General features: G+C 38.6%; 1 protein-coding gene across 1 annotated transcript; it reads right to left on the minus strand.

Annotated features, from left to right (window-relative positions):
• Positions 1-18,627: 18,627 nt before the first annotated feature.
• Positions 18,628-43,699, minus strand: LOC128639527 (interferon-induced protein with tetratricopeptide repeats 5). The gene is made up of 2 exons (XM_053691667.1): positions 43,654-43,699; positions 18,628-20,335 (listed from the first exon to the last, which is right to left on the minus strand). The coding sequence occupies exons 1-2, from the start codon at positions 43,656-43,658 to the stop codon at positions 18,886-18,888; spliced, it is 1,455 nt and encodes a 484-aa protein (XP_053547642.1). The 5' UTR covers positions 43,659-43,699; the 3' UTR covers positions 18,628-18,885.
• Positions 43,700-72,089: the final 28,390 nt, after the last annotated feature.

Below are 72,089 nucleotides of genomic sequence, written 5' to 3' on the forward strand. Positions count from 1 at the left end.
AGAAGCTGTTTGTAAATAATTTCAGTGGGAAACCTAAAGTTTATGACAAAATTTGTGAAATAGTTAACTTTTTTTTTATTTGATCGCATTTGGCGGTGAAATGGTGGCATGAAATATACTAAAATGGGCCTAGATCAATACTTTGGGATGTCTTCTAAAAAAAAATATATACATGTCAAGGGATATTAAGGTATTCCTGACAGATTTCAGTGTCCCAATGTAACTAGCGCTAATTTTGAAAAAAAGTGTTTTGGAAATAGCAAAGTGCTACTTGTACTTATTGCCCTATAACTTGTAAAAAAAAGGCAAAGAACATGTAAACATTGGGTATTTCTAAACTCAGGACAACAATTTGAAACTATTTTGCATGGGATTTTTTTGGTGGTTGTAGATGTGTAACAGATTTTGGGGGTCAAAGTTAGAAAAAGTGTGTTTTTTTCCATTTTTTTCTCATATTTTATAATTTTTTATAGTAAATTGTAAGATATGATGAAAATAATAGTATCTTTAGAAAGTCCATTTAATGGCAAGAAAAACGGTATATAACATGTGTGGGTACAGTAAATGAGTAAGAGGAAAATTACAGCTAAACACAAACACAGCAGAAATGTAAAAATAACCTTTGTCCTTAAAGGGCCACTAAACCCAAAATCTTTCTTTCATGATTCAGATAGAGAATAGAAATTTAAACAACATTACAATTTACTTCCATTATTTATTTGAAGAAAAAGCAATGCACATGGTGAGCCAATCACATGATGCTTCTATGTGCAGCAACCAATCAGCAGCTAGTGAGCATATCTAGATATGCTTTTCATCAAAGAATATCAAGAGAATAAAACAAATTAGATAATATAAGTAAATTAGAAAGATGTTTAACACTGCATTCTCTTTCTAAATCATAAAAGACAAAATGTGGGTGGCATGTCCCTTTAAGGGAAAGAAATTGAAAAATGGTCTGGTCATTAAGGGGTTAAATATCTGTAATTTGTTTATTATTTTCTGTAATTTATGGGGGGTTTTTTTTGTACTTTAGATAATTTAATTGATTTAATTGTTGTTAATTTAGTTAATTTATTTAAGTATAGTGTAGTGTTAGGTGTTAGTGTAACTTAGGTTAGGTTTTATTTTACAGGTACTTTTGTATTTATTTTAGCTAGATAGTTAATAAATAGTTAATAACTATTTAATAACTATTCTACCTAGTTAAAATAAATACAAACTTGCCTGTAAAATAAAAATAAACCGTAAGATAGCTACAATGTAACTATTAGTTATATTGTAGCTAGCTTACGCCTAGATTTAGAGTTTTGTCGGTAACGACCCGCGTAGCTAACGCTGGCTTTTTTCTGGCCGCACCTTTTAAAGAACTCTGGTATTGAGAGTCCACAGAATGGCTGCGTTAGGCTCCAAAAAGGGAGCGTACAGGCATAGTTAACGCCACTGCAACTCTCGATACCAGAGTTGCTTACGGACGCGGCCAGCTTCAAAAACGTGCTCGTGCACGATTCCCCCATAGAAAACAATGGGGCTGTTTGAGCTGAAAAAAAACCTAACACCTGCAAAAAAGCCGCGTTCAGCTCCTAAAGCAGCCCCATTGTTTGCTATGGGGAAACACTTCCTATGTCTGCACCTAACACTCTAACATGTACCCCGAGTCTAAACACCCCTAACCTTACACTTATTAACCCTAATCTGCCGCCCCCGCTATCGCTGACCCCTGCATATTATTATTAACCCCTAATCTGCCGCTCCGTAAACCGCCACTACTTACATTATCCCTATGTACCCCTAATCTGCTGCCCTAACATCGCCGACCCCTATATTATATTTATTAAACCCTAATCTGCCCCCCACAACGTCGCCTCCATCTGCCTACACTTACTAACCCCTAATCTGCCCCCCACAACGTCGCCTCCATCTGCCTACACTTATTAACCCCTAATCTGCCGAGCGGACCGCACAGCTATTATAATAAAGTTATTAACCCCTAATCCGCCTCACTAACCCTATAATAAATAGTATTAACCCCTAATCTGCCCTCCCTAACATCGCCGACACCTAACTTCAAACATTAACCCCTAATCTGCCGACCGGAGCTCACCGCTATTCTAATAAATTTTTTAACCCCTAAAGCTAAGTCTAACCCTAACACCCCCCTAAGTTAAATATAATTTAAATCTAACGAAATAAATTAACTCTTATTATATAAATTATTCCTATTTAAAGCTAAATTCTTACCTGTAAAATAAACCCTAATATAGCTACAATATAAATTATAATTATATTGTAGCTATTTTAGGATTAATATTTATTTTACAGGCAACTTTGTATTTATTTTAACCAGGTACAATAGCTATTAAATAGTTAAGAACTATTTAATAGCTAAAATAGTTAAAATAATTACAAAATTACCTGTAAAATAAATCCTAACCTAAGTTACAATTAAACCTAACACTACACTATCAATAAATTAATTAAATACAATATCTACAAATAAATACAATTAAATAAACTAACTAAAGTACAAAAAATAAAAAAGAACTAAGTTACAAAAAATAAAAAAATATTTACAAACATCAGAAAAATATTACAACAATTTTAAACTAATTACACCTACTCAAGCCCCCTAATAAAATAACAAAGCCCCCCAAAATAAAAAAAATGCCCTACCCTATTCTAAATTACTAAAGTTCAAAGCTCTTTTACCTTACCAGCCCTGCATGCCCCAAAGAATTCAGCTCTTTTGCCTGTAAAAAAAACACATACAATACCCCCCCCAACATTACAACCCACCACCCACATACCCCTAATCTAACCCAAACCCCCCTTAAATAAACCTAACACTAAGCCCCTGAAGATCTTCCTACCTTATCTTCACCATACCAGGTTCACCGATCGATCCAGAAGAGCTCCTCCGATGTCTTGATCCAAGCCCAAGCGGGGGGCTGAAGATGTCCATGATCCGGCTGAAGTCTTCATCCAAGCGGGAGCTGAAGAGGTCCATGATCCGGCTGAAGTCTTCATCCAAGCGGGAGCTGAAGAGGTCCATGATCCGGCTGAAGTCTTCTATCATCGGCATCTTCAATCTTCTTTCTTCCGGATCCATCTTGCAGACCTCTGACGCGGAACATCCTGCTGGCCCGACGGACTACCGACGAATGAAGGCTCTTTTAAGGGACGTCATCCAAGATGGCGTCCCTCGAATTCCGATTGGCTGATAGGATTCTATCAGCCAATCGGAATGAAGGTAGGAATATTCTGATTGGCTGATGGAATCAGCCAATCAGAATCAAGTTCAATCCGATTGGCTGATCCGATCAGCCAATCAGATTGAGCTCGCATTCTATTGGCTGATCGGAACAGCCAATAGAATGCGAGCTCAATCTGATTGGCTGATTGGATCAGCCAATCGGATTGAACTTGATTCTGATTGGCTGATTCCATCAGCCAATCAGAATATTCCTACCTTAATTCCGATTGGCTGATAGAATCCTATCAGCCAATCGGAATTCGAGGGACGCCATCTTGGATGACGTCCCTTAAAGGAGCCTTCATTCGTCGGTAGTCCGTCGGGCCAGCAGGATGTTCCACGTCGGAGGTCTGCAAGATGGATCCAGAAGAAAGAAGATTGAAGATGCCGTTGATAGAAGACTTCAGCCGGATCATGGACCTCTTCAGCTCCCGCTTGGATGAAGACTTCAGCCGGATCATGGACCTCTTCAGCTCCCGCTTGGATGAAGACTTCAGCTGGATCATGGACATCTTCAGCCCCCCGCTTGGGCTTGGATCAAGACATCGGAGGAGCTCTTCTGGATCGATCGGTGAACCTGGTATGGTGAAGATAAGGTAGGAAGATCTTCAGGGGCTTAGTGTTAGGTTTATTTAAGGGGGGTTTGGGTTAGATTAGGGGTATGTGGGTGGTGGGTTGTAATGTTGGGGGGGGTATTGTATGTGTTTTTTTTACAGGCAAAAGAGCTGAATTCTTTGGGGCATGCCCCGTGTTAAGTTAGGCATCAATAATTTATGAATATCAATAAATAAATTAATATGCAACCGAATTACAACATTAATATTTTTTAGTTCTTGGTTTTATGGTCGAATATGTGGAAGAAAAACACACGAAACAGTATAATATTAATTGACAATTTACTTGGCAATCCATATTAAAAGTTAATACAATAAAACAATACTAGTACAAAAGACAGAAACAATACTCAACACAGTGATAACATATTACAATACAATAAAAACAAACAAGAATCAAAACAATACTCACAACAGTACAAATTTTAAGCTACAGGGCCCAGCCTGCCAGCTGGGCCCAGCATCAACCTCAGTCTTTACTCCTTGCTGGCTCATGGTGGAAAGGGCCAAGCCTTTTCAAAGTTCCCCCATTTACTCTAAACATGGGAGGTACTATATCAGGTAGGCTGGTCTATGATGTCACTGCCTGGAAATTAATTCTACACACTGCCCCAGTGGACCCTCTAGCAAATTGCATAATTATGCTTAATTTATGACATAAATCATTAGTGAATAATCAATACAAACCACCCTTTGACTAATGTCATAAACAAGCATTTATAAAACGTTTACCTCTCAACTCTCCCCAGCTTTCACCATTACCTGCCCCACAACAAAACCCATTATTCCATAGAACAATAGACATTTACCCTTAATAGCTGTTTCTATTACATACGCTTATTGAAATACACCAGAAAGTTATTACATATTATCTGCCCTTTCAAACTTACACAATTGAGCGCATGCCTCACCAGTTGGAAACCTTAACACCTAAAATAGGCACGTGCCCACCCTTACAATCATGAACAACTGAAACCCATTTTTTTTTTTTTTTGTAATAAGCCAAATGATATTGTATTCATGTGAGAATGTGAGGTGGAGCTTAATATAATAGACACAACAACCCAATAGCACCTCTAAATCATGACACTGTTGGACAATCACTGGAACTGGACTCCTGTAGCCTATGGTTGGTCTGTGTGCCTGATATTTCCTAAACTTTAAATCCCGGGAAACTGGATCTGGAACAGTTTTTAAAGTCTCCAAGAACTTGACAAACGGAGACAGATGAGAGAAATAATTTGCACAAACAAAGAAGAAGGATGTTGGATAACAGTTTGTGTGTGCAGGGACTATTCTGTGTTTTGAGGTCATAGTCCTTTACCACCTTCACGTAACACAGGCTCCTGCTCCTTTTTTTGTTACCTTCTCCGATTACTCTCAGCTGCAGTTCTTCTTCTCACAATAAAAGATGAGCTTGGTGTCCAGAGGTGTGGCCTCTTCTTATGGCTCCCAAGTGGCAATAAAATTCCCATTGCTGAAAAGTTCTTAAATGAAATTGAACAGGCATTGACGTGCACAGACAGAAACAGCAGATAAAATCCTCTTGCTGGAAAGTTCTTGAACACAGGCAATGATGATCGACTGATCACTTTGTGCCAATTATCACAAGTTACTATTTGGTTGTGGTGTCTTAAGTATATTTTACCCTATGGAGATAGATAAATACCTACACATATCTCCTGAGAATTGTCTCTATACATCCACGCCACTCCTAATTCACTGATAAACACAATATCAGCAGAGTCGTCACAGATTAAACTGGAAATCAAACTTATCTTGTTGGGACTGTTAACTAAACCCCAAATAAAACAAAAAAATGAATCACCCTTAATATTAACACATATGTTATTTAACCAAAATGCCTACTCTCTCTTATTCCTCTTAACTCCAAGTTGCTGTCTCCATGCTGACATTCTAATACCTTGCAATGATAGTGGTATGCATTGCAATCCTTCCTACTTAGTTCTAAATGCAAACCCAAAAGGGATAAATGCAACCAATTATTAGCCCAACCAGAATAAAAAGGTAAAAAACCCTCACCCATTCACCTACTAAATAACTTTGTACAAGTCACCTTAATTAAAGAAGCATTGTGCAACTGTCATTAATTTATAAGAGGTATGCATGAGATCATAGTATACACATGTTAAATGCAATGCAATAATATAAAACACATTAGATCAGAATTTAAACAATAGTCTTCTTCTTGGATTGGATCGTAACCATGTTCCCGTTTTCACCTCTGTTATATCTAAAAGGAAAGAGCACAGGTCATAATTACCTTCCCAGTCATTTATAGCATACAAGATCCAACACTAGCAAGTATGTATATATAATTATATAATTATTCCTTTCAACTTAAACTACCAGCTTGTAGCTACTTTCTCCTCCCTATTTAACATACAGAGTTATAAATATCTCTCCACCCCTCAGGATTTGGGCATTATCCACTATTCTTGCACAGGGACTTATGGTTTCCTCTACTTCTGCCCTCCCGCTAGGCCACAAATGTGTTTATCCTGAGGTAACCGCCCCATAAACTAAACCACAAATGTTCCTACATCATCGGGTTGAAGGCTGTAGCCACTACCCTTGCACAGGGACTAATGGGGTCATTTCCTACCTTTTGCCTTCCCCACATTAATTTTTATAGAGGAGCAAACATGCAGCTTACCTCTTCCAGCTCGTTTAAGGGCTATGGACCAATATGTCTTCAATTCCAAAAAGAAATCACATAACAGCTATGGGCATGCTTTCCATCTCCACCCTTACCTGGACACGTCAAATTTTTATAGAGGAGCAAACATGCAGCTTACCTCTTCCAGCTTGTTTAAGGGCTATGGACCAATATGTCTTCAATTCCAAAAAGAAATCACATAACAGCTATGGGCATGCTTTCCATCTCCACCCTTACCTGGACACGTCAAATTTAGAAATGCAGAACATACAGCATTTCTTTCCGGATCAGTAAAGGATTATGGGCCAATATGTCTCAATGACAGCTATGGGTATGCTTCCCATCTTTTAATCCTACCGGACATATAAAGTTAGTGAAGTGAACTACAAATCCTCTTCCAACTCTGTTAAAGGTTATAGGCCATTATGCCTGCAATTCAAACAACCCCACCACAACCATTGGATAAGTTCCTCATCTTTCAGAAAATGGACAGTCTAGTCAAAATTACATTTTCATGATTTCAATAGGGCATGCAATTTTAAACAACTTTCCAACTGACTTTTATCATTATATTTGCTTTGTTCACTTGGTGGTATTTTTCAAAAGCTAAACTTAGGTAGGCTCAAACTGATTTCTAAACCGTTGAAAACTGCCTCTTAGCTCAGAGCATTTTGAAAGTTTTTCACAGTTGGAACATTGTGCTTGCTCCCGCTGAGTTATTTAGGAGTCTGCACTGATTGGCTAAACTGCATGTCTGTCCAAAGCACTGAGATAATGGGGCAGTATTGCAGAGATTTAGATACAAAGTAATCACAGAGGTAAAACATATATTTATATAACTGTGTTGGTTATACAAAACAGAGGAATGGGTAATAAAGGGATTATCTAACTTTTTAAACAATAAAAATTCTGGTGTAGACTGTCCCTTTAACTTATGTTATCATTTCCACTGTAACTCCTTGGTCCTGGATGTTAAAACTGAAAGACATACTCCATACAATGGTTACTTTAGGCATATCATTGTACTGTCTTACAGATAAGACCACTCAATGTAACAAAAGAAAAGCTCCTCCCCCTGGCTGCAGCTGCTAGCTGAGGTGTACACTATATCTTTACACAATGGCTTTGCACACATCCTCTGTTAAAAGGATGGTCTTTATCTCACTAGTCATCATTATATATTTTATATAAACATACTACACTGCATATTATTAAATGTTAACTCTACTAAACTTTCCTTTTTTCTTCCTGTAAAAAAAAACAGAGAAAAGAATGAATAAGAACACAAACCAAAACATAAAATTAAAAAAAAATATGGTGATTCTAGCTAAATAACACAGATTTAAACCAAATCTGTGTTTTTTATTATGGAGGCAGGAAAAACAAAAACAAAAACTAGTTTAACCAGTTTCAATGTGAACTGTTAAAGGTCTTTTCATATGTAAATTACACTAGGCCTCAACACACACCATGTGGCTACCAAATGGTCAGTCAGTGGCACAAAATAAAAGGCTTCTAAAAAACATCAACAATTTAAATAGAAATCACAATAATTTCTATCTTCTACACCAATAAACATAATAATATTAAACTTTCTGTATACAGGTTTTGCACATTGATTCACACATTTGATATATCTTTGCACAGGCAGAAATAATAAAAACTGGGTACAATGCATCATCTATTCTTTCATTCATTCATCTACAAAGACACACAAGTTACTGTAACTTTTAAAGCCAGACATTTGTATTTTCTCCAATATTCAAGCATAATCCCATCCTCGTCGCCAAATGTTAAGTTAGGCATCAATAATTTATGAATATCAATAAATAAATTAATATGCAACCGAATTACAACATTAATATTTTTTAGTTCTTGGTTTTATGGTCGAATATGTGGAAGAAAAACACACAAAACAGTATAATATTAATTGACAATTTACTTGGCAATCCATATTAAAAGTTAATACAATAAAACAATACTAGTACAAAAGACAGAAACAATACTCAACACAGTGATAACATATTACAATACAATAAAAACAAACAAGAATCAAAACAATACTCACAACAGTACAAATTTTAAGCTACAGGGCCCAGCCTGCCAGCTGGGCCCAGCATCAACTCCAGTCTTTACTCCTTGCTGGCTCATGGTGGAAAGGGCCAAGCCTTTTCAAAGTTCCCCCATTTACTCTAAACATGGGAGGTACTATATCAGGTAGGCTGGTCTATGATGTCACTGCCTGGAAATTAATTCTACACACTGCCCCCACTGGACCCTCTAGCAAATTGCATAATTATGCTTAATTTATGACATAAATCATTAGTGAATAATCAATACACCCCGCAAAGGGCCCTGTTCAGGGCTGGTAAGGTAAAAGAGCTTTGAACTTTAGTAATTTAGAATAGGGTAGGGCATTTTTTTATTTTGGGGGCTTTGTTATTTTATTAGGGGGCTTAGAGTAGGTGTAATTAGTTTAAAATTGTTGTAATATTTTTCTGATGTTTGTAAATATTTTTTTATTTTTTGTAACTTAGTTCTTTTTTATTTTTTGTACTTTAGTTAGTTTATTTAATTGTATTTATTTGTAGATATTGTATTTAATTAATTTATTGATAGTGTAGTGTTAGGTTTAATTGTAACTTAGGTTAGGATTTATTTTACAGGTAATTTTGTAATTATTTTAACTATTTTAGCTATTAAATAGTTCTTAACTATTTAATAGCTATTGTACCTGGTTAAAATAATTACAAAGTTGCCTGTAAAATAAATATTAATCCTAAAATAGCTACAATATAATTATTATTTATATTGTAGCTATATTAGGGTTTATTTTACAGGTAAGTATTTAGCTTTAAATAGGAATAATTTATTTAATAAGAGTTAATTTATTTCGTTAGAATAAAATTATATTTAACTTAGGGGGGTGTTAGGGTTAGGGTTAGAATTAGCTTTAGGGGTTAATAAATTTAATAGAGTAGCGGTGAGGTCCGGTAGGCAGATTAGGGGTTAATAATTGAAGTTAGGTGTCGGCGATGTTGGGGAGGGCAGATTAGGGGTTAATACTATGTATTATAGGGTTAGTGAGGCGGGAGTGAGGCGGATTAGGGGTTAATAACTTTATTATAGTAGCGGTGAGATCCGCTCGGCAGATTAGGGGTTAATAAGTGTAGGCAGGTGGAGGCGACGTTGAGGGGGGCAGATTAGGGGTTAATAAATATAATATAGGGGTCGGCAGTGTTAGGGGCAGCAGATTAGGGGGTACATAGCTATAATGTAGGTGGCGGCGCTTTGCGGTCGGCAGATTAGGGGTTAATTATTGTAGGTAGCTGGCGGCGACGTTGTGGGGGCAGATTAGGGGTTAATAAATATAATATAGGGGTCGGCGGTGTTAGGGTCAGCAGATTAGGGGTACATAAGTATAACGTAGGTGGCGGTCGGCAGATTAGGAGTTAAAAAAAATTAATCGAGTGGCGGCGATGTGGGGGGACCTCAGTTTAGGGGTACATAGGTAGTTTATGGGTGTTAGTGTACTTTAGAGCACAGTAGTTAAGAGCTTTATAAACCGGCGTTAGCCCAAAAAGCTCTTAACTACTGACTTTTTTCTGCGGCTGGAGTTTTGTCGTTAGATTTCTAACGCTCACTTCAGCCACGACTCTAAATACCGGAGTTAGAAAGATCCCATTGAAAAGATAGGATACGCAATTGACGTAAGGGGATCTGCGGTATGGAAAAGTCGCGGCTGGAAAGTGAGCGTTAGACCCTTTAATGACTGACTCTAAATACCAGAGGGCGTTAAAAACCAGCGTTAGGAGCCTCTAACGCTGGTTTTGACGGCTACCGCCCAACTCTAAATCTAGGCCTTAGGGTTTATTTTATAGGTATTTAGTTTTAAATAGAAATAATTTAGTTAATGATAGGAATTTTATTTAGATTTCTTTTAATTATATTTAAGTTAGGGGGTGTTAGGGTTAGGGTTAGACTTAGATTTAGGGGTAAATAACTTTAATATAGTGGTGACGACGTTGGGGGCGTCAGATTAGTATGTAAGTGGATTTGCGGTATTGCCAAGCTTTTTAAGCTTACCGCAAAACTTGAAATCTAGGTGGAAGTTTTTTCATGGGATTTCCATAGCGCTGCCATTATGAGTTTTGCGGTGAGGCTAAAAAGCTTGCATTACATCCTATAACGACAAGATCCATACCGTCATCTGAGACCAATAGTTATGAATTTTACGCAACAAAACTGTTACATAAAACTTATAACTAAAGTTTACAAAGTACACTAACACCCATAAACTACCTATTAACCCCTAAATCGAGGACCTCCCGCATCGCAAACACTATTTAAATATTATTTACGCATAATCTGCCGTCCGCCCACCCACCCACATCACCCCCACTATACTAAAGTTATTAACCCCTATTCCGCCGCTCCCCAACACCGCCGCCACTATAATAAACCTATTATCCCCTAAACCGAAAGCCCCCCATCGCAATAAACTAATTTAAACTAGTAACCAATAAACCTAACACCCCCTAACTTTATATTTAAATTACAGTTTCCATATATTAAATTAAATTAAAACTTACCTGTCAAATTAAAAAAACTAAGTTTAAACTAACAATAAAACTAATACAACTATTAAACTAAAACTACCAAGTAAAGAAATCTAAAATACACATTAAAAAAATCATAACACTACTATAAAAATTATTGATTTGAACAGCTAATAGAATTTAAGAAGCTCTCATCCTATTGGCTGTTTTGAACAGCCAATAGGATTTCAGTAGCTCTCATCCTATTGGCTGATTTGAATTTCCAAAATCAAATCAGCAAATAGGAATTCAAGGGACGCCATTTTGAAAAGGCTACCTTGCATTGAAGATTCAGTATACGGCAGCGACCGTATGAAGAGGATGCTCCGCGCCAGATGTCATCAGGATGGACCCCCTCCGCGCTGCCGGGATGAAGATAGACGATGCCGCCGGGATGAAGATAGACGATGCCGCCGGGATGAAGATAGACGATGCCGCTGGGATGAAGATAGAAGATGCTGTCTGGATGAAGATGGAGACGCCTGGATGAAGATGGAGCCGCCCGGATGAAGATCCTTCAAGCGTGACTTCAGCAACTGTGAGTACCTAAAGAGGGGTTAGTGTTAGGTTTTTTTAAGGTTTTTGTGTGGGTTTCTTTTTTTTTTATATTAGGGGTTGGGCATTTTTTAAAAGAGCTAAATGCCCTTTTAAGGGCAAGAAAAAAAGCTAAATGCCCTTTTAAGGGCAAGAAAAAAAGCTAAATGCCCTTTTAAGTGCAATGCCCATACAAATGCCCTATTCAGGGCAATGGATAGATTAGGTTTTTTAAATAGTTTTTATTATTGTGTGGGTTTGGGGGGTGGGGGTTTGTAATGTTAGTGGGTCTTTGTATTTATGTTGCGAAAAAAAGCTGATTTATTTAGGGCAATGCCCTACAAAAGGCCCTTTTAAGGGCTATTGGTAGTTTATTATAGATTAGATTTCTTTTATTTTGGGGTGTTTTTTTTTTTTAAATGGGTATTAGAATAGTAATAATTGTTATTGTTTTGTATAATTTGTTTGATATTTTGTGTAATTTTTTTTTCGTTTTGGGGTGTTTTTTTTTTTAAATAGCCATTTTTTATTTTTAATGGGCAGCAAAAGAGCTGAATGCCCTTTTAAGGGCAATGTCCATACAAATGCCCTTTTCATGGCAATGGGTAGATTAGGTTTTACTTTATTTTTATGTTGTAGGTTTGGGGGTGGGGGGTTGTATACTGTTAGGGGGTGTTTGTTTTTCTTTTGTAGAAAAAGAGCTGTTTTCTTTAGGGAAATGCCCTACAAAAGGCCCTTTGAAGGGCCCACAAAAATTAGGGTTTTTTTATTTTGGGGTGGGATTTTTTTTTTTTTAAAGGATATTACAATAGTAATAATTTTTAATGTTTTAGATAATTTTGTTTGTTATTTTTTGTAATGGTAGGTTATTTTATTTTTTGTAATTTTAGTGTTTTTTATTTTTTGTAATGGTAGGTTTTAGTGTAAGGCATCTTAGGTTTTATTTCACAGGTAAGTTTGTATTTATTTTAACTAGGTAGCTAGTAAATAGTTAATAACTATTTACTAAATAGTCTACCTAGTTAAAATAAATACAAATTTACATGTGAAATAAAAATAAAAACTAAGCTAACTACAATGTAACTATTAGTTATATTGTAGCTAGCTTAGATTTTATTTCACAGGTAAGTATGTATTTAGTTTTAAATAGGTATTATTTAGTTAATAATTGTAACTTTAATGTAACTCTCTTTTAATTATGTTAAAGTTAGGGGGTGTTTGGGTTAGGGTTACAGTTAGAGTTAGGGTTACGGTAAGGGTTACGGTTAGGTTTAGGAGTTAATATAGTTTAATTTAGGTTGTTGCGATGTGGGGGACTGGCGGCTTAGGGGTTTATAGGTTTATTTAGTAGTAGTGATGTGGGTGGCCAGAGGTTTAGGGGTTAATAACTTTATTTAGTGACGGTGATGTGGGGAAGAGGAGGAATAGGGGTTAATAGATTTATTATAGTGTGGGCGATTTTGGGGTGCAGGGGAATAGGGGTTAATAACTTTAGTATAGTGGCAGTGATATCGGAAGCAGCAGATTAGGGGTTAATAGATTTATTTAGGTGACAGCAATATCGGGAGTGGCAGATTAGGGGTTAATAACTTTATGTAGGTGTCGGTGATGTTGGGGGCAGCAGATTAGGGGTGTTTAGAAGTGGGGTTTATGTTAGGGTGTTAGGTTTAAACGTAACTTTTTTTTCCCCATAGACATCAATGGGGCTGCGTTAGGAAGCTTTTGATTCCGTGATCGCAGGTGTTAGGGTTTTTTTCTAACCCGCTCTCCCCATTGATGTCTATGGGGAAAGCATGCACAAGCACATCAAATCAGCGCTTGTATTTTGTGCGGTATGGAGCTCAACGCAACCATATCGCACGCACAAGCCGGCTGTTTCAAAACTTGTAATGGCAGCTCTATAGAGGTTGAAATTATGCAACTTTTGTTGCGTTCGTTAAATACCCTCTATCACGCATAACTTGTAATCTACCTGACAATTAGTAATCATGTCTCCTAGCAAACTCTGTGGAACTAAATCCTGCAATATTAATGTTCACCACTTGGGGCATTAATCCTTCTCTGTGAATACTTAGAGGCCCATTTATCAAGCTCTGGATGGAGCTTGAGGGCTCGTGTTTCTGGTGAGCCTGCAGGCTCGCCAGAAACAGCAGTTATGAAGCAGCGGTCTAAAGACTGCTGCTCCATAACCCTGTCCATCTGCTCTGAGCAGGCGGACAGAAATCGCAGAAAATCAACCGGATCGAGTACGATCGGGTTGATTGACACCTCCCTGCTGGTGGCCGCGAATCTTCAGGGGGCGGCGATGCACCAGCAGCTCACAAGATGCAATGCTGAATACGGAGAGCGCATTGCTTTCCGCATTCAGCGAGGTCTGGCGGACATGGTCCGCACTGTAGGATCAGGTCCGCCAGACCTTTGATAAATAGGCCTCTGTACCTTACCTCTTTGGTGTATATATGTAAACTATTTTGTTTTGTGTATAACATGTTAAGTTGTTTTTGCTTTATTTCACCTTTGATGTATATTAACTCAGCGGAGGTTTATATAGAAGGTATTTACAATATATTCCTTTCTCTAACTCTCTGCTTACAAAAACCACATTACTGTAAAAATTCTCAGCAGTTGTGTTCCCCAACCTTAATTCAAAGCTAGAGTGACACTATCTCTCTCTCACTATCTCTCTCTTACTATCTCTCACTATCTCTTTCTCACTATCTATCTCTTACTATCTCTTACTATCTCTCACTATCTTGCTCTCTCTATCTCTGACTATCTCTAACCTTCAACACCTAGACCTGTACCTGTCTCGAAAAAGCAAAACAGTCAAGGTAGCTATGTTCAGAGCGTAAATGCTTAATGATGTACCGGTTTGCAAAGTAAATGAGGTCCAGGTGTGGTTTTGTGAAGATTTGTATGTGTGCAAGGTAGAGTAGTTGTTTGAATTTGCGCATGTTCATATTGAGTTTCTAAATCCACATATGTTTTTAGGGAATGTGTATAATGTGATGATGTCATAGTGATAGTTTGAATAACATTATCATAATTTAGTATTGCAAAATCCAAATTATGATTTTGATCGTATTTGTTAACTGTTCTAAATGATTATTTTTTAAAATCTTTCCTAATCGCTAATGTGAATGTTTGGTTTGTGTATAAGTGTGTAATTAGTTTTTCTTGTTCTTTTGTTCCGTGATGTAGATCCAAGTGTATTTTTTTGAATCCTCGTTTTGTGTAAATGTTATGTAGTATATATATAGCGCTCTACAAATAACCGATAATAATAATAATAATAATAATATATGCTGTAAATAATTGTGAATGTTGAATGCGAACCTGCTATGTTGTGTGAACGATTGTTGTTTGTACATTTGACATGATTATTATTTGTGTCCATTAAGTTGTATGTGTAATGTGACAGAGCAATGTGTAGTTCTCGCGATATCGAGTGTTAGATGAAAAATCTGTTTATTTTTCTGTTTCCATTGATCTCTATGGGGGAATCCATTATGCGTCTGTGATTACGCAAGTGAAATAGACGCGGTATTTGTGTAAACGCGATGCGTAACAACGTTCTTTTCAGACTTGTAATACCTACGTTACGAAGAGTGCACAATAAACATTACGCATGCGCTATTTGCACACAGCCGTTACGCAAAACTCGTAATCTAGGTGTTAGTTAGTAAAATTGTATATCTTTTTTTTTAAGTAACAGACAGAGAGCAGCAAAAATATCTGAATCAGGAACATTTAATTTTGACTTTACAGTCCCTTTAACTATGTGTTTAACCCCTTGTCATCTATTGAAAATATTGCATGTTAAAGGGCCAGTAAACCCACCAAATAATGTTATGTAATTCTGCACATAGTTCCAGGAGCCTGGCCAGCTGGAGAGGGGCTGGGCGATCCGAGATCAGCTCTTCCGTGAGGATGTAAAGAACACAAAACAAGTAAACAAAATGTCTGTGAAATTGTGAATGCTCTCAAAACTCCAGATCTGGTGAGAAAATGGAGGGGGCTAGGTAGTAGGGGGTGGAGGTTTAACCTTGGCAGCCTGGTATCCATGACACAGACCCGCTCAGTAGAGCCAGGAGCGGCGGTCTGTAAAATTCATTTTCATAGGTAAATATCTCTGAAATAATTTGCTTTAGAAAGCTGGTGCTAGACTAATGTTATATAATTAGAAAACAAAAACACAAATAAGAATGTTTTGATTAAAATGTACTGACCCAATATAAATAAATACTATAAACATACCAGGGCCGGCCTTAGGCCAAGACGGCCGCCTAGGGCTAGGGGTCCGCAGTTAGAGGGGCCCTGCGCTCGTACAAGCTGGTGCACACTTTTGCTGCAACATTGGCACTTTTTTTGGCGGCACTTTACAGGGGGTGGCACCCAGGACAGCAGTTCCTCAGCACCAGCAGCTCTTGCCAGGTACTGTGTTGTGACCTTTTTGACCAGAAAAATACATCAGCCGATAGATTTTGATTGACCCCTATGTTTTATCTTGGAAGATTACCTGGAGATGTTACACCATATGTATTTTTGCTATATATGAGAAGAATGTGCTAACATATAAATCAAGATTTACTGGAAATCTTTACAATATTTGCACTATGAATCATATGATAAATGTACAATTTTTTTTTATATGTTTTTTAATCTAAGAGACCACAATACAAACACATTTCACATTGACACTCTGAGTAGGTCTGTGGAACAGAAGGCTTATAGTATAAATGTACTTTCATAAAAAAAACACACAAAATAAAAAAGGTTTCAGGTCACCAACATAACAATGATCCTACTCTGTGATGCCCATCAGTGTGACCGTCTGATTTCGCTACAGTGCAACTGAATCCTTTTCTGGGCAGAATATTATCTGTATATGGTCTGTTTTTTAGAAGGATTTTTATGGTTATTTAAGAAGTCGAGAGGGGCTAGTGTCTGTTGGACAGATGAGCCTCCTATGATGTCAGGGATTCATCTCTTTTCATGCTGTACCTTTAAAAAAGTGAACTCACTAGCCCTATTTAAGGCACCTCCCAACAGAACTCATTGCTTGGTAATTTGTTGCTCAGTGACAAGCTGCTTCTGAAGAGACCTAGCCATTTATACAACATTGTATTTAATTACATTACTCTCTAAACTCACCTTGAGTTTCTACTTGCTTGAATCTACCTGCTTATGCTCTTTTTGTGGTTAGAGCCTTTCACCGATTATTTCAGTCAGAGATCTCTCTGCCTCTCCTGCATTGAAGTTTCTCCCTGCAGCGTGTGACGTCACGCCCGACATTCTCCCGCCGCGGCTGTGTCTCTGGCTCTCTCTGGTACCGCTGGGACTGTTTGCTGTCTGGTAACAGTATTACTCTGCTCATAGCCACCTCCTGTAATACTGGTCTGTATATTTTGCATTATACGAACTGCATGTTCTACTACAACTTCATTTATCTGCAAGCTTGCCATATTAACTGTGTAACTAACGCTCACACTTGCTGGGGAATTATATCTGCTTTTGCTGACAAATAGGATTAGTATTGCCTCAAACTATTTCCTCTGCTTACTAACTTAAATACTAATATCTTTGACTAAGATACATATTGCTACAATTTGTTCATAACGGACTTCCTAAGCATACTCTAGTAACTATCAAACTTACCTTCAAATCTGCTTGCAAAGGACTGTTTGTATAAATTCAATTACACCTGCTTCATAAGATCAACACAGCTACTTATGTTTACATTGGACAAATTTGGATATAACTAACTATTTATTCTCATAATCTGGATTATACTATATTCTCAGCTTGGTTAGTTTTATTCATATAACTAAGTGCTGTGTGATTGCTGGTGTGCTTGTTAAAGCCTTTTGTATATATTTTGTTTGACTGCTTGTGTGACTGAATCAAGGCACCTGCAGTATTTAACTCCTTCACTACTATTGAGTTGCTAATCTCAATCAAATACTCTCCTTTCTGCTGCCAGCAGTCTTTGTTGCGTGAAGGTTCCAGTTTTCACTCAGCTACCCTGCTGTAGTGACCCTCAGATCAATGAGCATATCAGGGTTCCCTTAAGTTCAATCTGTGGGAATCCGAGGTAAGGTGTGAGACTGAGTGGTCCTACATTGGCAGTAAGTTGTTGTAGTAGTGTTATCTATAAAAACTTAGCAAATCCTAACATATGAGCAGATCTCCTCATATAATGAATTATTTATGTTGGCATGTAAGACTTGTTAAAATGTATGTGTGGATTTGATGATAATCACTTCTTACAGCAAATGCACGGAAATAAGCCTGATGGGCTTCTCATCTCCACTCCATGTACTTGGCAGCAGAACTTGCAGATTGCTAGGGAACTGCTCTATGTCAATTTTCAGGTTCAGAAACAGACTGATGGGCTCCAGTTAGCCTCTCTTGGTCACAATAGCAGTGATCCCTGTCTACTTGGTGAGATTAGCACCCGGGTCCTGAGACTGATCTAGTGCTGGCCATATTAAACTACAACAGTGCTGCAAGTCAACTCAGTTTTGCAACACCGAATAGGCTGGGCTATGTGCCATACCTTAGCTTTAACTGGCAGGCAATAACCTGGCCAACCCGCAGGCACTTTACTTACCTTAGTAATGAACCATGGAGCCCATAGGTAATATGTTACCAAACCCATCTATAGGACATTAGGGCATTTTGTTTACAATCTTTTTTTTTTTTACTTTTTTTTTATTGAGGTACAATATAAGTTTAACAAATATAGCCAAAACAAGAGACCAAATATTACATGATCTGTACAATAAAACTACTTCAAGATATCAAATACATAGTTCTCATGGCACCAAATGACATTTACTATGGTAGAATTGGCACAAAATATAAGAAACATAGTAGTTTTACTAAGAAAGTAAGAACATGTATACATATATTGTAACCTCATTTTTTTTTTTTTTTTTTTTTATTACACATGATTAAACATTTTATATTACAATCTCAAACTGTATAATGTCCCATTTATTATAAAAACTCACATTTTGTCATCCTGCCTTGAGACCTACAAACTCTAGGGTCGGACCTAAAACATACTGTTTGAGAAGCTGCTAGATTCTAGGTAAATGTAACATAGAATAATAAGCAGGAAGAGGCATATTTAGAAGTGTATAACAATGGTGGACTTGATGTTTTGTATTGTTCTTGTCTTCTGTTATAATCTAGGTATTTCTAACCTACATTAAGTTTCAGGTCACAGAGCTCACTCAGATATTCTTCGTTATTTGGGTCAAACTTCAATGCTTTCTCATAATATTCAATTGCTTTCAACTTATTTTGATTGAGCTTATAAATGAACCCGAGCAAACTAAATCCATAGGCATCACTGGCGTCTGTTTTTACCATTCGGTTCGCTAACCTTTTCAAAGCATTTTCACACTGTTGTCGAGCGATTGCATTTTCTGGTATTTTTAGCCCTTCTTTATATTGTTTTATAGCATCAGCTTCTGATTTTCTGCAACTTTCTTGAAACTGTGCATAACTGAAATGGATTTGCTGCTTTTCTTCTGCTGTAAGATTTATAATGTTGAAAGCTTTTTGGAATGTTTCTTCTGCTTTGTCATATTCTTTTGCTTCTATATACATATTTGCTAAATCAATGTGTGCAAATACAAACATTTTTTTATGTTCTAAGACCATTTCAAAATGAAATATGGCATTTTGTATAAGTCTGTTTATTTCCTCGTCATTGGAAACATCATATTGTCTTTGTGACCTTTTCAGTCGGTTCATTTTTTGCCTGTAGCACAATCCTATTTGATGATGAAGAAATCCAGAATTAGGGATACAGTGTACAGCTCTCTTCAAAACACGAAGAGCTTCATCAATCATTCCTCCCTTCCTGTAAAATTTAGCAGCATAGCGAAGTAAATATGGGAGATTTGGCGTTTGCTCAAGAGCTTCTTCAATGTACTTTCGTGCCTCTTTATTTTGCCTTAACTCCTGAAGTTTCAAGCCAAGAAGTGCCTTCACCACAGAATCCTTGGGATTTAGTTCTACAGCTCGTTTCAACAATGGTAAAGATTCATTTCTTTTACTTGAATATTTATTGCTATCAATAACCTCCTTACGATACACTACGGTTGCATAGCCAGTGTTCCACTCAGGATCATCTGGTTCAGTCTCAAGAGCCTTCTTAAAGCACTCTTTAGATTTCTCATAATTCTTTGCAGAAATTTTCAGCAGAAACCATCCCTGTTCACCATATACCTCAGAGAATTCAATGTTATCGTGCAATGAAAGTTGATGTTCTTTATAAATACTTTTCACCTTCTCTAAGTAGATGTTAGATTTTTCATAGTCTTCCAGCATATAGTAGACCCAAGCATAGTTAGCATAGGTCACAAGGTATTTACTGTTTGTTTTATCCGTATATGATTCAGAAATCATCTCTTCAGCTTTTTCTAAATGAGAAATGGCTTCTGGGTAATCACCTTTTAAATGTTTTATATAACTTAACAGATTGTGAACCATATATTTATTTTTTGTAGTTAAAAATTCCAGCTGATCGTACAGTCTTTCTTCTATCTCATCAAGTTCACTAACTTTTTCAGTCGATGTCCAAGTAAAATGGCAGTTCAGCTGTAACAGTTGAAGTTTTAAAGTTGTTTTTGACAATTCACTGCGAAAGGAAACAAAATAAGAGGCATTTGTTATTTAAAATTCCATTTAAAAATGTTTTCTATTTTTTTGATTGAGCAGATTTATTAAATGTTGTGTGAGAAGTTAAAATCTTAGTGTATCAGTCCCAGTTGATTAATAAATTAGAAGGATTGGTTTCAATGAACAAGTATGTAAGAAACTCTTAAATGTATTAGTTAAATCAACAAATAAAATCTGAACAAATTATTATGCTTTTTTTAAAATTAAATGATGAAAGTTTTAAAGAGGACTTTCCAATGTAAATATTTGACGTCCTAATTTGTTAGAGCATATTTTTATTTGCATTACTTACCCTAGATAAACATACATGTATAGTAAACTGCCAAATTGTGTTATCTTTTTGATAGTTAACTATTTTTGATCAGAAAATACTACTTCAAAAATGTGAACTCAGCTATAGTTCATTATTTCTTATTGCAAACATGATATGGTTTAATGATTTAGAGAATGTAATTATTTTGCATTCAAATGCTCTTTCTCTCTCCCCCTCTCTTGCTCTCTCTCTCTTCCCCCTCTCTTTTGTGCTCTCTCTCCCCCCTCTCTTTTGCTCTCTCTCTCTCTCACCCCTCTCTTTTGCTCTCTCTCCCCCACTCTTTTGCTCTCTCTCTCTCTCGCACCTCTCCTTTGTTCTCTCTCTCCCCCCTCTCTTTTGCTCTCTCTCCCCCCTCTCCTTTGCTTCCTCTCCCCCCTCTCTTTTGCTCTCTCTCTCTCTCCCCCCTCATTTTTACTCTCTCTCTCCCCCTCTCTCTTTTGTTCTCTCTCTAGCCCTCTCTCTTTTGTGCTCTCTCCACCCTCTCTTTTGCTCTCTCTCCCCCTCTCTTTTGCTTCCCTCTCTCTTTTGCTCTCTCTCTACACCACCTCTCTTTTGCTCTCTCTCTCCCCCTCACTTTTACTCTTTCACTCTCTCCCTCTCTTGCTCTCTCTCCCCCTCTCTCTCCCCCTCTCTTTTGCTCTCTCTCTCCCCCTCTCTTTTGCTCTCTCTCCCACCTCTCTTTTGCTCCCCACCTCTCTTTTGCTCTCACTCTCCCCCTCTCTTTTGCGCTCTCTCCCCCTCTCTTGCTCTCCCTCTCTCCCCCTCTCTTGCTCTTTCTCTCTCCCCCTCTTTTGCTCTCTCTCTCTCTCCCCTCTCTTGCTCTCTCTCTCCCTTCCCCCTCTCTTTTGTGCTCTCTCCCCCTCTCATTTGCTCTCTCTCTCTCTCACACACACACACCCCTCTCTTTTGCTCTCTCTCTCCCCCCTCTCCTTTGCTTCCTCTCCCCCTTCTCTTTTGCTCTCTCTCTCTCTCCCCCCTCATTTTTGCGCTCTCTCTCCCCCTCTCTCTTTTGCTCTCTCTCTAGCCCTCTCTCTTTTGCTCTCTCTCCCTCTCTCTTTTGTACTTTCTCTCTAGCCCTCTCTCTACCCCACATCTCTTTTGCTCTCTCTTTCTCTCTCTCTCTCCCCTCTCTTGCTCTCTCTCTCCCCCATCTCTTTTGTTCTCTCTCTCCCCTCTCTTGCTCTCTCTCTCTCCCCCCTCTCTTTTGCTCTCTCTCTAGCCCTCTCTCTTTTCCTCTCTCTCTACCCCACATCTCTTTTGCTCCCTCTCTCTCTCTCCCTCTCTTGCTCTATCTCTCTCTCTCCCATCTCTTGCTCTTTCTCCCCCCCCCTCTCTTTTGTTTTCTCTCTCCCCTCTCTTGCTCTCTCTCTCTCCTCCCTCTCTTTTGCTCCCCCCTCTCTTTTGTGCTCTCTCTACCCCTCTCTTTTGCTCTCTCTCTCTCTCTCTCACTCTTTTGCTCTCTCTCTCTCTCTCTCTCTCTCTCTCTCTCTCCCTCTCTTGCTCTCTCTCTCTCCTCCCTCTCTTTTGCTCCCCCCTCTCTTTTGCTTTCTCTCTCTCCCCCTCTCTTTTGCTCCCTCTCTCTCACTCTTTTGCTCTCTCTCTCTCTCTCTCTCTCTCTCTCCCCCTCTCTTTTGCTCTCTCCCCCTCTCTTTTGCTCTCACTTTCTCCCCCCTCGATTTGCACTCTCTCTCCCCCTCTCTTTTGCTCCCCCCTCTCTTTTGCTCTCTCTCTACCCTACCTCTTTTGCTCTCTCTCTAACCCTCTCTCTTTTGCTCCCTCTCTCTCCCCTCTCTTTTGCACTCTCATTCTCGCCTCTCTTTTCCTCTCTATCCCCTCTCTTTTGCTCCCCCTTTTGCTCTCTCTCTACCCCCATCTCTTTTGCTCTCTCTCTCCCTCTTATGCTCTCTCTCCCTCTCTCTTGCTCTCTCTCCACCTCTCTTTTGCTCTCTCTCTTCCCTCTCTTGCTCTCTCTTTCTCCCCTCTCTTTTGCTCCCCCTCTCTTTTGCTCTCGCTCTACCCCATCTCTCTTTTGCTCTCTATCTCCCTCTCTCTTTTGCTCTCTCTCACACTCTCCCTCTCTTGCTCTCTCTCTCTCCCCCCTCTCTTTCTCTCTCTCTCTACCCCTCTCTTGCTCTTTTTATCTCTCCCCCCTCTCTTTGGCTCTCTCTCCCCCTCTCTTTTGCTCTCTCTCTCTCCCTGCTCATTTTTGCGCTCTATCTCTCCCCTTCTCTCTTTTGCTCTCTCTCTCCCTCTCTCTTTTGCTCTCTCTCTAGCCCTCTCTCTTTTGCTCTCTCTCTCTCTCTCTCTCCTCCTCTCTCTTTTGCTCTCTCTCCCCCCTCTCTTTTGCTCTCTCTCCCCCCCCTTCTCTTTTGCTCTCTCTCTCCCCCCACTCTTTTGCTCTCTCCCTCTCCCCCTCTCTTTTGCTCTCTCTCCCCCCTCTCATTTGCTCTCTCTCCCCCCTCTCATTTGCTCTCTTTCTCTCTCTCTTTCTCTCTCTCTCGCTCTCTCTCTCTCTCCCTCTCTCTTTCTCTCTCTCTCTTTCTCTCCCCCCCTTCTCTTTTGCTCTCTCACGGCCACACCCACTCCCGGCCGGCAACACCCGGCATGCCTCCACCACGGCGCTTCCGCTCAACCACGCCCCCATCACAGTGCTCCTGCCATGCCCCCGCCACAGCCACTTCCGCCCACTCTCTGCTGTCTGATCTTCAAGGCCAGGTATGTTTGTCCTTGCGCATTCTCTACTGCACATGACAGCTTTGGACAAACATACTTGGCCTTTTATTATACAGGATGTACAGGTGAAACTCGAAAAATTAGAATATCGTGCAAAAGTTAATTTATTTCACTAATGCAACTTAAAAGGTGAAACTAATATATCAGATAGACTCATTACATGCAAAGCAAGATAGTTCAAGCTGTGATTTGTCATAATTCTGATGATTATGGCTTGCCGCTCATGAAAACCCCAAATCCACAATCTTAGAAAATTAGAATATTGTGAAAAGGTGAAAAATTCTAGGCTCAAAATGTCCCACTCTAATCAGCTAATTAAGCCATAACACCTGCAAAGGGTTCCTGAGCATTTAAATGGTCTCTCAGTATGGTTCAGTAGGAATCCCAATCATGGGAAAGACTGCTGACCTGACAGTTGTGCAGAAAACCATCATTGACACCCTCCATAAGGAGGGAAAGCCTCAAAAGGTAATTGCAAAAGAAGTTGGATGTTCCCAAAGTGCTGTATCAAAGCACATTAATAGAAAGTTAGGTGGAAGGGAAAAGTGTGGAAGAAAAAGGTGCACAAGCAGCAGGGATGACCGCAGCCTGGAGAGGATTGTCAGGAAAAGGCCATTCAAAAGTGTTGGGGACTTTCACAAGAGCCACCACACACAGACGGATCCTGGACATGGGCTTCAAATGTCGTATTCCTCTTGGCAAGCCACTCCTGAACAACAAACAACGTCAGAAGCATCTTACCTGGGCTAAAGAAAAACAGACCTGGTCTGTTGCTCAGTGGTCCAAAGTCCTCTTTTCTAATGAGAGCAAATTTTGCATCTCATTTGGAAACCAAGGACCTAGAGTATGGAGGAAGCATGGAGAGGCACAAACTGCAAGATGCTTCAAGTCCAGTGTGAAGTTTCCACAGTCTGTGTTGATTTGGGGAGCCATGTCATCTGCTGTTGTTGATCCACGGTGCTTCATTAAGTCCAGGGTCAACGCATCTACCATGGAGATTTTGGAGCACTTCATGCTTCCTTCCACAGATGAGCTCTATGGGGATGCTGACTTCATTTTCCAGCAGGACTTGGCACCTGCCCACACTGCCAAAAGCACCAAAACCTGGTTCAATGACTGTGGGATTACTGTGCTTGATTGGCCAGCAAACTCACCTGACCTGAACCCCATAGAGAATCTATGGGGCATTGCCAAGAGAAAGATAAGAGACATGAGTCAGAACAATGCAGAAGAGCTGAAGGCCGCTATAGAAGCATCCTGGTCTTCCATAACACCTCAGCAGTGCCACAGGCTGATAGATTCCATGCCACGCCACATTGAGGCAGTAATTGCTGCAAAAGGTGCCCAAACCAAGTACTGAGTACATACAGTATGCATGTTTATACTTTTCAGAGGTCCGATATTGTTCTACAGGTATGTACAATCCTTGTTTTATTGATTGCATGTAATATTCTAATTTTCTGAGATTGTGGATTTGGGGTTTTCATGAGCTGTAAGTCATAATCATCACAATTATGACAAATCACAGCTTGAACTATCTTGCTTTGCATGTAATGAGTCTATCTCATATATTAGTTTCACCTTTTAAGTTGCATTAGTGAAATAAATGAACTTTTGCAGGATATTTTTTCGAGTTTCACCTGTATATACAGTATGTATGTATATGCGTATGTATAAATGTATGTATAGTATCTTACAAAAGTGAGTACACCCCTCACATTTTTGTAAATATTTTATTATATATTTTTATGTGACAACACTGAAGAAATTATGCTTTGCTACAATTGAAAGTAGTGAGTGTTCAGCCTGTATAACAGTGTACATTTGCTGTTTCCTTAACCCCTTAATGACAACTGACGTACCAGGTACGTCATGCAAAAACAACCAGTTAATGACAATAGACGTACCTGGTACGTCAGTTGTCTAACAGAGTGCTGGAAGCGATCGCAATCGCTACCAGCAGCTCTCAGGGTATTGCATCCATATGCTCTCAAGGTATTGCATCCATATGGAGGCATCCTGCAATACCTTTTTAGAAGACTCTGTGGCCCTCTCTGCACCGGTAGCGATGGTGCCGTTCGTTGGTGGGTGGGAGCGTAACAGGGAGGCGGGTGGGCGGCCCATCGCTACCCGGCATCCGATTCCTGTAAGTGCAATGTGCACGCCCGGTGCCGGGAGCGTGCGGGGGGGGGGGGCGCGCGTGCGCGTGTGTGCGCGTGCGCACGCATTAGCTGGCCACTGACACCAATGAGGAGGGAAGAGGGGGGGAAAAAGATTTTTAAAAAATTTATATAAAAGGATCTGGGAGGGGGAGGGGGATGGGGGTATTGTGGGGGGCTGCTACACTACAGAAAACATTAAGAATTGCAAAAGAGAAAAAAATACTTTTGTTTTTGGGGCAAATTGGGTACTGGCAGACAGCTGCCAGTACCCAAGATGGCGGCAATTATGTAGGGGAGAGGGTTAGAGAGCTGGGGGGGATCATGGAGGTTGGGGCTAAGGCAGGGGTCCATCACAGCTAAAATATTTGATTTTTTTTATATAAAAAAAAACAAACTTTTATTTAGTACTGTCAGACTTTTGGCGGGGACAATTGTGGGGTGGGGGAGGGAAGAGAGCTGTTTGGGAAAGATCAGGGGGTGGGATGTGTCAGGTGGGAGGCTGATCTCTACCCTAAAGCTAAAATTAACCCTGCAAGCTCCCTACAACCTACCTAATTAACCCCTTCACTGCTGGGCATAATTTACGTGTGGTGCGCAGCAGCATTTAGCGGCCTTCTAATTACCAAAAAGCAATGCCAAAGCCATATAAGTCTGCTATTTCTGAACAAAGGGGATCCCAAAGAAGCTTTTACAACAATTTGTGCCATAATAGCACAAACTGTTTGTAAATACTTTCAGTGAGAAGCCTAAAATTGTGAAAAATGATTTTTTTTTTTAATTATTTGCTCGCATTTGCCGGTGAAATGGTGGCATGAAATATATCAAAATGGGCCTAGATCAATACTTGGGATTGTCTACTACACTACACTAAAGCTAAAATTAACCCTACAAGCTCCCTACAAGCTCCCTAATTAACCCCTTCACTGCTGGGCATAAAACACGTGTGGTGCACAGCGCCATTTAGCGGCCTTCTATTTACCAAAAAGCAACCCCAAAGCCATATAAGTCTGCTATTTCTGAACAAAGGGGATCCCAAAGAAGCATTTACAACCATTTGTGCCTTAATTGCAGAAGCTGTTTGTAAATAATTTCAGTGGGAAACCTAAAGTTTGTGACAAAATTTGTGAAAAAGTGAACTTTTTTTTTTATTTGATCACATTTGGCGGTGAAATGGTGGCATGAAATATACCAAAATGGACCTAGATAAATACTTTGGGATGTCTTCTAAAAAAAAATATACACATGTCAAGGGTTATTCAGGTTTTCCTGGCAGATATCAGGGTTACAATATAACTAGCACTAATTTTCAAAAAAAATGGTTTGGAAATAGCAAAGTGCTGCTTGTATTTATTGCCCCATAACTTGCAAAAAAAGTAAAGAACATGTAAACATTGGGTATTTCTAAACTCAGGACAAAATTTAGAAACTATTTAGCATAGGTGTTTTTTGGTGATTGTAGATGTGTAACAGATTTTGGGGGTCAAAGTTAGAAGAAGTGTGTTTTTTTCCATTTTTTCCTCATATTTTATAATTTTTTAAAGGAAATGATAAGATATGATGAAAATAATGGTATCTTTAGAAATTCCATTTAATGGCGAGAAAAACGGTATATAATATGTGTGGGTACAGTAAATGAATAAGAGGAAAATTACAGCTAAACACAAACACAGTAGAAATGTAAAAATAGCCTTTGTCATTAAGGGTAAGAAAATTGAAAAATGGTCTGGTCATTAAGGGGTTAAAATAACTCAACACACAGCCATTAATGTCTAAACTGTTCCCTAAATGGAATTGTCCAAATTGGGCCCAATTAGCCATTTTCCCTCCCTGGTGTCATGTGACTCGTTAGTGTTACAAGGTCTCAGTTGTGAATGGGGAGCAGGTTTGTTAAATTTGGTATTATCGCTCTCACACTCTTTCATACTGGTCACTGGAAGTTTAACATGACACCTCATGGCAAAGAACTCTGAGGATCTGAAAAAAAGAATTGTTTCTCTAAATAAAGATGGCCTAGGCTATAAGAAGATTGCCAAGACCCTGAATCGGAGCTGCAGCATTGTGGGCAAGACCATACTGTGGACAGGTTCCAATCAGAACAGGCCTCGCCATGGTCGATCAAAGAAGCTGAGTGCACGTGCTCAGTGTCATATCCAGAGGTTGTCTTTGGAAAATAGATGTATGAGTGCTGCCAGCATTGCTGCAGAGGTTGAAGGGGTGGGGGGGATCAGCCTGTCAGTGTTCAGACCATACGCCGCACACTGCATCAAATCGGTCTGCATGGCTGTCATCCCAGAAGGAAGCCTCTTCTGAAGATGATGCACAAGAAAGCCTGCGCACAGTTTGCTAAAGACAAGCAGACTAAGGACATTGGAACCATGTCCTGTGGTCCAATGAGACCAAGATAAACTTATTTGGTTCTGATTATGTCAAGCGTGTGTGGCGGCAACCAGGTGAGGAGTACAAAGACAAGTGTGTCTTGCCTACAGTCAAGCATGGTGGTGGGAGTGTCATGGTTTGAGCCTGCATGAGTGCTGCCGGCACTGGGGAGCTACAGCTCATTGAGGGAACCATGAATGCCAACATGTACTGTGACATACTGAAGAAGTGCAGGATGCCCTCCCTTCAGAGACTGGGCTGCTAGGCAGTATTCCAACACGATAACGACCCCCAAACACACCTCCAAGATGACCATCGCCTTGCTAAAGAAGCTAAAGGGTAAAGGTGATGGACTGGCCAAGCATGTCTCCAGACCTAAACCCTATTGAGCATCTGTGGGGCATCCTCAAATGGAAGGTGGGGGAGCGCAAGGTCTTTAACATCCACCAGCTCTGTGATGTTGCAACCTGTGGCAACCTGTGAAACTCTGGTGAACTCCATGCCCAAGAGGGTTAAGGCAGTGCTGGAAAATAATGGTGGCCACACAAAATATTGACACTTTGGGTCCAATTTGGACATTTCCACTTCGGGGTGTACTCACTTTTGTTGCTAATGATTTAGACATTAATGGCTGTGTGTTGAGTTATTTTGAGGGGACAGCAAATTTACACTGTTATACAGGCTGTACACTCACTACTTTAAATTGTAGCAACGTGTCATTTCTTCAGTGTTGTCACATGAAAAGATATAATAAAATATTTACAAAAATGTGAGTGGTGTACTCACTTTTGTGAGATATTGTATATGTGTATTATGTATAGGTGTATATATTTATGCAAGTGTGTTTGTATAAATGTATGTATATGTGTATTATGTGTATTATGTATATGTGTATATATGTATGTAAGTGTGTGTTCTTCCCTTTAATACAATCTTAATTATTTTTTTGTCTGCTTTGTCTGTAATTTAAATCTTAAAACGTTTACAGCCAGATTACGAGTTTTGCAGTAACAGGGATGCGGGGCTAATGTGCAGTTTTCTGTCACTGCTCACTTACCTGCAGCGCTGGTATTACGGGTTTTTATAAATCCGGCGTTAAAAGACAAGAAGTGAGCGTTGAGCAAATTTTGCTCCACACTTCACTCCAATACCAGCGCTGCTTAAGTTAGCTGTGAGCTGGTTGTACGTGCTCATGCACGATTTCCCCATAAGAATCGATGGGGAGAGCCGGCTGAGAAAAAGTCTAACACCTGCAAAAAAGCAGTGTAAAGCTCAGTAAAGCCGACCCATTGATTCCTATGGGGAAAGTAAATTTATGTTTACACCTAATACCCTAACATGAACCCCGAGTCTAAACACCCCTAATCATACACTTATTAACCCCTAATCTGCCGCCCCTGACATCGCCGCCACTATACTAAACAACATCGCTGCCACCTACATTATATTTATTAACCCCTAATCTCCCTCCCCCAACATCGCTGCCACCTACCTAAATTTATTAACCCCTAATCTACCACCCCCAACGTCGCAGCCACTATTCTAAATTTATTAACCCCTAAACCTAAGTCTAACCCTAACACCCCCTAACTTAAATGTAATTTAAATAAATCTAAATAAAATTCCAATCATTAACTAAAATATTCCTATTTAAAACTAAATACTTACCTGTAAAATAAACCCTAAACTAGCTACAATATTACTAATAGTTACATTGTATCTAGCTTAGGTTTTATTTTTATTTCACAGGTAAATTTGTATTTATTTTAACTAGGTAGAATAGTTATTAAATATTTATTAACTATTTAATAACTACCTAGCTAAAATAAATACAAATTTACCTGTAAAATAAAACCTAACCTGTTCTACACTATCCCCTAACCTTACAATACAATTAAAAAAATTACCTAAATTAAATTCAATTATCTAAATCACAAAAACAAACAAACACTATATTACAAAAAATAATTAACAAATTACAAGTTTTTTAAACTAATTACACCTAATCTAATAGCCCTATCAAAATTAAAAAAAAAACCCTAGCCTACAATAAACTACAAATAGCCTTTAAATGACCTTTTGCGGGGCATTGCCCCAAAGAAATCAGCTCTTTTACCTGTAAAAAAAATTACAAATCCCCACCCCAACATTAAAACCCACCACCCACACAACCAACCCTACTCTAAAACCCACCCAATACCCCCTTAAAAAAACCTAACACTAACCCCCTGAAGATCGACTTACCGGGAGAAGTCTTCATCCAAGCGGCAAGATTTCCTCAACGATGCCGGACGAAGTGGTCCTCCAGACGGGCAGAAGTCTTCATCCAGTCGGCCTCTTCTATCATCATCCATCCGACGCGGAGCGGCTCCATCTTCAAGACCTCCGGCGGGGAGCATCCTCTTCATCCGACATCTTCTTGAACAATGAAGGAACCTTTAAATTATGTCATCCAAGATGGCGTCCCTTAGATTCCGATTGGCTGATAGAATTCTATCAGCCAAATCGGAATTAAGGTTGAAAAAATCCTATTGGCTGATTGGATCAGCTAATAGGATTGAGCTTCAATCCTATTGGCTGATTGGACCAGCCAATAGGATTGAGATTGCATTCTATTGGCTGATCCAATCAGCCAATAGGATTGAAGCTCAATCCTATTGGCTGATTGCAACAGCCAATAGGATTTTTTCAACCTTAATTCCGATTGGCTGATAGAATTCTATCAGCCAATCAGAATCTAAGGGACTCCATCTTGGATTACGTCACTTAAAGGTACCTTCATTGTTCAAGAAGACGTCGGATGAAGAGGATGCTCCGCCCCGGAGGTCTTAAAGATGGAGCCCCTCCGCGTCGGATGGATGAAGATAGAAGAGGCCGACTGGATGAAGACTTCTGCCCATCTGGAGAACCACTTCGTCCGGCTTCGTTGAGGACATCTTGCTGCTTGGATGAAGACTTCTCCTGGTAAGACGATCTTCAGGGGGTTAGTGTTAGGTTTTTTTAAGGGGGTATTGGGTGGGTTTTAGAGTAGGGTTGGTTGTGTGGGTGGTGGGTTTTAATGTTGGGGTGGGGATTTGTAATTTTTTTTACAGGTAAAAGAGCTGATTTCTTTGGGGCAATGCCCCACAAAAGGCCATTTTAAGGGCTATTTGTAGTTTATTGTAGGCTAGGTTTTTTTTTATTTTGGGGGGCTATTAGATTAGGTGTAATTAGTTTAAAAAACTTGTAATTTGTTTATTATTTTTTGTAATTTAGTGTTTATTTTTTGTGATTTAGATAATTGAATTTAATTTAGGTAATTTTTTTAATTGTATTGTAAGGTTAGGTGATAGTGTAGAACAGGTTAGGTTTTATTTTAAAGGTAAATTTGTATTTATTTTAGCTAGGTAGTTATTAAATAGTTAATAACTATTTAATAACTGTTCTACCTAGTTAAAATAAATACAAACTTGCCTGTAAAATAAAAAAAAACCTAAGCTAGATACAATGTAACTATTAGCTATATTGTAGCTAGCTTAGGTTTATTTTACAGGTAAGTATTTAGTTATAAATAGGAATTATTTTGGGAATAATACTAATATTTATTTAGATTTATTGTAATGATATTTAAGTTAGGAGGTGTTAGGGTTAGGATTAGACTTAGGTTTAGTGGTTTATAAATTTATTATAGTGGTGGCGTCGTTGGGGTCGGCAGATTAGTGGTTAATAAAGAAGGTAGGTGTTGGCGATGTTAGGATCAGCAGATTATGGTTTAATAATATTTAACTAGTGTTTTTGATGCGGGAGTGTGGCAGTTTAGGGGTTAATATGTTTATTCTAGTGGTGTCAATGTGCGGATCGGCAGATTAGGGGTTAATATTTTTATTTTAGTGTTCGCCATGCGGGAGGGCCTCGGTTTAGGGGTTAATAGGTAGTTTATGGGTGTTTAGTGTACTTTTTAGCACTTTAGTTATGAGTTTTATGCTACAGCGTTGTAGTGTAAAACTCATAACTACTGACTTTATAATCCGTTGTGAATCTTGTCGGTAGAGGGTGTACCGCTCACTTTTTTGCCTCCCAGGACAGACTCGTAATACCAGCGCTATGGAAGTCCCATAGAAAAAAGGGTTTATGAAGTTTACATAAGTCGGTTTGCGGTAAAGCCAAAAAAGTGTGCGGTGCCCCTAAACCTGCAAGACTCGTAATACCAGCGGTAGTGAAAAAGCAGCATTAGGACCTGTTAACGCTGCTTTTCCAGCGCACCACAAAACTTGTAATCTAGCCGATAGTTTTTTAAAGCTCTCCCAGTGAGGCTGAAAAGCATTTAGCAGAATAGAAAAACCTATCACCCCTACATGCTGCACAAAAATCATCTGATATGTACCTCATTTTAAACTGTACCTATCTGGTCATAGAAAAAGGCTATAAAATAAACACAATAGGCTTTTCAAAGTATCTGTCCCTTGTCTGTAAAACAAAGCTAAAAAAATTACCATTTAAAATGATTTTAAATTTTTTTATATTTTTTTTATTCGGTTTCATTGATAAAAAGATAACGAGTACAATGACATACAAAGTAATATAACTGTCATGAATACCTCATGATTTACATGCTAATGGGTTAATTTTCTTTAGCTTGCGCTAAAAATATTTGCTTTTTAGAAGAAATTTGTTGCTGTGTTTTCGCTTAGGTAAACCAGAGCCTCAAAAATAGTTTGTAAGATGCACAAGAGAGAACTTTATGGTCAGTTTATTACCCCAACCTTTCAGCACAGAGAATGATGGAACACAGTGCCTCTATCCAGGCACTGGACTGGGGTCATTGACAGGACAACCAAAATATTTTTTTTTTAATGTAATAATGCTTCAGAAACATAAAGAGGCACATTTATCAAGCTCCATACAGAGTTTGATATCTCGTGTTTCCGGCTAGCCTTCAGGCTTGCCAGAAACACAAATTATGAAGCAGCGGTGTAAAGACCGCTGCTCATAATCTGTCTGCCTGCTCTGTGGCGGCAGACAGAAATCAACAGAAATCAACCCGATCGAAAACGATCGGGTTGATTGACACCCAAGCTAGTGGCGGATTGGCCGCGAATCTGCAGGGGGCAGTATTGCACCAGCAGTTCACAAGAACTGCTTGTGCAATGATAAATGCCGAAAGCGTATGCTGTCGGCATTTATTGATGTGCTGCGGACTTGATCTGCTATATTGGATCATGTCCGCTCACACAATCATAAATATGCCCCAAAGAATGCAAAATATATGGTGTTTGGTATCAAAATACTCCTCACACCATCACTAAAGCATTGCCTATCTGTGTATATGAAATAGATATACATAGCACAAGTTATAAGATGTTATATATTTTCAGCCAAAGATTCTGAGCTTTACGACATATCGTAAAAGAGAGGGGGGATATTTCCAAGGGCCCTCTGTAAGAAGTTTGGGTCAAGCAATTTGATATCAGAGGAACAGGTATACAATTTTGTGTATAACCATACAAGTTGTTCATTCTACATGGGAGGCTGTGTGCCAACAGAGTGAGTGACCATCTTTTCTTGCCAATCACCCTGGCACAGACATCTTAAGCTAGAAAAGTATAAGGTTTCTGATATTTCTCCTTTTTTAGTTTAAAAACTCTTTGCTTGTGTATAATTCTATTTGTTATTGTCCTTTTATTAATAATGCACTGTGCATCATCTTTTGCATAATAAATAATTCCTTTATTAAGCTTTTGCCTTCCTAATATTTGAACCACGTTACTAAAAGAAACTGGCAGTATTTTTACTGTGATTTTAGATTATTTTTTGCTAAATTGTATTCTGGGATTAAAGTTGTTAGTCTGGGTTTCCTTAAGATTTCCCATATAATAAATCTTAAGTGGTGGCAACTTAGAGATATTTTAGTTGATGGCATTTAAGGGGAGCTTGGGCATTTTTTAAGTCTAGGACAGACTAGAGAGTGTTGTTAACCCTTGCACCCACTGAACTAAGTCACAGGCTTGCCTGGAGTGGCTAGACTGTGACATATTGGTTAAAGTGGAACAGGTCCGTAAACGCTTTCTGTGCCAGACAAGTGACTAATGCATGGTTGGTTAACCTTGGTTGTCGCAATAACATTCTCATACTCTTACAGCATTATTTAGCGTTAGTAAAAATTATAAAACATTTTATATGCAACTCTTTAGCAATGCAAAAGATTCATTTCTGAAACATTAAAAAGAATATATATATATATATATATATATATATATATATATATATATATATATATATATACAGTATATATATAGATAGATAGATGATAGATAGATAGATAGATAGATATTTATATTACCTTCTCTTTAAAGACACATGAAACCCATATTTTTTCTTTCATGATTCAGACAGATCATGTGATTTTAAACAACTTTCCAGTTTACTTCTATTACCTAATTTGTGGTGTTCTCTTTGTATCCTTTGGGTTAAAGGATTCCTAGGTAGGCTCAGAAGCTGCTGATTGGTGGCTGCACATATATGCTTCATGTTATTGGCTCACCCAATGTGTTCAACTAGCTCCTGGTTATGAATTGCTGCTTCTTCAATAAAGTACTCAAAGAGAATGAAGTAAATAATATAATAGAAGTAAATTGGAAAATTGCTTAAAATTGTATTCTATGTCTGAATCATAAAAGAACATTTTGAGGTTTTATGTCCCTTTAACACTATTACCTGCAAAAGCTAGTCATGGGTTAAAAATAATTATGAGCTATAGCCTGACGTGGAAGTGACACATTCATTTTCATTTCCATGTTTCATAAAGGGTTTTCATATTTAGTAGGAATGTTTTATATTCTGGTGTGTTTATTTTATTTTTTTATCAATTACTGTGTCATACATGTTAAATTAATTATCGGCTAGATCACAAGTTCTGCGTTAGCCTTAAAAAGCAGCGTTGAGAGGTCCCAAGTTGCTTTTTAACGCCCGCTGGTATTACGAGTCTGGCAAGTACAGGTGTACCGCTCACTTTTCCTCCGTGACTCGAGGCTACCGCAAATCCCCTTACGTCAATTGAGTATCCTATCTTTTTAATGGGATTTGCCTAACACTGGTATTACGAGTCTTGGAAGAAGTGAGCGGTAGACCCTCTCCTGTCAAGACTCCTACCGCATTTAAAAGTCAGTAGTTAAGAGTTTTATGGGCTAACGCCGGAACATAAAGCTCTTAACTAAAGTGGTAAAATGTACACTAACACCCATAAACTACCTATTAACCCCTAAACCGAGGCCTCCCCACATCGCAAACACTAAAATACATTTTTTTAACCCCTAACCTGCCGACCGGACATCGCCGCCACTTTAATAAATGTATTAACCCCTAAACCGCCGCACTCCCGCCTCGCAAACACTAGTTAAATTTTATTAATCCCTAATCTGCCATCCCTAACATCGCCGACACCTACCTACATTTATTAAAGGGACAGTTCTCCCAAAAACTTTAAATTATTCCCAATTATCCTTTTTACCTGCTGGAGTGTATTAAATTGGTTGCAAGTAGCTCCTTTACTCATATTTCAGCATTTGAAACAACTGATTTAGCTTGTGGTTTCCCAACCTATACTGAAAGTTTTGATACAGCAGAAGAGATTACACCCTCAGTGGGGGGCATGATAGTTAAGTAATAAAATGATAATATTCCATTGTTCTCTCTATGTACTGAGCTTTGGTGTTCCAGACAAATATAAGATAAGGAAGCAAGTCTGTGTACATAAAAGTGATAACATAATGAGATCTGATATTACCTGAAGCTCAACCCATTGTAATAGGCTGTGGTTTCAAAGCACAAAACCAGCTACTTCAGATACACAAATAAACCCGAAAATGCAATTTCTCAAATATTTTATACCCTGCAGTTGGTATAACAAGTCATTTAAAATACATTTATGGAAAAACAATTTTACAGTGTACTGTCCCTTTAACTCCTAATCTGGCGCACCCAACGTCGCTGCTACTATATTAAATGTATTAACCCCTAAACCTAAGTCTAACCCTAACCTTAACCCCCCTTAACTTAAATATAATTTAAATAAATATAAATAAAATTACTATCATTAACTACATTATTCCTATTTAAAACTAAATACTTACCTATAAAATAAACCCTAATATAGCTACAATATAACTAATAGTTACATTGTAGCTCTTTTAGGATTTATTTTTATTTTACAGGCAACTTTGTATTTATTTTAACTAGGTACAATAGTTATTAAATAATTATTAACTATTTAATAACTACCTAGCTAAAATAAAGACAAATTGACCTGTAAAATAAACCCTAACCTAAGTTACAATTACACCTAACACTACTCTATAATTAAATTAATTACCTAAACTACCTACAATTAATTACAATTAAATTAAATAAACTAAATTACAGAAAAAAAATACAAATTTTAAAACTAATTACACCTAATCTAATTCCCCTAATAAAATAAAAAAGCCCCCCAAAATAAAAAAAATCCCTACCCTATACTAAATTACAAATAGCCCTTAAAAGGGCCTTTTGCGGGGAATTGCCCCAAAGTAATCAGCTCTTTTACCTGTAAAAAAAAAATACAATGCCCCCCCAACATTACAACCCACCACCCACACACCACTACTCTAAAACCCACCCAATCCCCCCTTAAAAAAACCTAACACTGACCCCCTGAAGATCACCCTACCTTGAGCCGTCTTCACCCAGCCGGGCACAAGTGGTCCTCCATACGGCAGAAGTCTTCATCCGATCAGGGCAGAAGAGGTCCTCCAGACGGCAGAAGTGTTCATCCAGGCGGCATCTTCTATCTTCATCCTTCCGGAGCGGAGCGGGTCCATCTTCAATCCAGCCGACGCCGAGCATCCTCTTCAAACGAAGTCCTAAAGAAGAATGAAGGTTCCTTTAAATGACGTCATCCAAGATGGCGTCCCTTTTAATTTCCGATTGGCTGATAGAATCATATCAGCCAATCGGAATTAAGGTAGGAAAAATCCTATTGGCTGATGCTATCAGCCAATCAGATTGAAGTTCAATCCGATTGGCTGATCTAATCACTCAATAGGATTGACCTCGCATTCTATTGGCTGATTTTTCCTACCTTAATTCCGATTGGCTGATATGATTCTATCAGCCAATCGGAATTCTAGGGACGCCATCTTGGATGACATCATTTAAAGGAACCTTCATTCTTCGTTAGGACTTCGTTTGAAGAGGATGCTCCGCGTCGGCTGGATTAAAGATGGACCCACTCCGCTCCGGAAGGATGAAGATAGAAGATGCTGCCTGGATGAAGAGTTCTGCCGGTCTGGATGTCCTCTTCTGCCCGGATCGGATGAAGACTTCTGCCCCTCTGGACGTCCACTTGTGTCCGACTGGGTGAAGACAGCTCAAGGTAGGGTGATCTTCAAGGGGGTAGTATTAGGTTTTTTTAAGGGGGGATTGGGTGGGATTTAAAGTAGGGTTGGGTGTGTGGATGGTGGGTTTTAATGTTGGGGGTATTGTATTTTTTTTTACAGGTTAAAGAGCTGATTACTTTGGGGCAATGCCCTGCAAAGGCCCTTTTAAGGGCTATTTGTAATTTAGTATAGGGTAGGGAATTTTATTATTTTGGGGGGCTTTTTTATTTTATTAGGGGGATTAGATTAGGTGTAATTAGTTTAAAATTCTGGTAATTCTTTTTTATTTTCTGTAATTTAGTGTGTTTTTTTCGTAATTTACTTTATTTAGGTAATTAGTTTAATGATAGTGTAGTGTTAGGTGTAATTGTAACTTAGGTTAGGATTTATTTTACAGGTAATTTTGTACTTATTTTAGCTAGGTAGTTATTAAATAGTTAATAACTATTTAATAACTATTCTACCTAGTAAAAATAAATAGAAAGTTGCCTGTAAAATAAATATAAATCCTAAGCTAGCTACAATGTAACTATTAGTTATATTTATTTTATCGGTAAGTATTTAGTTTTTAAATAGGATTCATTTATTTAATTATGTTAAATTTATTTAGTTTAATTTAAATTATATTTAAGTTAGGGGAGTTAGACTTAGGGTTAGACTTAAGTTTAGGGGTTAATAAATTTATTATAGTAGCAGCGACGTTGGGGTCGGAAGATTAGGGGTTAATAAATTTAATATAGTGGCGGCGACATTGAGGGGGACAGAATAGGGGTTAATAGCTATAATATAGGTGTCGGCGATGTTGGGGGCAGCATGTTAGGGGTTCATAAATATAATGTAGGTGGCGGCGGTGTCCAGAGCAGCAGATTAGGGGTTAATAATATAATGTAGGTGTCAGCAATGTCGGGGCGGAAGATTAGGGGTTAATAAGTGTAAGGTTAGGGGTGTTTAGACTCGGGGTTCATGTTAGGGTGTTAGGTGCAGACGTAAATTTTACTTCCCCAAAGGAAACAATGGGGCTGCGTTAGGAGTTGAACGCTGCTTTTTTCAAGGTGTTAGGTTTTTTTTCAGCCCCATTGTTTCCTATGGGGAAATCGTGCATGGGCACGTTTTGCCAGCTTACCGGTGACTTAAGCAGCGCTGGTATTGAGGTGAGATGTGGAGCTACATTTTGCTCAACGCTCACTTTTCTGAGGCTAACGCCCAGGCCCGGCGTTTGCCTAAGGCATAAAAGGAAGCCGCCTTAGATCGCCCCAGCAGGGGGGCGCAAAGTTAGAGCTGCAAAAAATCATCAATATGTAGGTATTTTTTAATTTTTGTTTAAAAAGGCAACATTTTGTTTTTAGTTGCTGCAGAGCAAACTGCAAAGTGCAAACTACAGAGTGATAGGAGATACGTCAGTCTAAGTCTTAGGAAGTTACTTAGACCGAGTAGTAAGCAGAACTCTGTAGCAGCTAGATTCAGTGCAGTTAAAGGACCTGTTGAACTCATAGACAGTAGCCACACCCACGTCATGTGACCACAGTTGGTTCTTAGCTGGACTGGATCTAGCAGCTACCAGGTAATAAGCAGTGTGTGCAGGGACGGATTTCCCATTAGGCACAGTAGGCATGTGCCTAAAGGTTTAAAGGTGCCTACATGCGCCTTGCAGTGAGGGGCGCCTGCCTGTCAGTAATTAAAAAATTTTTTTTTGTGAGGGCATTAATTTTAGTAAGAATTGTGCTGTCAGCTGCTTACAGAGTCTAGTGTTTCATTGGGAATATGCTACAGCAGTTCAGGGAGCCATGAATGAGAGAGGAGCAAAGATTAAAACTAAACCCCTCCCATTTTCACCAGGCATGTTTAGTTTTACTTTTATTTTAAGTACTTCTGTTGCCTCACACAGCCAAGCTCCATGCTGATGTGTAGCAGACACTTTTTGTTGAAGGAATGAAGGCTTCAGAACAACAGATTAGGACTGTACAAGGCTTCTAATGCTGCCTAGAATGACAACATAACAAGCAGAGCACTTAAACCCCTTGGCTACCAGAGAGGATTGCAGTGTATTCACTTGTTATGTGCTGTAGTGCATTTTGATAGCCATGGGGTTAAATTCTGCTTCAGGATGAATATTTTTGTTCTATAAAGACCTTGTAGGTGAGGAGGTTATGTGGGACTAGCTGCTCTGCTCTTTATTACAAGCTGCCGATTGTGATTTACAGCCTTTAGGGAACTTTGACAACGATGTTTGTAGACTGTAAGGCTGTTGCTATAAATGAAAAGCTTGATTACTAAAGGTTAACTAGCAAAATAAAAATGTGTATGTGTGTAAACCACTCACATGGCATATTTGTTTGTATGTATGTATGTGTGTATATATATATATATATATATATATATACACACAGTATATACATACACATCACATTACAAATTGTTAATCTGTTCTTTTATCAAGTAAGTGTGGTATGTTTGTGTTTTGTGGTAAATTGAATTTCTAATTTCTAATTTTAAACACGTGTTGACCCAAGATTACATATAATCTACAACATTCCATGTTTTCCTTTGAGAGCAACATCATATTATATTTATATTTCAGAACAAAATAAATGTAACATCTGTGTGTATTTATACCAAAAATATCAGAGTTCACAAGATTTTTTTCATGTAGTGGATAAGACCTACATTTTATATTTTCTTCCACTGGCTGCAAAGGTTGTTGATGAGCTTGCATGCTGCTAGTTTTAATATTGCTACTGTTTACACAAAACTGTGTTTAACTGCAACAAAATGTTAAGCACATAGTCAAAGTCATCTCCAGAAAAGCAATACACTAATGGCTTGTCAGTAAAAATGTCCTATGAGCCCATCTGGGTCTGCACAGATGTGTATCGCTGTCTCAGAACTGACATTGACTATGTGTTTAACTCTTTTGGAAGAGGCTAATACACTTCTGTGCAAGCACAAGTGCAATAATAAAATGCCCTAGCAAACTGTCACATTTTATGTCCCTTTAAATAGGGTTTTCTTTAGAATATTTTGCATTAAAAGTTTAACATGATTTGTTTATGTTATACATAATAGAAATTGTATGGCCATTGGAGTTAAGTTAATATCTATTTTTGGTGTAGCTTCCATTACAACAAATATTGCAATTGGTGTGTGTATTTGTGTATCTCCATAAAAGGGAAAATGTAATTTTACATCAAATATTTATTAGGTTTTTGTGCCTACAGGCACCTGAGATGTAAATCCGGCCCTGAGTGTGTGACAGAACAGAAGGCAGGAAGGTGACAAGCAGCTAAGGTTTTATAATGAGGAAGGATCATGATGAGGAAGGGGAGCTGTGGGTGCAGAGAGAGGGGTTAGTGAAGGCAGAGGGGGCTATGTGTGATGCACTGAGGCAAAGGGGAGTGAGATTTTGCATAGGTGCTGTATAACAATAACTGGAGTCTGGATAGCTGTCTGAATTATCTTGCTGATTATAATTACTAATTCATGTTTCAAGAATGAAGGTACCAATGTGAGCTAGAAACGTGGAAAAAATAATGCTGCTTTTTTTTTTTTGCATGATCTATACAATTACCTAATTTTTAATGTGCCATTTATACACAATGGACTTGAGCTAACAAGGCTTTTGAATTTTATACTGTAATGTAAAAATAGTAATATAAGCTAAGATAAAGTGGTGCATGGTTCAGTATTAGCGTGCAGGCATAGACATTAAAGTGATGGTCAAGTATGACTAACTACATCTTGCGATCCTAATGTAACTAGCAAAATAATGTGACTTTCATTCATCATTTCGCCATATTCATTCTAGTTTGTGCGCTATCTTATATTATTATCCAATTACAGTACAGGCCACTCGGGGAATCAGCTCTAAGTAAAAACACCCTTATTCAATTCTGCGCATGCCCTAGCTCCGTAATCGCATCCTAATCTCTGTCTCACCGCGGTTACGGAGCTAGGGCATGCGCAGAATTGAATAAGGGTGTTTTTACTTAGAGCTGATTCCCCGAGTGGCCTGTACTGTAATTGGATAATAAAAACACGTGACGGCAGAAAAAACAATGGCGGACAATCGACGGGAGGAGGATGGATATTAGTAAGGTAGGAAAATAATATAAGATAGCGCACAAACTAGAATGAATATGGCGAAATGATGAATGAAAGTCACATTATTTTGCTAGTTACATTAGGATCGCAAGATGTAGTTAGTCATACTTGACCATCACTTTAAGGAATAACATAATTAATGTTGTTAAGTTCCAGCAGATAAATTCCTTCAAAAAATATTTAGTATACAATGATTTTACTGTAGTTGTGCATTATAGTAAATTACATTGATAATAGATTACCTTAGTAGAAATATTTTTTTTACATGCATAATGCCTTTAGAAATGTTCTAGGGAAAATTATTGTAGCATAAACAGTTTGAATATTTTGTAATAAGAAATCTGGATATTTGTATACAATCTAGCTATATAAAAAAAAACAATATTACCCTGATAAGAAAATTCTGTCATATTGATTTCTTGGCCCTAAGAAACAGTTGTCCATTTACAGAAAATTATTGTAAATTATTTCTCCTTGCTTCTACTTAATCATGGGAAACAAAAACAATAAGTAAATGTATTTATAGCTGGTGGGGTGACTGGCAGTGGCTACCCTAATCCCTGAATGACATTGCAGATTCCAGCGCTGGAAAACTCCCAGTATGTGCTTACTTGTGATGTTTGTTTGTTTTCTATACATCCAAAACAGTAAAAAAAGATAACTTGGAGGAGACCAAAACAATAGATTAATTCAGGGACAGGGGATTGGTAAAGTCTGTTCATTCCCCCCCATATAAATAATCTGTTGATTATATAGCGTCTTGCAGCCTATACATATATTTACTGGTAGTTATATGCAGGGTAAATGGTAATCTAAGCCACCACTATAAAATACCTCTGAGTCTGACACAGTACTCAGTCACTCTAGTAGCAAGAGTAGATAACTTTCTGACAAGTGACAACTATAATTACCCTGCATATAACTGCCAGTAAATACATCTACAGCCTGCAAGCCACTATATAATCAACAGATTATTTATTAGGGGGGAAAAATGAACAGACTTTACCAACACCCTGAATTAGTCTATTGTTTTGGTCTCCTCCATAGTTATCTTGTTCACTGTTTGGGAAGAATAGAAAAAAAAAACACATCACAAGTAGAGCACATACGGGGAGTATTCCAGAGCTGGAATCTGCAACCCTATAACCAACCCCTATATTGCTGTGCAGAGGGCTTTGCCCCCTCATTTACTGTCACTGGCAGTACAGCCCTCCCTGCCTTTCTTTTTTTTAAAAAGAAATTTGTGTCTGTCTTTGTGCTAGTGTTTGTGTGTCTGTGATAGTGGGTGTCTGTTAGTGTCTCTCTGTTTCTGTGTTGGTGTCTGTGTGTCTCTGTGTTTGTGTTAGTGTGTGTCTATGTAAGTCTCTCTGTGTTAGTGTGGGTCTGAGTGTATGTGTTAGTGCATGTCTGTGTTATTGTCTCTGTGTGTGTGTTAGGTTTAGGTGCAATTTTAAATATATATGTAAGTGTATATGTGTATATATATGTATATGTGTATATATGTGTATATATTTATATATGTATACATATATATATATATATATATATATATATATATATATATATATATATATATATATATTATGCAGCACTACCACAATTTGCTTAAAATTGCATGCTCTGGATCATGAAAGAAGAAAATTGGGTTTCATATCCCTTTAACTAGCAATGGGGATGGTATGTAATCAGGTGGGGGGGCGGCAAAATTTATCCTCGCCTGTGTGGCCACAGATCCTAGCACCGGCCCTGCTAATGCCGGCTTGCAGAAAACTCGTAATACCAGCGTTGGCTTAAGTGAGCGGTAAGAAAAAAAGACTTGTTAGCACCACACAGCCTTACTGACAAACCTTGTGATCTAGCCGTATATTTTGTACCTGCTCCAGTAGGATGTAATCTGTATATACTCTTTTTCTACAGATATTTTATGTGACTGTGTGTTTGTAAGTTTAAGTAAACTTTATGTTCTCATATTAATATTTTGGAATGTCTATGTATCACAATGAGATTATAACGGTATCAATAATTTCTTCAAAAAATATCTGTATGTTATTCTTATGAAATACTAAATAATTACTAAGACAATATGAAAATATAAAATAAAGTTACATTGGATAAGGTCTAACCTTTATAGTATTGAAATAATAAAAAAAAACAGTATAACATAAAATTATTCCAGATACAATCAGTAAAATGTTATATTTACCCCATGATGATGATAATGCTGTTTATCCTCTAGTGTCTCAGGGTGAAGATGATCATCTGATTACTGAGGCTGAGTTTTTATACTATGGGAAGAAAGAAAACAAACTGCAGTATGACAGACTAGTGGGAGGTGAAAGTAAAGAAATGAAACCAAGAGATTGAAACCAACACTGAAAATAGAAAATAGAATCTAATAAAGTCAGAACAGGTCTAAATGTTGTGCTTTATTCTATCTATTGTAAATACTTTTAATTTTGGCAATGGAATAATCTTAATAATAATAATAATTTGTCTTCTAATATTTATCAAAAACATGCTATATTTTGACAGAATGTTATTATTAAACATATTGGGGCATATTTATCAAGGTCTGGCGGACCTGTTCCGACACTGCGGATCAGGTCCGCCAGACCTCGCTGAATACGACGAGCAATACGCTCGCCGTATTCAGCATTGCACCAGCAGCTCACAAGAGCTGCTGGTGCAACGCCGCCCCCTGCAGACTCGCGGCCAATCAGCCGCCAGCAGGGGGGTGTGAATCAATCCGATTGTACTCGATCGGGTTGTATTTTGGCGATGTCTGTCCGCCTGCTCAGAGCAGGTGGACAGGTTATGGAGCAGCGGTCTTTGTGACCGCTGCTTCATAACTGCTGTTTCTGGCGAGCCTGCAGACTCGCCAGAAACACGGGGCATCAAGCTCCATACGGAGCTTGATACATATGCCCCTTAGGGTCACATTACAAGTGGCATGCTAAGTAATGCTTCCACTCGAGAGTTAATTGCACTAGATGTAATCTTTTTGTGCTTGTCAGGTTGCGCTCATATAAAGGGGTCTATTTATGAAGCAGTGGATGCTGCTTCCGACCCTCTCTGCTTCAGTTCCGACTGAAGCGGAAGTTAAGAAGCAGCGGTCTTAAGACCACTGCTCCTTAACTTGTCCGCCACCTCTGAGGTGGCGGACAGCAATCAGCCCGATCAAATACGATCGGGTTGATTGACACCCCCTGCTGGCGGCCGATTGGCCACGAATCTGCAGGGGGCATATGCTGACGGCGTTTATCGATGTGCGGCGGAAATTATTTGCTATAGCGGATCATGTCTGTCTGCACATACATAAATAGACCCCTATGAGTTGAAAGTAAACTGTTTTTGCTTGCATGCTAACCTGACAAGCGCAAAAATGTGAAGTTAGAATATCACATGCGGATTACGTATTCCCACATAGAAATCAATGGAGAAAAAAATGTGGAAGAAACCTAACAACCCACTCTCGCACAAACCCGATTGCATATTCTCATTTGTGCTAACGCTAACCCAACATGAAAGCATGAATATTTCACATTCCAATGTTCTTCACATAGAAGGATTTGTTCTATTTATTCATAAATAAATATTTCTTTATATATTTCACAGGTTTTTGGTACAATATATATATATATATATATATTTTTTTTTTTTTTTAGATGATTATATATATATATAGGTATAGAAAATACAGATATCGATAAGCCTGCCCAGAGGGCAGTCTAATTATTTTTTTAAACTACAGATGTAGAAACAACGTATTTTGTAACTCTTCCTATTTACCCTATTAACCCCTAAACCCCCACATCGCAATAAACCTATTTACCCTATTAACCCCTAAACCGCAAAACTCCCACATTGCAATAAACCTATTTACCCTATTAACCCCTAAACCGCAAAACCCCCACATTGCAATAAACCTATTTACCCTATTAACCCCTAAATCGCAAAACTCCTACATTGCAATAAACCTATTTACCCTATTAACCCCTAAACCGCAAAACTCCCACATCGCAATAAACCTATTTAACTTATTAAGCCTTTAAACCGCAAAAACTCACAGCGCAAATAACTTTAAATAACTAAGTACACTAACCTAACACCCCCTAACCTAACAACCCCTAACCTAACACCCCCGAACCTAACACCCCCCTAACCTAACAACCCATTAAATAAACCCATATTACCTAAACTAATAAATTCTAAAGTTACAAAAAATAAAAAAGGCTAACATTACAGAAAATAAAAAACAAATGACCAAATTTAACAAAATTAAACCTAATCCCTATGAAAATAAAAAAGACCCCCCCCCCCCAAAAAAAAACACTCCCTACTCTAAGAATGAACTACCAGTAGCCCTTAAAACTGCTTTTTGCAGGGCATTGCCCCAAGATAATCAGTTCTTTTACAAAAAATATACAAAGTCCCACCTAACATTAAACCCCCCCCAAAATAAAAGAACCTAACACTAAAAAACCTAAACTACCCATTGCCCTGAAAAGGACATTTGTTTGTGCATTGCCCTTAAAAGGGCATTTAGCTCTTTTACTGCCCATCCCTAATCTAAATAAAACAAACCCCCCAAAAAAAACCTTAAACAATCCTTAATCTAACCCCCAGGTTGGTACTCACGGTTCCTGCAGTCCGGCGGAGAAGGTCCTGTTCCAGACGATGAAGTCTTCTTCCAAGCACAACCTCTTCTTCTTCCACGAACATCCTGCGCGGAGCGGAGCTGAAGACTGAGGAGCTGAAGACCGGCGACCCTGGAACTGAAGACCGGTGACCGCGAAGCCATGGAGCGTGGAAGATCCTCTTCATATGATCTCCGCCGTACACTAAATAGTGAATTCAAGGTACGCAGTTAAAGATGGCATCCCTTGAATTCCTATTGGCTGATTTGATTCTTCCAATTCAAATCAGCCAATAGGATGAAAGCTACTCAAATCCTATTGGCTGTTTAAATTAGAAAAATAGGATGAGAGCAAGTGAAATTCTATTGGCTGATTTGAATAGCCAATAGAATTTCACTTGCTCTCATCCTATTGGCAGGGTGGCGTTTATTTTGGGGGGTGGGGGGTTTAATGTTAGGTGGGACTTTGTCTATTTTTTGTAAAAGCCCTTTTAAGGGCTACTGTTAGTTTATTCTTAGAGTAGGGGGTGTTTTTATTTTGGGGGGTCTTTTTTATTTTCATAAGGATAAGGTTTAATTTTGTTAAATTTGTTTTAATTTGTTTTTTATTTTCTGTAATGTTACCCTTTTTTATTTTTTGTAACTTTAGAATTTATTAGTTTAGGTAATATAGGTTTATTTAATGGGTTGTTAGGTTAGGGGGTGTTAGGTTAAGGGGTTTTAGGTTAAGGAGTGTTAGGTTAGGGGGTGTTAGGTTAAGGGGTTTTAGGTTAAGGAGTGTTAGGTTAGGGGGTGTTAGCTTAGGGGGTGTTAGGTTAGTGTGCTTAGTTATTTAAATAGTTATTTGCGTTGTGGGTTTTGGCGGTTTAAAGGGTTAATAAGTTAAATAGGTTTATTGCGATGTAGGGGTTTTGCGGTTTAGGGGTTAATAGGGTAAATAGGTTTATTGCGATGTAGGGGTTTTGCGGTTTAGGGGTTAATATGGTAAATAGGTTTATTGTGATGTATGGGTTTTGTGGTTTAGGGGTTAATAGGGTAAATAGGTTTATTGCGATGTAGGGGTTTTGTGGTTTAGGGGTTAATAGGGTAAATAGGTTTATTGCGATGTAGGCGTTTTGCGGTTTAGGAGTTAATACTTTGTGTAGGTTTTTTTTCGTTATATTTCGTGCTGTCGGTATTTTTTTTTAATACTTGATGCAGGCTGTTAGTTTTTTTTTATTGCAATGTGGGGGTTTTGCGGTTTAGGGGTTAATAGGGTAAATAGGTTTATTGTGATGTATGGGTTTTGCGGTTTAGGGGTTAATAGGGTAAATAGGTTTATTGCGATGTAGGGGTTTTGTGGTTTAGGGGTTAATAGGGTAAATAGGTTTATTGCGATGTAGGGGTTTTGTGGTTTAGGGGTTAATAGGGTAAATAGGTTTATTGCGATGTAGGGGTTTTGCGGTTTAGGAGTTAATACTTCGTGTAGGTTTTTTTTGTTATATTTCGTGCGGGCGGTATTTTTTTTTAATACGTGATGCGGGCGGTTATTTATTTATTTTTTTTACTACTTGATGCGGGCGTTTAGTTTTTTTTAAAAAAATACTTTAATGTGGGCGATTAGTTGTTGCTTTTGTAATCCTCCGTTTGCCTTCACTGAATCACCTGGATGCAGTTTCGTTCACGCTGCCAACATTCCATTGAGGATGCGTGCGCAACTGCCAACGGCGACGGACATTACAAACGCAATTATAGTATAGATGAATACTGCATAAATATGTTTTTAAATATTTTCATCTACTTAACTGCAAAGAGCTCCAATGCACTTATATATATATGTGTGTGCATTCATAGAAAAGATTAGTCTGAGCATAACATGTAGATGTGTTTTTTTAAAGTTTCATTAGTTGTTTAGATAGTGACAAAAAAAGAGTAAAATGTTTATGTCTATGTACGATCGGGTTGATTGACACCCCCTGCTAGCGGCCGATTGGCCGCAAATCTGCAGGGGGCGGCATTGCACAAGCAGTTCACCAGAAATGCTTGTGCAATGTTAAATGCCGACAGCGTCTGCTATTGGCATTCAGCGTTGTCTGACGGACATGACCCGCTATAGAGGATCATGTCCACCAGACATTGATAAATCAGCCCCATGGGATCCTCTTTTTAAATTGAATTGAGACGAATTGATTAAAGGGACAGTAAACCTTAAAAATAATGTTATATAATTCTGCACATAGTGCAGAATTATATAACATTATTTAGGTGCTATAGCCATACAATCATTATTTACCTTTTAAAATGTAAAAATGTCAGCGCTTTTACAGACCCGCTCTCTGCTCTCTGCTGATCGGGTCTGTAATATTCAGTCAGCGCATCGGGCCAGCTGTATAGTCACAGCCCGGCCCGACCGCGCCATAGCACTAAGTGCAGCTCGCTCCTGTGACAGGAGCGAGCTGCACTTAGTCTTATGTCGCGATCGGGCCGGGCTGTGACTATACAGCTGGCCCGATGCGCTGACTGAATATTACAGACCCGCTCAGCAGAGAGCAGAGAGCGGGTCTGTAAAAGCGCTGACATTTTTACATTTTAAAAGGTAAATAATGATTGTATGGCTATAGCACCTAAATAATGTTATATAATTCTGCACTATGTGCAGAATTATATAACATTATTTTTAAGGTTTACTGTCCCTTTAAGTGCAAAATGCACAGTAATCTTTTTACTACACAGGGGTAGCTTCTAACATCCAACCGCACTTACTCTACTATTCTCACAAATGGGATCACTCTACAGCGTCTCTATTGTGGAGCCCGGTAGTTTGTTTATATGCCAGCATACCAGGTAATACTAGTAAATGTGAGGTGACAGCTTATTGGAATGAAGATCATTCATGATGAGGGGGAGAGTAGCTCAGCTGTGGGTGCAGCAGAGAGAAGGGTTCAGAATTAAGGATTAAGAGGGTGAAGGTGAAGAGACAGAGGGACTATTTGTTAGGCAAAGGGGACTCGGTATTTTAGCAATGAAACATTTTTTTTGTAATATAATTCTGCATATTTGTAACAAAAAATACCTATTTTTATATTTTATATTCTCTCACACCTTTTTCTATATATATTGTACTCAAAATCTTTTATAAGATATGAGTCCATTTTTACTTATATATAATATAGTTAGGTGCCTGGAATTTAGATTTGAGAATAAACTCTCTCTAAGGCATTATTAGGGGAAAAACATACAAATCGTTACACCTTAGCAAGACACACAGTTTTCATGATACATAAGTGGGAGATAGAAGTACTGGCGAGCATTCCTAAATAATCTCACCAGACCAGGGACCTCTAAAGAAGGAAAGAGAAAACGTATTTTCAGGCAGTAACAGGCAATGAAATGAAACTTAAAATTCAACTCTAAATCCTTAGGAGACACAGATAAATGAAACTAAACCTTCAGCTTAGAAGTGAAACTGAAACTGAACTTTATTGAACTGCAAGCAACTCACTGTATGGAACAATCAGCTGAGTTTATCCATATGGCTTTAAAGAATACAATTTGAGAAGCCAAACGATTATTTTTTAATGTTCATAAATAGTACTTGATTTCACACAGAGAACTGAAACAATTACAATATTACTTTTGGAGTATCCTTAGTTTTAGTCTAGTTCATTTTATTTAAATGTATCTATTTTAACTAGGGTTGCACCGATACCATTTTTTTATGACTGAGTACAAGTACCGATACTTGTTTTCAAATTCTCGCCGATACCAATTACCGATACTTTTTTTTTAATGTCATGTGACAGTATACCAAGCACAATACAGACTAATTATTTTAGATTCCTTCTTTATAATTATAAAGGGCTGTAATTCAAAAGACATTATGAAATAATAAAACAGTTTTATTTGTCACAAAAAAAGTTCACTGAACATGTTTATAAATAAAAAATATTACAATAAAATATTACATTTAAAGGGTGATGCAATTGGGTTGTAGGGCTGTTATATAACATCAATCAGATATTTGTATGGAGGTTCGACTCTAAGTTGAACAGTCTTTCACTTTCCACACTACTGCATGGGGCAGAAAGATATTTTTGGGCCATTTTAGCCAGAGCTGGAAATCTGTTTATTAACTGCCCAGTACTTCAGGGGTTTGTCTGAACGAGGTACAGTGATCTCTCCTACAATAATACAAATAACAGCAATTTGTATTGGCAGAACAGTAGTAAACAATTTTTAGTTTAGTCTCCACTCCAGTTTAAAATGAAATGGAAACATGCAGTTTGAAAAAACGCCACAAGATAGCATATGGGTAGGAAGTGGAGGTATCGGTTTAAGTATCGGTGCATTTGCACGAGTACAAGTACTCATGCAAATACTTGGTATCGGTACCGATACTAGTATCGGTATCGGTGCATCCCTAATTTTAACAATTAGAACTTTCACCAAACTTTTGCAAATGTTAGATTTGCTAATATGAGGTAGTGTAAGAACTCTATTTTATGGTTTATTATGCTTTGTTGCTTTACCTATGTTGGTAGCAGTTAAGAGGCACAATACATGTTCCGGCCTGCTTACCCTGCAGCATGCGTAACTTATAAGTGTCCAGGAAAACATGGCTGAGGTGGCAAACCTAGTTATATGTGGTATGTGTGTTACTTTCCAGATACAGCTTAAAGGGACATGAAACCCAAACATTTTCTTTCATGATTCAGATAGAACATTCAGTTTTAAGCAACGTTCTTTTTATTTTGATAATCAAATTTCCTTTGTTCTCTTGCACTTTATTTATTAAAAAGCAGGGACGTAAGCTTTGGAGCACAATATGGCAGCAGATTTACATTTTCAAGAACACTAGGTGGCAGCACTATTTCCTGCCATATAGTGCTACAGACACCTACCTAGGTTTCTCTTCAACACAGAATACAGTGGGAACAAAGAAAATTTGATAATAAAGTAAATTAAAAAGTTTTTTTTAAATTGTATGTTTTTTTCTGAATCACAAAAGAAACTGTTTGGGTTTTATTTCCCTTTAACTCATCACACATTGTTTGTGACTTGCAGCTATGGGATAAAAAAAATAACCACTGATTAAGGGGTTAATCATTATTTTGTGAGGTACAAGCAACCAAGGAAGTAAATTCACAGCCTGATGAAACGGCGTTTGTGCTGAGAAATATTTTGCTGTGTTTTTATCTGTTGTATTAAAAGCTTTTTAATTATTCCCTCGCTCTGCTTGAGCCTTTTTGCCTTGGGAATCTATACGCCTAGCACTGTCTAGTGAGTGGATGTTCCTGATCGTCGGATGATGCTGGTGGGGTGATTCGTGTCTCCTGATCTTCAAGCCGCATATGCACATGGAACTAAGGGTGTGGGCAGTGACATAGCGACTGATGTCTCCTTTAGTTGATTACCGGAACTCCGGTCACGAGAGTGATTCTGCCGAGCGGCTCTGAAGTCTCGGTCTGCTCTACATGCTCTCTATGTGCTGTCTCAATTGTGAGTTCAAACTTCTCACCACTTTGCATTTGTATTCATTTACCTGCTGTATTGCACTATGAGGCACCTCTTTTCTTGTCTTTCAGGACTTTGCTTATAAAGGATTGTATCATCTTATTGGAGTGCTGCCTGACTTTTGGACCTGTTTGGGACTTTTTTTATTCAATTTTTTATATTTTTTTTACTTTTTTTGACTATTTTGTATTTTGTTTGTTTGTTTATGCATAGCACACCTTATTTCTTGTAATGTTACTACTTGTTCTTATAAAAATCACTCAACTACATGTCACTGGCACAAAGAAATTAACTCATCACTCTTTATGGTACTGGCGACCAAAGAACTAAAATAATTGATTTATGTGTTACTGGCACAAAACAACTAAATACCTGTTCTGACCTTGGGAGCCAAAGGATGCAGTTTGAGGATTTTTCTCAGGGCTGCATTTTGGCTAGCACTGGCCATGTATAGACCATTTTCTCGGCTGTGATAAAACAGAGGTGTAATATGGCCTAGGCCAACAAGGCTTGTGCCTAGGGAGGCAGATTTGGGAAAGATGGGGGCAACACTTTTTGATGCACTGCTCCAGTGGCATCTTTAGGGGGTGAATGTAGCTGAAGTCCCGTGCCTGAGTTTGCCACTTTTGCTATTGATTACAAATAAAAAAATGTATTTAATGTTTTATTTTTTTATTAGATGTAAGAGGGATATGTTCACTGCGTGTGGGGACAGAATGACTGTGACGTCAGGTGCAAGTTCCTGCACACACCATTGGGAGAGGGAAGAAGATGGTCAGAGAGCCGTGGCTGAAGCTGTGCATTACCTCCCTTGGGCCTAGATTTGGAGTTCGGCGGTAGCCGTCAAAACCAGCGTTAGAGGCTCCTAACGCTGGTTTTGGCCGCCCGCTGGTATTTGGAGTCAGTGATTAAAGGGTCTAACGCTCACTTTTCAGCCGCGACTTTTCCATACCGCAGATCCCCCTACGCCATTTGCGTAGCCTATCTTTTCAATGGGATCTTCCTAACGCCGGTATTTAGAGTCGTTTCTGAAGTGAGCGTTAGAGCTCTAACCACAAAATTCCAGCCGCCTGAAAAAAGCAGGAGTTAAGAGCTTTCTGGCTAACGCCGGTTTATAAAGCTCTTAACTACTGTACCCTAAAGTACACTAACACCCATAAACTACCTATGTACCCCTAAACCGAGGCCCCCCCACATCGCCGACACTCGATTAAAATTTTTAACCCCTAATCTGCCGACCGCCACCTACGTTATACTTATGTACCCCTAATCTGCTGCCCCTAACACCGCCGACCCCTGTATTATATTTATTAACCCCTAACCTGCCCCCCACAACATCGCCGCCAGCTACTTAAAATAATTAACCCCTAATCTTCCGACCGCAAAGCGCCGCCACCTACGTTATCCTTATGTACCCCTAATCTGCTGCCCCTAACACCGCCGACCCCTATATTATATTTATTAACCCCTAATCTGCCCTCCCTAACATCGCCGACACCTACCTTCAATTATTAACCCCTAATCTTCCGATCGGAGCTCACCGCTATTCTAATAAATGTATTAACCCCTAAAGCTAAGTCTAACCCTAACACTAACACCCCCCTAACTTAAATATAATTTACATCTAACTAAATAAATTAACTCTTATTAAATAAATTATTCCTATTTAAAGCTAAATACTTACCTGTAAAATACATCCTAATATAGCTACAATATAAATTATAATTACATTGTAGCTATTTTAGGATTAATATTTATTTTACAGGCAACTTTGTAATTATTTTAACCAGGTAACTATTAAATAGTTCTTAACTATTTAATAGCTATTGTACCTGGTTAAAATAATTAAAAAGTTGCCTGTAAAATAAATCCTAACCTAAGATATAATTAAACCTAACACTACCCTATCAATAAATTAATTAAATAAACTACCTACAATTACCTACAATTAACCTAACACTACACTATCAATAAATTAATTAAACACAATTGCTACAAATAAATACAATTAAATAAACTATCTAAAGTACAAAAAATAAAAAAGAACTAAGTTACAAAAAATAAAAAAATATTTACAAACATAAGAAAAATATTACAACAATTTTAAACTAATTACACCTACTCTAAGCCCCCTAATAAAATAACAAAGCCCCCCAAAATAAAAAATTCCCTACCCTATTCTAAATTAAAAAAGTTACAAGCTCTTTTACCTTACCAGCCCTGAACAGGGCCCTTTGCGGGGCATGCCCCAAGAAGTTCAGCTCTTTTGCCTGTAAAAAAAAACATACAATACCCCCCCCCCAACATTACAACCCACCACCCACATACCCCTAATCTAACCCAAACCCCCCTTAAATAAACCTAACACTAAGCCCCTGAAGATCTTCCTACCTTGTCTTCACCATCCAGGTATCACCGATCCGTCCTGGCATCCGGTGCTGAAGAGGTCCAGAAGAGGCTCCAAAGTCTTCCTCCTATCCGGCAAGAAGAGGACATCCGGACCGGCAAACATCTTCTCCAAGCGGCATCTTCGATCTTCTTCCATCCGGAGCGAAGCGGCAGGATCCTGAAGACCTCCAGCGCGGAACATCCATCCGGACCGACGACTGAACGACGAATGACTGTTCCTTTAAGGGACGTCATCCAAGATGGCGTCCCTCGAATTCCGATTGGCTGATAGGATTCTATCAGCCAATCGGAATTAAGGTAGGAATTTTCTGATTGGCTGATGGAATCAGCCAATCAGAATCTAGTTCAATCCGATTGGCCGATCCAATCAGCCAATCAGATTGAGCTCGCATTCTATTGGCTGATCGGATTGAACTTGATTCTGATTGGCTGATTCCATCAGCCAATCAGAAAATTCCTACCTTAATTCCGATTGGCTGATAGAATCCTATCAGCCAATCGGAATTCGAGGGACGCCATCTTGGATGGGATCTTCCTAACGCCGGTATTTAGAGTCGTTTCTGAAGTGAGCGTTAGAGCTCTAACCACAAAATTCCAGCCGCCTGAAAAAAGCAGGAGTTAAGAGCTTTCTGGCTAACGCCGGTTTATAAAGCTCTTAACTACTGTACCCTAAAGTACACTAACACCCATAAACTACCTATGTACCCCTAAACCGAGGCCCCCCCACATCGCCGACACTCGATTAAAATTTTTAACCCCTAATCTGCCGACCGCCACCTACGTTATACTTATGTACCCCTAATCTGCTGCCCCTAACACCGCCGACCCCTGTATTATATTTATTAACCCCTAACCTGCCCCCCACAACATCGCCGCCAGCTACTTAAAATAATTAACCCCTAATCTTCCGACCGCAAAGCGCCGCCACCTACGTTATCCTTATGTACCCCTAATCTGCTGCCCCTAACATCGCCGACCCCTATATTATATTTATTAACCCCTAATCTGCCCTCCCTAACATCGCCGACACCTACCTTCAATTATTAACCCCTAATCTTCCGATCGGAGCTCACCGCTATTCTAATAAATGTATTAACCCCTAAAGCTAAGTCTAACCCTAACACTAACACCCCCCTAACTTAAATATAATTTACATCTAACGAAATAAATTAACTCTTATTAAATAAATTATTCCTATTTAAAGCTAAATACTTACCTGTAAAATACATCCTAATATAGCTACAATATAAATTATAATTACATTGTAGCTATTTTAGGATTAATATTTATTTTACAGGCAACTTTGTAATTATTTTAACCAGGTACAATAGCTATTAAATAGTTCTTAACTATTTAATAGCTATTGTACCTGGTTAAAATAATTACAAAGTTGCCTGTAAAATAAATCCTAACCTAAGATATAATTAAACCTAACACTACCCTATCAATAAATTAATTAAATAAACTACCTACAATTACCTACAATTAACCTAACACTACACTATCAATAAATTAATTAAACACAATTGCTACAAATAAATACAATTAAATAAACTATCTAAAGTACAAAAAATAAAAAAGAACTAAGTTACAAAAAATAAAAAAATATTTACAAACATAAGAAAAATATTACAACAATTTTAAACTAATTACACCTACTCTAAGCCCCCTAATAAAATAACAAAGCCCCCCAAAATAAAAAATTCCCTACCCTATTCTAAATTAAAAAAGTTACAAGCTCTTTTACCTTACCAGCCCTGAACAGGGCCCTTTGCGGGGCATGCCCCAAGAAGTTCAGCTCTTTTGCCTGTAAAAAAAAACATACAATACCCCCCCCCCAACATTACAACCCACCACCCACATACCCCTAATCTAACCCAAACCCCCCTTAAACAAACCTAACACTAAGCCCCTGAAGATCTTCCTACCTTGTCTTCACCATCCAGGTATCACCGATCCGTCCTGGCATCCGGTGCTGAAGAGGTCCAGAAGAGGCTCCAAAGTCTTCCTCCTATCCGGCAAGAAGAGGACATCCCGACCGGCAAACATCTTCTCCAAGCGGCATCTTCGATCTTCTTCCATCCGGAGCGAAGCGGCAGGATCCTGAAGACCTCCAGCGCGGAACATCCATCCGGACCGACGACTGAACGACGAATGACTGTTCCTTTAAGGGACGTCATCCAAGATGGCGTCCCTCGAATTCCGATTGGCTGATAGGATTCTATCAGCCAATCGGAATTAAGGTAGGAATTTTCTGATTGGCTGATGGAATCAGCCAATCAGAATCTAGTTCAATCCGATTGGCCGATCCAATCAGCCAATCAGATTGAGCTCGCATTCTATTGGCTGATCGGATTGAACTTGATTCTGATTGGCTGATTCCATCAGCCAATCAGAAAATTCCTACCTTAATTCCGATTGGCTGATAGAATCCTATCAGCCAATCGGAATTCGAGGGACGCCATCTTGGATGGGATCTTCCTAACGCCGGTATTTAGAGTCGTTTCTGAAGTGAGCGTTAGAGCTCTAACCACAAAATTCCAGCCGCCTGAAAAAAGCAGGAGTTAAGAGCTTTCTGGCTAACGCCGGTTTATAAAGCTCTTAACAACTGTACCCAAAAGTACACTAACACCCATAAACTACCTATGTACCCCTAAACCGAGGCCCCCCCACATCGCCGACACTCGATTAAAATTTTTAACCCCTAATCTGCCGACCGCCACCTACGTTATACTTATGTACCCCTAATCTGCTGCCCCTAACACCGCCGACCCCTGTATTATATTTATTAACCCCTAACCTGCCCCCCACAACATCGCCGCCAGCTACTTAAAATAATTAACCCCTAATCTTCCGACCGCAAAGCGCCGCCACCTACGTTATCCTTATGTACCCCTAATCTGCTGCCCCTAACACCGCCGACCCCTATATTATATTTATTAACCCCTAATCTGCCCTCCCTAACATCGCCGACACCTACCTTCAATTATTAACCCCTAATCTTCCGATCGGAGCTCACCGCTATTCTAATAAATGTATTAACCCCTAAAGCTAAGTCTAACCCTAACACTAACACCCCCCTAACTTAAATATAATTTACATCTAACGAAATAAATTAACTCTTATTAAATAAATTATTCCTATTTAAAGCTAAATACTTACCTGTAAAATACATCCTAATATAGCTACAATATAAATTATAATTACATTGTAGCTATTTTAGGATTAATATTTATTTTACAGGCAACTTTGTAATTATTTTAACTAGGTACAATAGCTATTAAATAGTTAATAACTATTTAATAGCTACCTAGTTAAAATAATTACAAAATTACCTGTAAAATAAATCCTAACCTAAGATATAATTAAACCTAACACTACCCTATCAATAAATTAATTAAATAAACTACCTACAATTACCTACAATTAACCTAACACTACACTATCAATAAATTAATTAAACACAATTGCTACAAATAAATACAATTAAATAAACTATCTAAAGTACAAAAAATAAAAAAGAACTAAGTTACAAAAAATAAAAAAATATTTACAAACATAAGAAAAATATTACAACAATTTTAAACTAATTACACCTACTCTAAGCCCCCTAATAAAATAACAAAGCCCCCCAAAATAAAAAATTCCCTACCCTATTCTAAATTAAAAAAGTTACAAGCTCTTTTACCTTACCAGCCCTGAACAGGGCCCTTTGCGGGGCATGCCCCAAGAAGTTCAGCTCTTTTGCCTGTAAAAAAAACATACAATACCCCCCCCCCAACATTACAACCCACCACCCACATACCCCTAATCTAACCCAAACCCCCCTTAAATAAACCTAACACTAAGCCCCTGAAGATCTTCCTACCTTGTCTTCACCATCCAGGTATCACCGATCCGTCCTGGCATCCGGTGCTGAAGAGGTCCAGAAGAGGCTCCAAAGTCTTCCTCCTATCCGGCAAGAAGAGGACATCCGGACCGGCAAACATCTTCTCCAAGCGGCATCTTCGATCTTCTTCCATCCGGAGCGAAGCGGCAGGATCCTGAAGACCTCCAGCGCGGAACATCCATCCGGACCGACGACTGAACGACGAATGACTGTTCCTTTAAGGGACGTCATCCAAGATGGCGTCCCTCGAATTCCGATTGGCTGATAGGATTCTATCAGCCAATCGGAATTAAGGTAGGAATTTTCTGATTGGCTGATGGAATCAGCCAATCAGAATCTAGTTCAATCCGATTGGCCGATCCAATCAGCCAATCAGATTGAGCTCGCATTCTATTGGCTGATCGGATTGAACTTGATTCTGATTGGCTGATTCCATCAGCCAATCAGAAAATTCCTACCTTAATTCCGATTGGCTGATAGAATCCTATCAGCCAATCGGAATTCGAGGGACGCCATCTTGGATGACGTCCCTTAAAGGAACAGTCATTCGTCGTTCAGTCGTCGGTCCGGATGGATGTTCCGCGCTGGAGGTCTTCAGGATCCTGCCGCTTCGCTCCGGATGGAAGAAGATCGAAGATGCCGCTTGGAGAAGATGTTTGCTGGTCCGGATGTCCTCTTCTTGCCGGATAGGAGGAAGACTTTGGAGCCTCTTCTGGACCTCTTCAGCACCGGATTATGGATCGCCAACCCCCGCTTGGGTTGGATGAAGATCTTGGAGCCAGGACGGATCGGTGATACCTGGATGGTGAAGACAAGGTAGGAAGATCTTCAGGGGCTTAGTGTTAGGTTTATTTAAGGGGGGTTTGGGTTAGATTAGGGGTATGTGGGTGGTGGGTTGTAATGTTGGGGGGGGGGGTATTGTATGTTTTTTTTTACAGGCAAAAGAGCTGAACTTCTTGGGGCATGCCCCGCAAAGGGCCCTGTTCAGGGCTGGTAAGGTAAAAGAGCTTGTAACTTTTTTAATTTAGAATAGGGTAGGGAATTTTTTATTTTGGGGGGCTTTGCTATTTTATTAGGGGGCTTAGAGTAGGTGTAATTAGTTTAAAATTGTTGTAATATTTTTCTTATGTTTGTAAATATTTTTTTATTTTTGTAACTTAGTTCTTTTTTATTTTTTGTACTTTAGATAGTTTATTTAATTGTATTTATTTGTAGCAATTGTGTTTAATTAATTTATTGATAGTGTAGTGTTAGGTTAATTGTAGGTAATTGTAGGTAGTTTATTTAATTATTTTATTGATAGGGTAGTGTTAGGTTTATTTGTAACTTAGGTTAGGATTTATTTTACAGGTAAATTTGTTATTATTTTAACTAGGTAGCTATTAAATAGTTCTTAACTATTTAATAGCTATTGTACCTAGTTAAAATAAATACCAAGTTGCCTGTAAAATAAATATTAATCCTAAAATAGCTACAATGTAATTATAATTTATATTGTAGCTATATTAGGATTTATTTTACAGGTAAGTATTTAGCTTTAAATAGGAATAATTTATTTAATAAGAGTTAATTTATTTTGTTAGATGTAAATTATATTTAACTTAGGGGGGTGTTAGTGTTAGGGTTAGACTTAGCTTTAGGGGTTAATACATTTATTAGAATAGCGGTGAGCTCCGATCGGAAGATTAGGGGTTAATAATTGAAGTTAGGTGTCGGCGATGTTAGGGAGGGCAGATTAGGGGTTAATACTATTTATGATAGGGTTAGTGAGGCGGATTAGGGGTTAATAACTTTATTATAGTAGCGCTCAGGTCCGCTCGGCAGATTAGGGGTTAATAAGTGTAGGCAGGTGGAGGCGACGTTGTGGGGGGCAGATTAGGGGTTAATAAATATAATATAGGGGTCGCAGATTAGGGGTACATAGGGATAACGTAGGTTGCGGCGGTTTACGGAGCGGCAGATTAGGGGTTAAAAGTGTAATGCAGGGGTCAGCGATAGCGGGTGCGGCAGATTAGGGGTTAATAATAATATGCAGGGGTCAGCGATAGCGGGGGCGGCAGATTAGGGGTTAATAAGTGTAAGGTTAGGGGTGTTTAGACTCGGGGTACATGTTAGGGTGTTAGGTGCAGACGTAGGAAGTGTTTCCCCATAGCAAACAATGGAGCTGCGTTAGGAGCTGAACGCTGCTTTTTTGCAGGTGTTAGGTTTTTTTTCAGCTCAAACAGCCCCATTGTTTCCTATGGGAGAATCGTGCACGAGCACGTTTTTGAGGCTGGCCGCGTCCGTAAGCAACTCTGGTATCGAGAGTTGCATTTGCGGTAAAAATGCTCTACGCTCCTTTTTTGGAGCCTAACGCAGCATTTGTTTGAACTCTCGATACCAGAGTTAATTTTATGGTGCGGCCAGAAAAAAGCCCGCGGAGCGTTAACAGCCCTTTTACCGCCAAACTCCAAATCTAGGCCTTGGTTTCCGGAGTTAATGCCTGCACTGCAGTGTTTGTTGGTTTCCACTGCCTTTTTAAAATGTAAGCAGAATAAGGTTAATTGTTTACACATAGAGCTAATGACATTTACTTGTTTTTCATTTAAAACTTGCACTTGTGTGTAATCATTTGTGTGCTCTTTTTCATGATAGCTCTTTTATTTCTTGGCTTTGCTTTTACCACAATAATCGATGCAACATGATTAAAGGGACAGTCAACACTAAAATTGTTGTTGTTTAAAAAGATAGCTAAGGCCTTTACTACCCATTCCCCAGATTTGCTCAACCAACATTGTTTTATTAATATACTTTATAACATTCAAACCTCTAAATTTCTGCCTGTTTCTAAGCCACTATAGACGACCTCTTATCACATGCTTTTTTATTTGCTTTTCACAACAGGAGACTGCTAGTTCATGTGGGCCATATAGATTATAGATAACAGTAAGCTTATGCCTGTGGGTTGAGCACAACACAGCTAAAATGCAAGTCAATACATAAAAAATGTCATATGGGGGCTCTCAAAGAGGCTTTGATACAAGGTAATCACAGAGGTTAAAATAATATTAACCCTTTGAGTGCTAAGCACTTTCCCGTCTGGGTGCTAAGATTTTTTTTAATTTTTTTATAAAACATTTGTTTAACTTTTTCAGATCCCCAAGACTGATTACCTTTTCAACGGTGGGTCTTTGGGGTCTGTAGCTGCTTAGATGCCTGAGATACATGCTTCTAAGCAGCATGCCCCCTGCTCCTATACTTAACATTGTTAAATATAAATAAAGTTGCACAGTGATGTCATCACATCATTGCGCGTGACGTCATTGTGCATTACGTGAAGCCCCGGTGATGCCTGTCACTATGCAGGCCTGATCGCCGGGGTAGGTGCGGGTGGGAGCCCCCAGATCTCCGTCAAGGTGGGAGAGTGCTAGCGACGGCTTTGAGCCATCGTTAGCACCAGAGTGGGAAAGTCTGCGACGACTCAGAGCCGTCGTTAGCACTTAAAGGGTTAATAAAAACATGTTGGCTGTGCAAAACTGGGGAATGGGTAATAAATGGATTATCTATCTTTTTAAAATTGAGTTGACTGTCCCTTTAAGTATGTCCCTTTACAAGCAGCCCTTCTGATTCAATAAACTTATGTTTTATGTGGTTTATTATTTTTTGAAGGTTTTTCTGACCTGAGTTTTGGACAGTGGTTTTGTTTTATACTGCTTCTTCTACTGCTGCTATAATTAAGTAGGTTAGCTAAATGATGTATTATATGCTTTTCACAATTTGAATATATTGTTTTAGTACCTATTAAACAATGTGTGCTATGTCATTCTCTCCCTCACTCCTTCCTCTCTTTCCCTCCCTCTTTCTCTCTCCCCCTTCTCTCTCCCCCTCCCTCTCTCTCTTTCCCACCCCCTCTCCCTCTCTTCCACTCACCCTCCCTCCCTCGCTCTTTCTCTCTCCCAGCCTTTCTCCTCCTTTCACTCCTGCTCTTCTCTCTCTCTCACTCTCTCTTACTCTCACCCTCCCTCCCTCTCTCTCTTCATTCTTTCTCTTCTCTTCATTCCTCTCCCTCCATCCCTTCTCTATCCCTTCCTTTTCCCCTTTCCCATCCTTCCTTCTTCCCTCTCCCTTCTCTCCTCCCACTCCCTTCTCTCCCATCCCTCCACTTCTCGCCCCCCCTATTTCCCTTCTCTCCCTCCTTTCCTTCTCTCATCTGCTATCTCTCCCTCTTTTTCTTCCTTCCTTACGTCTTTCTCTTCCCTCCTCTCCACTATTTACTTTGGAAATGCCATGAAAAAAAAAAAAAAAAAGAAATGTCATGCTACACCCTGACCAAAAAACATTATGGCTAAAAAAAATAATCCTAAAACTGTGTGTGTGGTGGTGGTGGTGGTGGGGGGGTAATTGGGACGACGACAAAATTTTGAGTGCCAAAAAAACTAAAAAAAAATTCTAGTGAAAACCAACCAGTGAAAATCTGGGATGTGTCTTATAAAAATATGGGCATTCCGTTCAATATCCAATATGGAGCAGACTTTATTACAATAGCAGATACATTTTCCTTGTTGGAATTGGAAGTTGAATCTTCTACATCCTCCAGTGCAAAGAAGTCACATGTAGGCTTTGTGCCCCCGTCAAATTTTTATCCTACACAAGAAAGTAGAGGAAAACCTAATGTTACTTTCTGAATTCAACACTAATAGAATATTGAATTTATCTGTAAGTGAAAGAAATGCTATGAAATCACTCCAAACATGTAAAAATCTTATCACACGTCAAGCTGATAAAGGAGGCAATGTAGTGATAATGAGTAGATCTGACTATGATACTGAGGCCTTAAGACAACTAACTGATGCTTCAGTTTATGTTAAATTAAAGGCTGATCCTACTGCAATATTTAAGCATTGACTTAAAGGGAGATGAAACCTAAAAATTGTCTTTCATGATTTAAGTACACTGTCAGAAAAAAGGGTACGGTTGGGGTCCGTTTGTGATCACTTAGGGTACAACTGCTGTGGTTGTACCCTCAATGGATCATAATTACACCTTAAGGAACTAATATGTACCATTTAGCAGTAAATAAGGTACAAATATGTTTCCAACTGTCAAAGGGTTCATATCTGTACCATTTAATCCCCCCAAAAAGGTACAATCACTTGTGTGACTAAAATGTTGAGGGGGATGGGTGGTTCAAGGCTGCCAAACCCTGCAAGTCCATATTATTTGTACACCTCAATTATTCATATTCACATAACTGTCAGTCACCCAAAATGAATGCAACATACATGTTGTACAGCAAAATAATTATGTTCAATTGTTGTTGGTAATATGCCAGAAGTGGGCAAAGCAAAAAAAAATACTTAAAGGGACAGTCTACACCAGAATTGTTATTGTTTAAAAAGATGGATAATCCCTTTATTATACATTCCCCAGTTTTGCATAAACAACAGTTATATTAATATACTTCATACCTCTGTGATTACTTTGTATCTAAGCTTCTGCAGACTGCCCCCTTATCTCAGTGCTTTTGACAGGCATGCAGTTTAGCCAATCAGTGCAGACTCCTAAATAACTACATGGGAGTGAGCATATTGTTATCTATATGACACACATGAACTAGTACTGTCTAACTGTGAAAAACTTTCAAAATGCTCTGAGCTAAGAGGCAGTTTTCAACGGTTTAGAAATCAGTTTGAGCCTACCTAGGTTTAGCTTTTCAAAAATACCACCAAGGGAACAAAGCTAATTTAGTGATAAAAGTCAATTGGAAAGTTGTTTAAATTTTCATGCCCTATCTGAATCATGAAAGTTTAATTTTGACTAGACTGTCCCTTTAACCCCTTAACGACTGAGGACGTGCAGGGTACGTCCTCAGAAAAAAGGTAGTTAACGCCTGAGAACGTACCCTGCACGTCCTCAGTGTGGAAAGCAGCTGGAAGCGATCCTGCTCGCTTCCAGATGCTTTCCGGTTATTGCAGTGATGCCTCGATATGGAGGCATCCTGCAATAACCTTTGTAAGCCATCCGGTGCAGAGAGAGCCACTCTGTGGCCCTCTCTGCACCGGAGATCGGTGGCTTACTGCGTTGGTGGGTGGGAGCCGGACCGGGAGGCGGGTGGCGGCCATCGATGGCCCTGGTTATGTGAAGGGGGGCAGGATCGTGGGCGGGGGTGGCTGGGGGCGCGCACGGGCGCGCGCGCGTGCACGGGAGGGTGGGGGCGTGCACGGGGAGGGAGCGGGTGGGAACCGCTACACTACAGAAAATGCTGAAAATAAAAAATGTTAAAAAAATGTAAAAATTTTAAAAAAAAAACGATCAGCAAGGTGGTGGGGGTTTGTCTGTGTGTGTGGGGGGGGAAGCTACACTACAGAAAAAAACAAACAAACAAAAAAGCACTTTTTATTGCAAACTGGGTACTGGCAGACAGCTGCCAGTACCCAAGATGGCCCCCAATAAGGCAGAGGGGAGGGTTAGAGAGCAGTTTTGGGGGGGATCAGGGAGGTTGGGGCTAAGGGGGGGAAATTTTTTTTTTTTTTTTTTAAACCCTTTTATTTTAGTACTGGCAGACTTTTTGCCAGTACTTAAGATGGCGGGGACAATTGTGGGGTGGAGGAGGGAAGGGAGCTGTTTGGGAGGGATCATGGGGTGGGATGTGTCAGATGGGAGGCTGATCTCTACACTAAAGCTAAAATTAACCCTGCAAGTTCCCTACAAACTCCCTAATTAACCCCTTCACTGCTAGCCATAATACACGCGTGAGGCGCAGCAGGATTTAGCGGCCTTCTAATTACCAGAAAGCAACGCCAAAGTCATATATGTCTGCTATTTCTGAACAAAGGGGATCCCAGACAAGCATTTACAACCATTTGTGCCATAATTGCACAAGCTGTTTGTAAATGATTTCAGTGAGAAACCTAAAATTGTGAAAAATTTTACGTTTTTTTTTAATTTGATCGCATTTGGCGGTGAAATGGTGGCATGAAATATACCAAAATGTGCCTAGATCAATACTTGGGGTTGTCTACAACACTACACTAAAGCTAAAATTAACCCTACAAGCTCCCTAATTAACCCCTTAACTGCTGGGCATAATACACTTGTGGTGCGCAGTGGCATTTAGCGGCCTTCTAATTACCAAAAAGCAATGCCAAAGCCATATATGTCTGCTATTTCTGAACAAAGGGGATCCCAGAGAAGAATTTACAACCATTTATGCCATAATTGCACAAGTTGTTTGTAAATAATTTCAGTGAGAAACCGAAAGTTTGTGAAAAAATTTGTGAAAAAGTGAACGATTTTTTGTATTTGATCACATTTGGCGGTGAAATGGTGGTATGAAATATACCAAAATTGGCCTAGATCAATACTTTGGGATGTCTACTAAAAAAAAATATATACATGTCAAGGGATATTTAGGGATTCCTGAAAGATATTAGTGTTCTAATGTAACTAGCGCTAATTTTAGAAAAAAATGGTTTGGAAATAGCAAAGTGCTACTTGTATTTATGGCCCTATAACTTGCAAAAAAAGCAAAGAACATGTAAACATTGGGTATTTCTAAACTCAGGACAAAATTTAGAAACTATTTAGCATGGGTGTTTTTTGGTGGTTTTAGATATGTAACAGATTTTGGGGGTCAAAGTTAGAAAAAGTGTGTTTTTTTCCATTTTTCCTCATATTTTATCATTTTTTTATAGTAAATTATAAGATATGATGAAAATAATGGTATCTTTAGAAAGTCCATTTAATGGCGAGAAAAACGGTATATAATATGTGTGGGTACAGTAAATAAGTAAGAAGAAAATTACAGCTAAACACAAACACCGCAAAAATGTAAAAATAGCCTTGGTCCCAAACGGACAGAAAATGGAAAAGTGCTGTGGTCATTAAGGGGTTAATAATCCATATATTCAATGATACTGTGTTGCTGGTTCTAAATGGCAAACAAGCACTTAACATTTTAATGTTTATATTTAGAGCATCAAGATGTTAACTCTTAAACATAAAGCAAATGTATTAACTAAAATTACAAAGAATAAAAATTGTTTTAAACTCTATAAAATAAACAAGAGCTGTTTAAGAACCATTTTTAAAAAAAAAAAAAAAAAATTGTAACCGTTCCCCAGTCACATACATGGACATTGTGTGACATGCCATAGCGCCATCTGTTGGTTGAAAGTTCCTTGACATGTGTAACACAGCTCCATCTATTGGTAGCAAGTTCATCACCAAAGTGTGTACTAGGGAAATAGACTCATTTGCATATATTTTGCATAGAGTGATAATTCAATGTATGCTTGTGAGTTTAATCATTTATTCCTCCCCCGAATACCCCTTCTTTTCGTTAGAGTTATATTTTATTATTATGTTGTTTTCTATATGTTTTTTATAAATTTATGTTTTATGTGACATGTCACCCTAAATTAAATGGGGTGTTTTTAGAGTCTAGTACAGAGTGATATAAAACATATTGAGAAGTTCATTTTGGAACTGATTGTTTAGCCTTGCTTTTTCAGGTGTTTCTGTAGCAGTCTTTGGTATTGCTACATAGCTACAGCTAAGTTTACAAAACTTTTTTTTAAAGCTACAGATTGGCTATTGTAATACTGCCTGAAAAGTATACATTGAATGCATAGTTGGTACAAAGGGCTTGTCACTGGGGCAGTACCCTTAAAAGGCCAGATTTGCATAATTTGTTAAGGGTACAATATGGTACCATAGGACTGAGGAACTATCTAGTCACCAAAGGTACATATTTGCCTTTGAAAGGTACAATCTGCAAGGGTACCAATTTGTACCCATTTTAAAGGGTACAGCAGGTGTACCTTTGAGGGTACTGCCCCAGTGACAAGCTGTTGTACCCCTAAAGGTACGATTTTTGCACATTTTTTCTGACCGTGTAGAACATACAATTTTAAACAACTTTCCAGTTTACCTCTATTATCAAATGTGCTTCATTCTCTTGGTATCATTTGTTAAAGGAGCAGCAATGCACTACTGGTTTCTAACTGAACACATGGGTGAGTCAATGATAATCAGTATATATATGCAGCCACCAATCAGCAGCTAGAACCTAGGTTATTTGCTGCAAATAAGCTTACCTAGATAAACCTTTCAGCAAAGGATAACAAGGGAAGGAAGGAAATAATAATAATAATAATCTCTACACTAAAGCTAAAATTAACCCTTCAAGTTCCCTACAAGCTACCTAAGTAACCCTGTCACTGCTGGGCATAATACAAGTGTGGTGCGTAGCGGCATTTAGCGGCCTTCTAATTATCAAATAGTAATGCCAAAGCCATATATGTCTGCTATTTCTGAACAAAGGGGATCCCAAAGAAGCATTTACAACCATTTGTGCCATAATTGCACAAGCTGTTTGTAAATAATTTCAGTGAGAAACCCAAAGTTAGTGAAAAAGTTAACTATTTTTTTTTTAATTGGTCGCATTTGGCTGTGAAATGGTGGCATGAAATATATATAAATGGGCCTAGATCAATACTTTGGGTTGTCTACTATACTACACTAAAGCTAAAATTAACCCTACAAGCTCCCTACAAGATCCCTAATTAACCCCTTCACTGCTGGGCATAATACACGTGTGGTGCGCAGCTGCATTTAGCGGCCTTCTAATTAACAAAAAGCAACGCCAAAGCCATATATGTCTGCTATTTCTGAACAAAGGGGATCCCAGAGAAGCATTTACAACCATTGTGCTATAATTGCACAAGCTGTTTGTAAATAATTTTAGCGAGAAACCTAAAGTTTGTGAAAAATGTAAACATTTTTTTTATTTGATCGCATTTGACGGTTAAATGGTGGCATGAAATATACCAAAATGGGCCTAGATCAATACCTTGGGTTGTCTACTGAAAAAAAATATATACATATCAAGGGATATTCAGGGATTCCTGACATATATCAGTGTTCCAATGTAACTATAGCTAATTTTGAAAAAAAAAAATGGTTTGGAAATAGCAAAGTGCTACTTGTATGTATTGCCCTATAACTTGCAAAAAAAGCAAAGAACATGTAAACATTGGATATTTCTAAACTCAGGACAAAATTTAAAAACTATTTCGCATGGGTGTTTTTTGGTGGTTGTAGATGTGCAACAGATTTTGGGGGTCAAAGTTAGAAAAAGTGTGTTTTTTCCATTTTTTCATCATATTTTATCATTTTTTAATGGTAAATTATAAGATATGATGAAAATAATGGTATCTTTAGAAAGTGCCGAGAAAAACGGTATATAATATGTGTGGGTACGGTAAATGAGTAAGTGGAAAATTACAGCTAAACACAAACACCGCAGAAATGTAAAAATAGCCCTGGTCCTTAACCCCTTAGTGACCAGACCACTTTTCAATTTGTTGACCATCTGGGACCAAGGCTATTTTTGCATTTCTGCAATGTTTGTGTTTAACTGTAATTTTCCTCTTACTCATTTACTGTACCCAAACATATTATATACCGTTTTTCTCGCCATTAAATGGACTTTCTAAAGATACCATTATTTTCATCATATCTTATAATTTACTATAAATTTTTTTTATAAAATATGAGAAAAAAAAAAAGGAAAAAAACGCACTTTTTCTAACTTTGAGCCCCAAAATCTCTTACACATCTACAACCACCATAAAATACCAATGCTAAACAGTTTCTAAATTTTGTCTTGAGTTTAGAAATACCCAATGTTTACATGTTCTTTGATTTTTTTGCAAGTTATAGGGCAATAAGTACAAGTAGCACTTTGCTATTTCAAAACCATGTTTTTTCAAAATTGGCGATAGTTACATTGTAACACCAATATCTGTCAGGAATCCCTGAATAACCCTTCAAATGTATATATTTTTTTAAAAGAAGACAACCTAAGGTATTAAACTTGGGGTATTTTGACTTTTTTCATGCAACCATTTTACCACCAATCTATGCCAAAGTTTGGGGGGGAAAAAAAAATAATTAGATTTTTTGACAAAATAGCAATTTAAGAATACATTTACTGATAATGTTAAGGGTTACTGCCAAATAACACCCTAATATGTCTTCAGCAGCATCTCCTGGGTACAGTGATACCACTCATGTATAGGTGTGTCGGGTTCTCTGGGGGCTAAAAGCCCTTATTTTTAGAGAGCGCATTCCAGTTTTTCAACTTGGAATTTTCACATCGGTCATCATGCACCCATGTCCTATTTGGGACATTTCTGAAGCTGGCCAATGGAATTTACCCCCATCAAACCATATATTTTTGAAAAGTAGACAACATAGGGTATTTTAAATGCTGGTATTTTAACACTTTCCATGCACTAATTCAACCACCAGTCTTTGTCAAACTTTTGGGTAGTCATTTTTTTGTGTTATTTTTCCCAGACATTGTAATTTAGGCATGGATTCTCAGTTCCTGTTATGTGTTACTGCCAAAAAAACACCTCAATATGTGTTCAACAACATCTCCTGAGTACAGTGATACCACCCATGTATAGGTGTGTCGGGTTCTCTGGGGGCTAAAAGGCCTTATTTTTAGGTAGCGCATTCCAGTTTTTCAACTTGGAATTTTCACATCGGTCATCATGCATCCATGTCCTATTTGGGACATTTCTAAAGCTGGCCAATGGAATTTACACCCATCAAACTATATATTTTTGAAAAGTAGACACCCTAGGGTATTTCAAATGCTGGTATTTTAACACTTTCCATGCACTAATTCAACCACTAGTCTTTGTCAAACTTTTGGGTAGTCATTTTTTTGTGTTATTTTTCACACACATTGTACTTTAGGCATGGATTTTCAGTTCCTTTTATGTGTTACTGCCAAAAAAACACCTCAATGTGTGTTCAACAACAGCTCCTGAGTACAGTGATGCCACCCATGTATAGGTGTGTCGGGTTCTCTGGGGGCTAAAAGGCCTTATTTTTAGGTAGCGCTTTCCAGTTTTTCAACTTGGAATTTTCACATCGGTCATCATGCACCCATGTCCTATTTGGGACATTTCTGAAGCTGGCCAATGGAATTTACCCCCATCAAACCATATATTTTTGAAAAGTAGACACCCTAGGGTATTTCAAATGCTGGTATTTTAACACTTTCCATGCATTAATTCAACCACTAGTCTTTGTCAAACGTTTGGGTAGTCATTTTTTTGTGTTATTTTTCACACACATTGTAATTTAGGCATGGATTTTCAGTTCCTGTTATGTGTTACTGCCAAAAAAACACCTCAATATGTGTTCAACAACATCTCCTGAGTACAGTGATACCACCCATGTATAGGTGTGTTGGGTTCTCTGGGGCTAAAAGCCCTTATTTTTTGGAAGCCCATTCCATTTTTTCCACTTTGAATTTTCACATTCCATGCACCCATGTCGTATTTAAGACATTTCTGAAGCTGGCCAATGTAATTTACCCCAATCAAACCATATATTTTTGAAAAGTAGACATCCTAGGGTATTTCAAATGCAGGTACCGTATTTTTCGCTCCATAAGACGCACTTTTTTCCCCTTCAAAAGTAAGGGGAAATGTCTGTGCGTCTTATGGAGCGAATGTGACTGCCTTTGATAAAAAAAATGAAGTGAATGACACCGCACAGTGTCAGGATTTCAGAGTGAAAAACTACCGGTAGTAATAGTTAAGGAGATCTTTCTTGATGTTGTTCTGCAACTAGTTTACTATGTCCCTTTAATGTCTCTCAGTTGAGCAGGTTGCTTTAAGCTGACCGGAACTTGTACCAGTTACGTTATACAAATGTGCTTGTTTGCTGGAGGCTTTATTGGTACACGCTTAAAAGTTTGACTTGTGCAAACATCCACAAGTCAAACTTTTAACCGTGTACCAATAAAGAGTGGAATTTTTACTGGAATAACTCCCCGGTGTGTTCATTTTATGGTATGATGTTTGTATTTACTGCCCAACACCGGGTCGAGTAGGCGTGGCTACGGCACAAGCCGGGACATTAGGCATTGAACAGGAAGGACCGGGCAGCCCTGGACGGAAGTTTACCCTGAGGAGGAAAGTGGATACAGCGGACGCAGGGGTCTTTGAGACTACGTCTGTTCCTCTCTGTGGACCGGGGTAAGACAAACTGTTTTATTGATTACGGAACTGCTCACAAATTTTGTGGCTGTCAAGGGTCTGTTTCCCATATTGACAATATACAGAGAGAGACATGGGATTATATGTTAATTACATCGTTCCTGCAAGAGTTTTTCACAAGAGTCTAAAGGGACTGTAAAATTGATACATATTTGACTGCAGATTGTCCTGACTTGGAGATACTATACATGGGAAAATAATTGGTTTAAAGACACAGCATATGTAATTAAGGAAAAGGTTCAGAAAGGGTGTAATTAAATTTTGAACACACAGTATGAGTGTCAGTCATTCAATTAAAAATGACTTCTTCACTAGTTACAGTACCGGTAGTTTCCTTCCTGTCCTGATAATAATTATATTGGCATCAATTGATGGTTGACCTGGCAGCAAGCAACCAGCACCCAGGTTCTTTATTCCACTGTTGACTGCTGTTCTACACCATTTGATTCAGATTATTATTTTTTTCTTGTTTTTTTTCTCTAAAAACTAGGTGTGTCTTATAGTCAGGTGCGTCTTATGGAGCGAAAAATACGGTATTTTAACACTTTCCATGCACTAATTTAACCACTAGTCTTTGTCAAACTATTGGGCATTCATTTTTTTGTGGGGTTTTTTCACGTACATTGTACTTTAGACATGGATTCACAGCTCCTGTTATGTGTTACTAACAAAGAAGACACCAATATGTGGTCACCAACATCTCCTGAGTTCAGTGATACCACCTATGCATAGGTTTGGTGGCTTGTTTGGGGGGTGCAATGCCAAATGTCTGACATGCGTTTGTGATTTTTTTTCACATTATCATATTTTCTTTGCCTATCGTCTTTTTGGGGGGTCTTTTAACATACCCCAATTTATTTGTTTTCCATTAATGTCCATATATTTGAAAAGTTGACACCCCAAGGTATTATATATGGTGTGCTTTGATGACTTTGATGCAACCGTTTTAGCCCAAAAAATTGGAGAAAGTGTATGGTGGTAATTTTTCAATTTTCATTTTTACAGACACATTGCTTTTTGACTATGATTTAGGAGAGACTGTTGTAAGTTATTGCAAAAGAATAGTTCAGGTTGTTTTCTTCAAGGCACCCTGAGTACACCTATGCCTACTTCGTAGCCGGGTGCGTACAAGCTGTCCTGGGAAACCT

This window comes from Bombina bombina, chromosome 9 (genome assembly GCF_027579735.1).
Source record: "Bombina bombina isolate aBomBom1 chromosome 9, aBomBom1.pri, whole genome shotgun sequence".
NCBI classification, from domain to species: Eukaryota; Metazoa; Chordata; class Amphibia; order Anura; family Bombinatoridae; genus Bombina; species Bombina bombina.